The 72,089-nt window shown below is 38.5% G+C and overlaps 1 long non-coding RNA gene and 1 pseudogene across 1 annotated transcript; one reads left to right on the top strand and one right to left on the bottom strand.

The window, feature by feature from the left end:
* Nucleotides 1-12,693: 12,693 nt before the first annotated feature.
* LOC122241338 lies at nucleotides 12,694-65,518 on the bottom strand. The gene is made up of 6 exons (XR_006221418.1): nucleotides 64,960-65,518; nucleotides 63,177-63,308; nucleotides 54,761-54,882; nucleotides 53,505-53,548; nucleotides 33,290-33,423; nucleotides 12,694-13,137 (listed from the first exon to the last, which is right to left on the bottom strand). It is a non-coding gene; the product is annotated as an uncharacterized LOC122241338 (long non-coding RNA).
* A 616-nt stretch (nucleotides 65,519-66,134) lies between these two features.
* On the top strand, nucleotides 66,135-66,533 carry LOC102954515 (annotated as a pseudogene).
* Nucleotides 66,534-72,089: the final 5,556 nt, after the last annotated feature.

Below are 72,089 nucleotides of genomic sequence, written 5' to 3'. Positions count from 1 at the left end.
GATATACAAAAATCAATTATATTTCTATACACCAGTAATAACGTTCTGAAAACAAAATTAAGAAAATTCTCTCTTCAAGGCAAGGGCTACTAGTTGTCTCATTTTATAAAGGAGATAGTTGAGATTGTGGGAGCCATAATGGCTGCCACTTATGCTGCTGAGGGACTTGACTTGACTGTTTTGTTACTGTCTCTTCATGGCTCAACCCAACTTTGGTGGGAGCCATTCTTTGATTTGGTTTCCTTTTTTGCCCTGTGGCTTTGGCACATTCCCTCAACATGTCCTGTTTATTTCATCCATGTGGCAGTTTTCATTTGATGTCACACAGTTTGCCATGTTAGAGGTTGGTTCATGTTTGCTTTTTTGCTTCACTCGAATAGGTCAGCGTTCTGATATCCACCACTTAGTTCTCCCAGTGGGGGAATAATCAAGGGGCCGTGGGAGAAACAGGGATTCTTACCATTGGCCTCTGTGGTCTTGGCTGCTTCCTGTGTGATGAAGAGTGAAAGCTGGATTTGATAATAAAGAGTCTCCTTTGTGTTCTTTCATTATTTATGCCACATCTGCCTCTCAGCATTTGTGTCAATGAGTCAGTATAATTACAGCCATTGGATAATTTCCTTCGCTTTCCACACGTTCCCGACTGTGTGAGTGCCACATCAGAGAAAACCAACCTTCACACCCCAGCAAGGTCCACTCTTCCTGTGGGCATGGTGAATAGCCAAGTCAGAGGAGATGCATCTATGCCTCTCACCCTACTTGAAAGGGAGGGTCTGTGCAGCTTGCTGACTGTGAGATCACAAAGGACAGAAACTTCTTTTTCTATATAAAAGCCAAAATATTGACCCAGAATGTTGCTTTAAGATGATTTGCATAACAACCAACTGTCCCTGAAAGTAGGGCAGGAAGGAACCTGGAAAATCATATCACTCTCCCCTCTCTTGACCAAAGACGTAACTCCCCGATCATCTAGCAAAATGTTATGAGGCAAATATCTGGTTGGATTAAATATGAAAGGAATTTCTGAAACAAAAAAACAATTATGCAAAAAACTACACTAAAGGTGAAGAAAGTTCTATGTGTGTGTTCAGCTCATCCATAGCATTACTGCCTGGTCACAGAAAGGGCTGGGAAAGGTGGGCCTGGAGCAGAAGCTCCCCCTTGCCATAAGGCAGCATCCATCATGTGATTCTCCTACATTACAAGAAAATAAAAAGACCTCAAAGACCTCATACATTATGGTTTTCTTTTCTGATTAATGCTGTGGATGTTCAGGGACTGAAGCACCACATATAGTTTTGTTTTGTATTGTTTTGTTTTGTTTTGTTTGTGATTCACTAGATGAAGTGGGTGACATTGTAAATGAGCTCTTATTTAGTTGTGTTTTATTTTTTTTAAGGAAAACACAAATTTCCATTTGTATCGAGATCACTGTATTAAAGCAAAGACTGTGCAAAACAAACAGGGACACAAAGAAGTGGGAAGGGAGGAAAATGTTAGATATTTTCTATGATAACAGGGAGAATGCTTTCCTTGTTGCTACTGTCTCAGCAACGTTTGTCTTCCTACCTCTACGCTGGGCAGGCTGGCTGTCCATGTGATTTAAGTTCACATAAAAACTAACTGACCGTAAATGTCCATCCTTCACTTCCACTGTCTTAGATCCACAAGGTTAAGGCATTGCCTCTAGAATGTCATTGTGAAAATTCTACCTGGAAGGACTCGCAGACTAATGCCTACATTTCCATTAATATGGATAACTTTTGTGACTTTCCAGCTTTTCTTTTTTCTAAAGCAGAACATTTGCTCAAAAGAAAGCTTACAGTAGAACTCTAGTATTATAAAATACAGAAGTAGGGATGCTGTGTTTGAAAAGGAAAAATAAGATTGAAGTGTTCCTCGTTACACTGAAGAAATACTTCCCAGCAATGACCCTGAGACCTGTCCGTGAACTTTACAGCCCTATGGAATGAACATTCTTTAGAAAGCAATTAATGATTGATTTGAAAAGGACACCTGAGCCCTGTGGGAATGCAAACTGATTGGTTATCTTGTGGTAGGGTCAGAATCAGGTAGGGAAGAAAGAAGGATGAGGAGTGGAAGCTGATGGCAATGGGGCAGTTCTCAGTGGGAGCTACCATGGGGCAGCTGGAGCTGGCATTCAAGCATCAATGCAGATGTAAGCAGTGGAATTTCACTTAGTGTCCTAGCAGTCCTTCAGTGTTTCCAACTCTTAGTGTCATGTCCAAGTTTTGGATGTCAAAGATCTCCGGTGTACATGTGATCATCTTCTCAGGGTTCCGGGTGACCCTTTTTGATGACCCATGCTTGGGGAAATTGAGACAACAACACAAAAAGCCTACACACCAGGGAGTATATCATAGAGCAGTTTGAATGTGAGCTATGCCAGTGTCAGGATACACCTTGCTCACAGAGAGGCAGAAAAGCAAGAGAGGTATGAGACATTAGGCCATACATAGACGACTCTCTGTTGAGGTGGGAATAAAACCTCAGGAAGGGTTCTCAAAGCCCCGAGCAACTCACAGCATAGGCCTGAAGTCTACAGACCAAAATCTTTATTTGTTAAGTGAAAGGTATCAGTAAACACTTACAAATTACCAGTAAATGAAAACAGTGAACAAATCATTTTTTCTCTCTTTCAACATTGGTTTGGCTTTTCTTGTTGGAAGCTGATAAAAGCCTTCTTGTGATCATCCTGTTGTAGGCAAGAATTATTTTTCATGGTTAAAAAACAAAAAAAAAAAAACTGTTTTAACTGGAGCAGTGTTGACAAGCATTGCTCCAAGCAATTTTGTATAATAGAATTTCAGAGTAAAAAATTAACTACAAATCACTGACCTGGCCCATTGTCTTTCTCAATACTACAATTTTGCTGCTGAAAAAGAGGATTTGCTATTCAAGAATGCAAAAGTGTGATTCAAGAATCAAGCCTTTTCATCTCTCATGGGATATTGTCCTTTATCAGAGCATGCTTGGTGGATAAATATGTAAATTATTATGCAAAGCAGGATGGAGTAATTCAAATTGACAGTTGCCCTATTTTTAAAAAAAATTAAAATGTGAAAGCCTCGATAATTTGTCTGCTGACAACAAAGGAAGTTCTTGTTAAGATCAACATTATTTGGTATCATTTTCATATATTTTTCAAACAGATGAATTCTTCTTGCTTTACTTTCTGTTTTGAGTTTTTTCCCCACCAATGTATTTGATAAAGATGGTTTCAGTGGGAAAATTTACATTACATATAGATATAGATATAGGTTATAGATATAGATATCTATATAGAAAATAAGATAAAATATATAAAATAAAATATATCTATATAGATATCTGTATCTATAATCTATATCATCTACATCTGTATCTACAGAGAATAGATGATTTTCTTTACTATTTTCCTATTCTCTTGCTTTATTGGAACTTTATAAAGAACATCTACAGCCAGCCAGTATTTACAAAAGAATCAATCGTTGTCTTTGAGAGAGCACACCATTACAATTTGCTACTGAGCTGCCACTAAGTCGGTCCATTTTCATGCTAGTAGTTATCAACTCTGCCTTTCCTACTGTAACAACTGACGAGGTGACACTGTTCTTACCTACAACAAACCCTCCATTTAGGCCCTGGATTCTTTTGCCTCGTAACTTGGTCTTTGCTTTGCCAGGATTCCCTTTTTTCTTTAGTATCTTTCTTTTCTCCTTAATTTTTGGATCATTCCCACAACTATGAGTCTAATATCACCTAAACACACAATACACTAACTTCGCTCTGAACCATTATGTTTCTCTACCCTCTCTAGCAAGACTCCTAGAAAGATTCTCTATATACTTGCTGTTTCCACTTCTTTACCTCCTGTTCTCTTACTCCCATCCAAATCAAGCATCCAGCAATGTGGCTCAGTTTGTTGAGGTCTCCAATGATCCACATCCTGCCCAAACTATTGGTTTTTGTCTTCCTTTTACCTGGTCTCTTGGCAGCTCTTGGCACTGGTTTCTTGGCATTCTCTGCTTTGATGTGTTCTTCTTTGGGCTTAAAGAAAGCCACGTTTTCCTTCACCTTCAAGGTCTTTCCCAGCTGTCTAACCATGGATGTCCCCAGACATCTCCTCTTCTATTACTACACTCACCCTCTGAGCTATCTAGTCTCATGGCTTTGCAAATCATCAATTGAATATTTCCAATTCTGACTTCCTTGATGAATACCAGACTCACATTTAACTGCTGACTTGACATCATCAGTTGGAAGTCCAGTAGTCACCAAAAACTTAATGTAGCCAACAAAGAGCCATTGGTTCCCTATCCCCTCACCCCAACACAAACTCCAGAATCCTTAGCCTACCAAGTCTTCAACATTTAAGTAAATGGCAATACTATTCATCTAGCTCTAGGGTCAATATCTTATCTTTAATTTGTCACTTTTCCTTCCACATCTAATTCACTAGTATAACTTATTGCTCTACCCATAGTATCTATTTTTTTTATCTGAACACTACTGTTACAACCAGAGTCAAGAATATCATCCATAATCTGGCCTTGGATAACAGTTTTCCTGACCACAGTCTTTTCCACCTCATCATAATCAGAATAATTTAAAAAAAAAACTGTTTTAAACCATGATCTGCTAGATACATGATCTGGCACTTGTCGACCTCTCAAGCCCATCCCCCTGTACTATCTCCCATATGTGTCTGCTCAGCCACAGTAGCTTAGAGCATTTATTCCCCAGCACATGATGGCTGCTTCTCCAAATTCAAGTACCAATTTAAATGCCACCTCCTCAGAGAAACTTTCCCAGACCAACCTGTCTAAAAAAGAATCACTGAATACCCACCCCTGCTTAACCGTTTCTCTTTCTTACATTATTTTATTTTATTTGTAGCACTTAAACATTACCACGGAGTACATTTTTTAAATATTTCATTTAATTTTATTTTTCCCTTATCTACTTCCTCATATATGAATACAAACTTTTTGGGAGCAGAGATTTTGCTTTGTTTCCTGCAATCTGGGCGAGTACCTAGCATATGGCATGTGATCAATGAATATTTGGTAATGGATATTGACAGACTTAATCATTCACACTGGAATTTCACCTCTCTGGTTGTGTCTTTTGTACCTGAGTGAGGCTCACTAAACCAAAGATAGTAATTGGATTGTGTTAGATTCTTTCTCTCCCTCTCTTTGTGTGTGTGTGTGTGTGTGTGTGTGTGTGTGTGTGATTTCAGATAAAAATAAGTAGTTTTAACTTACAGCAATCTTTAGAAGCCAATATTAAAATGCCCTAACATATGTAAGTGAGATCTTTAGATGATGTTTATCTGCATAATAAATGAAGGTACACTAAGTAGATGAACAAATAAAGTAAAACAGCTGTTAGTAAATTTGAGAGATGTTGGATGCAGTAGATAACGCAATTCAGCAATGTGCAGTTTATATCATGACAACGCGAGTCATGTGGCAGATGTTGGATGGATACCTAAGTGACTGGTAGGTGACAACAATGCTGCTGTTGATACACTGCCTTTACTTCTTCCACTCCCACTCTTCTCAAAGTATATATGATACTTCTGCTTACATTCTGTCACCTACAATTAGAGAAGCCAATGGATAAAGATGGTGGCAGGCAACACTGTTATTGTTTAAAATATAGGGGAAAAATGCAGTATTCTGAGAGGATTCAGAGAAAAATAGCTACCACTGACTAAGAATGAGCATAGAAAAACGGTGGCAGCAAACACAATCATGAAATTAACTGTGTCCATATTATGGGGAAGATGGGATATTATATATATAAACATATATGTACATATATGTATATGTACATACACATATATGTATATATATACAAATATATGTATGTATATATACAAATATATATATGTGTGTGTGTATATACATATGTATATATATATATATAAACCAGGACAGTTTCTTCTAGGCAGTGGTGAATTGGGACAAATTTTACAAAATGTTTACTGTTTCCAGGAGGAGCAAATAATTTTAGAAGGTGAAATATGGATTTTCAATGTTTCTTGAACCAGTTTTCAGGAATAAAATTGGACCCATTTATCCACATTATGTTGAGACACCTCTTTCTTGTCTATTTCTCCTCCCTCCTCCTCCTCTTCCTCCTCCTTTCTCCTTCTTCTTCTGTCAATACTGCTGACTAATCCTGTAATTTTCTGAGAATTAGTTTTTAATTGTATCAAAAGGTAGAGAACAGAAATGTTCACAGGAAATGTGGGAGAGGGGAAATCTTAGAAGGATTCTGCAGAGTATTTAAATTCATATGATTTTCTTATGTGAGTGCAACAGCAAAGCTCACACACGGACTGCAGAGCCCAGCTAGGACCCATTATGCCTGATGATATAAGTAAATCCTAACAATCATGCCATGATACTTATTTTGTTGTTCTCTTCTCCCTTTGTATGGATAAACCAAGGCAGATCAGGCGTGAGAACAGGCTACTAAGTATGCCAGAATTAGTTCCTGGGTGAACCACCATTATCTACTTTTTAAATCACAATGCCAACCTGTTAATCACCTTCCTGTTAAGCCCTTTGCTGTAAGTGAAAAATACATCAAGTATGGTGTATATGCTAAATACCAAGCACATGCTGTATGGGCTAGATGTCTGCCGAATGCCGTGTGGGACCTTCAGGTGACAGAAGACAAAGTGGGCTCTCATTAGGACTTCAGTTTGGAGGGTGGAAGGAGGATGGAGAAGTACCTACTTAAACACTAAGAATAAATATTTATAGAGCATTTTAGAGATTTGAAAACATTTCTACATATGTTATTTCATAAAAACATTAACACAAGACATCATCCAATTAAAAACTAAACTCTGTAGTACATTTTTATTTCTCTTAAGTTTATTTATTTATTTTGAGAGACAGAGAAAGAAAGAACAGGGGAGGCGCAGACAGAGAGGAAAACAGAGAGAGAGAGAGAGAGAGAGAGAGAGAGAGAGAGAGAATCCCAAGCAGCACAAAGCTTGACATGAAGCTCAATCTCACAAACCACAAGATCACGACCTGAGCCAAAATCAAGAGTTGGATCATTAACCGACTGAGCCCCCCAGGTGCCCCTGTAGTACTTTTGTAAATGGTTAGAGAGAGAATGAACTGAGGTTGACAATAAGTGGGAAATGAAGTAGCTAGAATTTATGAGGCTTAAGTTGTAGGCAGGAAACTCTGCCTATGCATTTAGAGCTGAGAGAAGGGTATGGGTGGTCCAAGGTAGGTTCAGAGTACCTGAAGTCAGGCAGTTCATCTCTTCAGGTACAGAGATGTCACACGATACGAAGCAGGACTGCCACTGGTGGAAAGTGACTCAGAAGGATCTCTCGGCTCTGCAGCTGTAGAAAACTTGGGATCAAGGTTAACTGTGATAGGGAAGAGTAAAGTGGCATGTAATTGTATAGATGAATCTATGCTGGTTCTCTTACCGAAAATACTCTGTGCTTGTGTTCTTGTGTATGTGCGGGAAGGGATGGTTTTTGTTTGTTTCTCAGAAAGATTGCTATCAAATGTTTGTTATGTCTTGAAATGGAGGACATGTTAGAATTGAGGAAATATGGACTGTTTTTTTTAATTCATGATAACTAGTTTAATCTAACCCCCTTCTTTTTCAGTTCTGCACTCGGGAGTACCCACCAGACACTGAATGATATGTTTGGCCTTTCCGATGCACTGTTTAGTGTTCTTGAAAAGCAGTTCCCATATAATTTTTCTGGAGGTGAATTGGCAGCAGTATGACCCTTCTTGGTAGAGAAGCCACACGTACTCTGGTTACCTGAGGGGTATATCTGAACTTAAGGATGCCTCCAAAGTGGCCCAGAGAGTCAGGTTCAACTCAGCATCAGCTTTACTTCCCATTTCCTTCGCTTGTTTGTCAAAGGGAGCCATATTTTACTTGGGTGGCTGTGTTTTTCACATTATTTCCAACAACCAATTCGTTGCTTAAGCTATCATTTGAAAAGAGGTGACATTTTATTTGCCATATTCAAATCTTTGCTTCCAAAGCTGATGCAAGTATCTGAAAACAAACCACTGTACGTCTTTATCATAAATGTAGTAATAGAAAGATAGTCTCAATTGAATGGTTAATAAAAATACATATATAGTGAGCCTTCTGTTAAAAACAGGGTATTGGGTCATTCCTTAAAGTGTTTGGGAAATGATTTTGAGCTAGACTATGTTTTTAAGTTTAGAGCGGAATGTGTTTAATTTGGATTAGCCTGGGAGGAATTCCTAAATAAAAATTTGGCATTTTTTCCTAAGGCAGGCAAATTTCCTAAGGAAAGAGGAGAATAAATTAATGTTTGATGTATTCTTCCAGTGGTGCGCAGTAGCTAGCTCTCTACTTCCCCTCAGTCATAAATAAATCATCGTGTTTGCCCTTCTATACTGTGCTGTTTTGTGCTATAGTGAGTTGTGATTCTAATGATGTACAACTGAAATCGGGCACATACGACCCCTTGCACAATAGGACAGTAGTCATTTAATTGCACGTCTTTTTCTATTTAACTTCCACAACAAAATTGGCTGCTAACACCCCCATTTTACAGAGGGGACACTAAGGATCGGGAGCTAAAGCATCTTGCTTGTGGTCATATGACGAGGTGGAGGCAGAACTGAGATGCAAGTATTATGTGCTCTCTCCAACGCCGAGATTCCCAGACCTCAGAGAATAGGTCTGAAGGACTGTGGGACCCACTCTGAGAAATGCTGTGTTATTTTATACACACCTTGATTGTACCACAATTAAATATTTACTTTTCTACTTCTCCCTCTAAATTCCTAGGTCCCTGAGTGACAGGCATTCTGGTTTCTTTGCACCTAAGTTCAGAGCCCAGTTCAGCATTGTTGAATTAATAAAGTCATTTAGAGGCATCTGGGTGGCTCAGTCGGTTGAGCGTCTGACTTCGGCTCAGGTTACGCTCTCACAGTTCCTGAGTTCAAGCCCTGCACGGGGCTCACTGCTGTCAGTGCAGAGCTGGCCTCCTCGGATCCTCTGTCTGCCTCTCTCTCTGCCCCTTGCCTGCTTGCTCTCTCTCTCTCTCTCTCAAACATAAACAAACATTAAAATAAATGAATGAATGAATGAATGAATAAATAAATAAAGTTGTCTAGCAGGCCTGAGAGGGCTCCTCTAGATTTCCTTAGAAAATATTTATTACCTCCTTCCTAGCAGATCAAAAAGCAGTTAAGAGGTAAGAAGTAAACAGAACACAAACAATCAAGGGTCAGTGACCTGAAGTCCATGAAACAAGAAGGTTGTTCTAGGGCAGAGAGGTGTAGTCTTTTCAGAGACACTAACACCAAAGGCTTTTTGACTATTTGAGCCTTGAGTGGATCTTCTCCCCGGGAAGTAACAGGGTGAGAAATATGCCCCCAATCTCTCCTCAGCCTGTGTCCCACTTTCTTAAGAGCAGTTCCTGGGATGCCTGGGTGGCTTAGTCGGTTGAGCGTCTGGCTTCAGCTCAGGTCATGATCTCGTGGTTTGTGAGTTCGAGCCCCGCGTTGGGTTCTGTGTTGACAGCCCAAAGCCTGGAGCCTGCTTCAGATTCTGTGTCTCCCTCTCTCTCTGCTCTTCCCCCACTAGTGCTCTCTCTCTCTCTTTTTCTCTCTCTCTCAAAATACATAAACATTAAAAAAAAAAAAAAAGCACTTCCTAACACCTAAAGAAACTTGGTGATGTTTCTTGAATAAATAAGTAAATGTAAAATGAAGTAGGTGATAATCCAATCTGTAAGTTGTTAACCACATGGGATTGGCACCCAGCACCTGAGAGCAGAACCTATGGAGCACACACCCATGGACTGGGCTCTGGGTCATTTTGGAATCCTCCTGAGTGGACCACATGGGTCAATATGGCAGCCTTGAGCAGATGGGTCCTGGGCCGGACTGTGGGGTGAACACAAGTGTCCCAGTGTGTCCACATAAGAGACACAACACCAATGCCAAATCATTGGGTGTTATTTGGTGAGGAGAACTGGATGCCCAGGAATTTATCCTCTTCTCTGGTTTTAAGGGGTAGAGTCCTGAGAGGCATACTGTGCTCTAGGAGGCAGCTCACACCTTTTGTTTTACAGTTGCTTCCAGCATTCTAATTTCTAAAAGAGAATTTTACAATTACAAAAAGTAAATTCTACCATGTGAAAAACTCTATTGTTTGCCTCCAGTGACATTATAGAAATGAAATCCACTCCCCCTCCCCGCTTAGAGATCTGCATACATGGCTAGACGAAAGTGACAGATATTGTAATTTAAATACAGTTGTTCACTTAGCAACCCCTTTGGAAACCTGTCTCTTGCAACTTGCCTTTGGGTAGAGTTCTCAAGACAATTCTCTAAGAGAACAAAGCCCAACAAGATTTGAAAACAGAAAATTATAGTGGTCTTATCAAACCAGTCTTCTCCAAACTTCCCCTCCTGCCCTTCTCTGTTGTCCCAGGCTCAGAATCCTGTGTCAGCAAAGTCAGAATCCTGAGTTTATCCATACATAAGGAATAGTGATGTTCCAAATTTTTTACCTGTGGAACTAAAGAAAATATGCACACCTCATCCATTTTTCATTCTTAAATCTCTGTGTTGTCTTCAGGAGAACTGATATTTCTTCCTCTTAAATAAACTATCTTCTTCATTATACGTTTAGCAAAGCCCCTGAGTATATCCACTGTGAGCTTTCGTCACAGATCACTCTGGAGAACAATCTTTGTAAATATTATTCTTTTGTCTTCATGAGACACCTATTATCTGATTGGCATAATCCTTTGCCTAAATACAAAACAAGATCACTTCCCCAAAGCCCACCCATCTTTTCAGGTGGCCTGTGGATAACTGATGAAGGGATGGCTGAGGTGTGGAACAGTGAAACTCTAAAGCAGAGCTGGGAGAATTAGGAAAAACCCAGGGCTTTTGTGTTTGGGAGGCTGGGGGTGAAAATACTCTTCTGTAAACTTAGAGAAAAGTCCTCAAGTCATTCCTGAATATTTTCGCACCAAAAATGTTTGTAGCTTTCATGAAAGCGATTTATGTGCAGGTGTGCTGTGCTCGGATAGCTCCGTTGGTTTAGTGTCTGACTCTTATTTTGGCTCAGGTCATGATCTGACTCTTATTTTGGCTCAGGTCAACTCAGTTCATGAGTTGGAGTCCCGCATCAGGCTCTGTGCTGACAACTCAGAGCCTGCATGGGATTCTCTCTCCCTCTCTCTCTGCCCCTCCTCCTGCCTGTCAAAATGAATACACAAACTTTTGTTTTTTAAGCAATTTATGTGCATGCAATAACCTGTCTTTTCTTTACTGGAGAATCTCAGAAGCTTGATTCACTTTGGATAATCCAAACAAGGTTAAATACATTGGGCATCTTTTTTTCTTCAACTTGCCTTGATTTGTGTTTGAGGACTATTATGTGGGGCCAAATGACAGATAACATTCATTCTTGCTTCCCTTTAAGATAGGCTCAGTCTTTATACCAAGGGATCTTTCCTCAAGTAGTACACGCCCCTCCCCAGCCTGTGACCCATCTCTAGAGACTAGGAAGGAACAGCAGCTATTTCACACATTTTTATCTTTGAAAGCTTGAAATCAGAGCCTAGGGTGTAATGCAAATAAAGACCTAAGCACGTATTAGGGAAAGCAATTTGACACTTTAAGAATTTCATCTCCTTCAAGCCAGCTCACACACAGATTACATACAGAGAGGAACAGGTTAATACTTACATAACTGATTGAAAATTGGTGCTAATTGGCTTGAGGTTTAAATGAGCAAGCTCTGTCAGACAGCTGGGCTAGTGGAGGTTCTGTATATGAAAGAACTACACAGAAATATAATTGATCTCTATGTAATGATGTTTATTCTCTAAAAATTAGGTTAAAATTGAAGAAATCATTTCCCTCATCTTCAATTAAAACAAATAGCTAACATTTAGCTCAATTTTAGTCTCCCTGGCCTTCGAGATGAATCTCCTCCATTTTGCAAGTAAGTCACTGCCTACATTTTGCTGGGACGAATGGCCTGGAGGGTCAGAGTATTTTTTAAAAGGTTAAAAGAAATTGTACCACATCCAGGAAGGCTAATTTTCATGCATCAAGGTTCTTTGAGCTGAATTTGTGTAATGAGTGCACTGGAAATTGAAAGACGAGATTAAAGTGCTGTTTGTCGTGTACAGAGATTTCAGAAATGCTTATCAGCCCTTCGCAGCTGAACACAGCCCAGATTAAAAACCGATCTGACAGAAAGGGAAGCTGACTGCAAATGTGGGGCTTTACATCCACGCTAATTACAAAGTGCATATTAAACATGAGGCCTATGATGAGAGCAGCTGCAAAGGTCTTTATCTATATTAAGAGACTGTCCACCTACATAATAAGAATAATTACCAATGAGAGAATTCTTAAAAAGAAATTGCATTTAATGACACATCATACAATTTCTTGTAATTTCAGAGGTCTATTTTACCATCCCCCAATAAGGTATGACTTTGTCTTCTCTCTGGAACCAGGTGACAGATCAGATTTTGAAGACAAGATCCATTCACTTATATTTCTATTAATGCCAGCCCGATTTCTCTGAAAAGTGCAAGTGTGGAAACTCTTATAGAGTCCCCAGTCCCTGTCTCTAATGAACTGACAGGGAAGCAACTACAGTTTTTCCAATCCACTGGAATTTCTTGAGGCAAATGATACCTAAAGCCATTTTACTCGGAAAGTTGTCGATGTCACCAGAACTGGATGCCATTATTTTTTTTCTCGCTACTAATATATGGTAACATCAGAGCTGTAATCTGGGAGCAATCAAATTGAAGGGCTACAAGAAACTCTCCTGGAGTCTCTTTTCCCCTTGGTAAAAAAAGAGCTCCCATGGTTTGGGGAAATAAATCTAATACTTGAATGAAACCATCTAGCATGCATTGAGCACTCTGTACATAGTTTTATTCCCTTAAACTTTTCTCTACCTTCTCTTCCATCTCTTTCTTCCTTTTTTCTTTCTTCATCCTTTTGGGCTGATATAAATCCGAGTTATACAACTGCTGCTTTTCAATATCTCATTTTTAGAATAAAATAGTTACACATTTTCTCTTTGCTTCTTATAGTTGCTCCTGAAAACCTAGGCACATAATAAACAACTAAAATCTAATAAATGATTACTGCAAGATACCAAAAAAAGCACTCAAGAAATTCAGCCTGTTAGGAAAGGTGCAGTGAGACAGCAAAGGTCATAGAATTTACAGAAATATGCTAATAAAAGACATGTTATTTTTGTCTTTATTATTATTAAAAAAATTTTTTTAATGTTTTATTTTTGAGAGAGACAGAGCGTGAGTGGGGGAGGGGCAGAGAGAGAGGGAGACACAGAATCTGCAGCAGGCTCCAGGCTCTGAGCTGTCAGCACAGAGCCCAATGGAGAGCTCCATCCCGTGGACTGCAAGATCATGACTTGAGCCGAAGTTGGATGCTTAACTGACTGAGCCACCCAGGTGCCTCTGTCTTTATTATTATTCATATAATCCAGTCAAATTCTTTAAAATTTTATACAGAAATTCCAAATATTAAATAGCCATTTAATTTCTTACAAGGCTCTAAAAATATGAAATAAAACATAGTTGCAAAAATGTTTATAAAAACATATGTATCGTTCACCAGTAGTTGAAAGACAAATACTCATGCAACCCCATCCAGGATAAGATATGGAGGGTGATGGCACCTAAGAGGCCAGCATCTCTTGTATGTATCCCTTCCATGAGCCCCTTCTTCTTCTCAAGAGTCACCCTCTCATGAATTTTATGATAATAATTTCCTTGCTTCTATAAAGCTTTTCTGTATGGTGAACTGTACTTTCTCATCCTGTATTCTAAATCATTTCATGTCCTGAATTTCACCTGTCATTAATGGAAATAAAATGTTGATTCTTAGACTTGTTTTCTTGAAGTTTCTCAACTTCAATTCCTATCTCAGTCAGCTTGGGCTGCCATAATGATCACCACAGTCTGGATGGCTTAAACAACCAACATTTATCTCTTATGCTTCTGTAAGCTGAGAAATTCAAGATCCTGATGCCGGTAGATTAGGTGTCAGGTGGCCTTCTTCTTTGTTTGCCTAGGGCCTTCTAACTGTTGTATCCTTACATGGTAGAGAGAAGAGAGGGAGATCCCATGTCTCCTTTTTATAAGGGCATTACATCTGTCCCATCAAGAGGGCCTCAACCTCAGGACCCTATCTAACTAATTATCTCCCAAAGCCTTATCTCCAAAGACCATCCCATTGAGAGTTAGGATTTCAAAAAGTGAATTTTGGAGATACATAAATATTCAGTCCATAATAGTTCCTTTATCTTTTCCCTTGATGGCAGTAGGGGTTAACATTTCCAGATGGGACCTTGCTCTATTCTTGGATGGTTTTAGTAATAGTTTAAATAAGACCCCAGCAAAAGGGGAAAGTAGAAACTTTGGAGGATCTTTCTCATCTACCAATGTCTGGGATTCCTATCTCTCATTTCCTTTCTGTGCCATAACAACCATAATAGCCAGTGGTACAAGAAGAAAGACAAATAACTCCACCACAAAGAGAGTGTACTGTAAGAAAGGAAAATCTATAAAAAAGAAAAACAAAGGGGAAAAAAGGAAATCTGGCATAGGAAAGGAAGTCTGGCATAGGAGTATTACTGGGAATTCTTGAAAAACTCTAGCCCTTAGAGAAAACTTTATTTCAAAGACAGCTTCACACAGACGTGTTTGAAGAGAAATTCACAGTGTAGCTCAGCATTGCTCCTAGACACCCTACGCTTTCCTCCCAAGTAATAGATACAATTTTCCTAATGATGATAAATGAAACGATGGTAGAGTGTTATTCTTTTTGTAGTGGCTAAGAACAGGTTGTGGATTGGAGCCAGTTGAGATGACCCTGCTATCCTAACCCACTGACTCACTACTGGGGCCTGAGGATCACAGGCAGTAGTTACCAAAACTTTTTCCCACAGTCTGGAGGGGAGGCCAAATCATTGTTTGGCAATAAGAGGCCAAACGGGACCCTAGAGAAGGTTGGTGATGGTTGTAGTCCAAAGAAAGAGCCTTACCCTAAGGCTGACCCACCCTCCCTGCCCTAATGGGAGTGAATGCTGCTGCCCACCCAGGTCCTCAAATACTCTCTCAGGTTTGTCTTCCAGACCTACCACAGATGAGCCCCCTGCCCCCCACCTCCAATCCAACACCTCCAGTGATTAGAACCACGAACTTGTTCCTGCCATGCCTGCCCCATGAGAGGACCCTACGGAAGCCAAATACAGTCATTTTAGACTTTGGCACATTGAGGTCAGGCCGTCTCTCCCTCCTGCCAACTTATGATTTAATAAATATATTGTTAAATAATAATAAGTTTTAAACATATATGTGAAGTTGTTTTCTGGAGGTGGTGGCACAGCACTGGGCTGGCTTGATCTGAATGACTTGGGATTTAGTCACTAAATAATTTGTGACTTTGGAAAAGTTTCTCTGTCTTTACAATGAACAAGTTGACCGGATAGTCTCTAAGATACCATCAAGTCAAAAAATTCTATTCTATTTGTAAACAGTGTTTGTCTGGATCTTATATTAGAGATTTTTTTTACATGAGTTTTATATCATGTATTTTTATTTTTATGGTGAGGGATTAAAATAACATAATAAAGGGAATAATCAAAATTATTTTTTAGAAGCATGGAGACCTTGGGAATAATCAAAACACAATGATCAAACAAAATGCAAACAAACATAAAACCTTCATATTTATCCCCGCCTGCATTTTTGTCATATATGGAGTGTGGGTGGTTTTAAATATTTCAGGGTTGCAAATTTATACACTCTGTGCCAGGGATTGGGCTAAGTGTATCTGTCTTCACAGATAATGATATTCCCTTTCAGAGACAAGCAAATTGAAGATTAGCTACTTAAAACAAGTTACCTGGTGATCAGGGGCAGAACTTCCGAAAGTGCCCCCCACCCACACACACGTCAACATCCTTGGCAGAACCTAGAAATTTGGTACAACTGCAAATTCTGAGGCCCCACTCAGACCTACTAAATCCAACTCTGGAGGTGAAACCCAGAGATGAGTTTTAACCCGCTCTCTAGCTATCAAGTTTGAAAAACTCTGACCACATGAGTTAAGAAACAAGTGATCCATCCTAGATCTGATATCCAAACCTGAACTGTTTGCAACACCCACAGTTATTATGGAATTCTGATTTGCCTGAATTATCTCTGATAGCTTTTCTTCAGCTTCTTTTCAAATGTTTTCCAGGTAGGGAATATTACAGTCACCTCTTTACCAAGTCAACTAGAGGCAAATGGGAGTGAAAACAAACTCATTTCAAGTTTGGGAGACAAAAGGAAGGCAAGAATTTTTAAGAAGACTCATGACAGTAGCATATGTACTTGTAATTATGTCTAGAGGCAAGGGATGACTTGATGACCTATGAGGTCCCCCTCATTCTATACATTGTCTGATTTGCTTTTAGAGGTGACTAACCACTCTTTTGTATTTATAAGTTTATAATAGTATGTGTCATTCAAGAAATGGATTTGAGAATATGTTACAATTTTTAAATCTCATGTGAAAAATAAAGCAAGAGAAGATTTTACTTACTTCCCCAGCTCCAATTCCATGGCAATTCTTAGCTGTGGGATCTGCACAATATTTACTGAACACATAAAGTTAGACCCTGAAATTATTTGGTAGTTCCCCTTTCACTTTATTTATTTATTTTTTAAAATTTTTTAACGTTTATTTATTTTTGAGACAGAGAGAGACAGAGCATGAACGGGGGAGGGTCAGAGAGAGAGAGACACAGAATCCGAAACAGGCTCCAGGCTCTGAGCTGTCAGCACAGAGCCCGACGTGGGGAATCGAACCCGCGGACCGCGAGATCATGACCCAAGCCGAAGTCGGCCGCCCAACCAACTGAGCCACCCAGGTTCCCCTCCCTTTTCACTTTAAATTTTATATCTGCTGATATAAAATTAGTCTGTATGAGATTGAAAACCTAAGTCAGTTTGCAATGGCTTTGCCGTACAATTACATGTGTAAACAAGGAAACTTGTGACCTCAAACCTTCAGTTCTTGCCAGAGTCAAAATAAGAAATAAAATTTTACTTTTCCTTTCTATTCTGCTTTCAGGATAAAAGTCTACATGTTTCCTACATCCTTCTTTGTCTTTTTCCTATACAACAAATCGCTTGGAGAGTACAGCTAATACTCATCACATTCATCAGTCCCATAGATGACAGGTCTAGAATTTATAAGGAGAGAAGGGGTAGTGATGGGGTTGTAAGTCTTATACATTTAAATTAAAGTTGCATAGTCAGTGGCAGTGAAGATTTGCTCATCACCGTGAAATTTCCAGTGCCTTTGCAAGAACTAAAGTCCAGGTGGGCATATAGGCTACGAGGGTAGATCAAGTTCACATTTTCAGAAATCATGAAATTTGCTACTCTTCTTGCTGAAATTTCTTCATAAGGCAAATGACATTTATCCAGAATTCTGAGCTGCCTGAAACCATCTTTTATTTACTAAAATATGTTACTTGACTTGCAAATGTCTTTTAGACTAACACATACTCTAACTCAGTCTTGTTATTGTGTTCACCAACTGCTGTTTTCTTTTCCTTTCCCAGTTATCAAGACTATCAGGGAAATAGAGGCATTTGGGTTTCATGAAGAGGTCTCATTACATAAGAAGTAACTTTAAGATTTTTGTAAATGTTTATTTATTTGAGAGAGACAGAGAGAAAGAGAGAGAGAGAGAGAGAGTGCATCAGGGGAGGGGCAGAGAGAGAGGAGACACAGAACCCGAAGCAGGTGCCAGGCTCTGAGCTGTCAGCACAGAGTGAGACGTGGGGCTCAAACCCATGAACCGTGAGGTCATGCCCTGAGCTGAAGTCGGACCCTTAACTGACTGAGCCACCCAGGCTCCCCCTATAAGAAGTAGCTTCATACGGAATGCTTCAGAGAGAGTTTGCAAACTTACAATGCTGCAAAGTATTCATCCAATCATGTATTTCCTCTGTATAGCACAGCAAATAATATTTTCATTATTCAAGCTTTCTTGTTTTTTGTACTGAGTGTATGTGAAATTTGTTTTGGGGGTTTAACAAGATATTTGTTACACAAAATCACAAAATAACTATGATCTAATCAGTTGGTGCTTTTTTTAAAGACTATAATGAAAATCGCCTCAAAACATTTAGTATTGGCTGATTGACACACTGGGTGTCAGTCAGACAGTCATTGGTTCAAAGATTACTTCAACCACTTACTTGCCAGCTATTGAGATAAAGTTATGTAACTTCCATACCCCACTTTTCACTTCTATAAAATAGAGATATAAATAGGATATATGCATGCGTAGCATGTGTAAGAGAACTAAATTAGACAATCCATGCAATTTACTATCCCAGTGCTCACACCTGGTTAGACTTCATTATTACTAGTTTATATAGTGTTTTAAGGAAACGCTAGAACAATAAAATATTTCTAATCTAAATATATGACTAAAAATAGCCCAATAAATTCTGAGCACAAATTAAATATAATCTCAGAATGTTAATCAGAATGATGCTTGACCTGGGAAGGAAATACCTCCAGCTGGTTCTGGAGTTCTATGATTCCTCCCTACTAAGAGCTTGTCTTGGAATAAGAAAACCCTGGTGAAAGACTGTTGCTGTTTCTTTATACTTTAAGTAAAGTAACACTTTTAAAAAGAACATAGTAACTCCAGATTTGCAGCTGTGAGGAATTCCCTTTCTGGTTAAAAGGTCACTGAGTGTTTGCAAAAGGAGTTGTTAGATACTGTTTGCACAGTGCAAATCAAAAGGAGTTGGGAGAAAGTCCATAGGTTAATGAGAACATTAGACAGCCTCATGATAGGAGGTGGAAAATGTGCTTTCCTTCTCCGTCCTCAGTTTTCTATCAAGTTTTATGTAAAGAAGTTGCTTAGGTAGACAAGGAGTCTCAAAAGCAAGCAATTGGGCAGCAAGCAACATGGATTTTCCAAGGAGTTCCATTGCACTATTAAAATTAATACTAAATCTTGGTGAGGCCAATTTAATGCATCGTTGCTTCTAATTGTGTGCTTAACATACACTCCTTTGAACATTTAGCCTGGGATGTAAATAAATGTTAACATTCACACATTCACACATCTAATTAATTTCCACCGGAAAATTCATTATAATATTACACCATATGGACTTATCTTCATTAACTGTAATGGAACCCTTTAAAATGAAATGTTTCCTAGAATATCGTATGTTAGGCAGTGGTAATACAACAGGCTAAAAAAATAATAACAAAAAGCAAGGCTGTCTTAAAAAGAAAATTCTGGAAATTTCATATGGATTTGTAATTCAAGTCTCACTTGCTTTGATTATAGAAAAAAAATATGTAATTGCATAAGAGATGTATAATGTAATATACATCATAGTTCATAGGCAATCTTCCAGAAAATCATCAGTCTCTGATTCATCTGAATCTGTAAACACCTTTTAATTTCTAGCCTTGCTGAGTGTTTACTATGCCCCCAAAAATTTTAAAGAACTATGGTGCAATTTTATTTTAAGTTTTTTTTCTTTTTTCTTTTAGCTTTGTATGATGTTTCTTTAAACCATATCTTAGTGGTTATTCATTAGAAGATGAAGACCTTAGGGGCGCCTGGGTGGCTCAGTTGGTTGAGCATCCAACTTCAGCTCAGAACATGATCTCACAGTTCGCGAGGTCGCTGCTCTCAGCGCAGAGCCTGCTTTGGAACCTCTGTCCCCCTTTCTCTGCCCCTCCCCCGCTTGTGTGCTTTCTCTCTCTCAAAAGTAAATAAACAGTAACAAAAAATTAAAACAGAAGACAAAGATCAAGACCTACTTGCACAGGATTGCATTCTGCAAATAGAACTCAGGAATGACTTGGAATCCTGAGAATATCTATAATTCAGGATTTCTTTAAGTTTAAGCCACAATGTTTAGCTTCTATATCTCTTCTGGGTAGAAAATTCTATTTGACAAAGTACCACTGAATTGCAGCTGGGACATACTTACAACTCAATAAAAATAGTGTGACTGAATGCCATGCCTTCACTTGAAGGAAGGAACATGTCTTAAATGCAGGCTTCTCCTGAATGCTGTAGACGTTGTGTGTGGTTTTTTTAATTCTAAATTAAATTTGGAGGCATTTTCATGGAATGTAATTTAGATCATGAATTTAAAATTATTTTTTTCCCTTTAGAAAAAATGTTCATTTTTCTTAATAAGTCAAGGTCATTTTTTCTGTCAAAATTCACATTTTCTGCTATACACACAGCTTAGAAAAATTGCAAGATGGTCTTTGAGCATCATCTCTAAATCTTGCATCAAGCATTTATTCATAGCATGCCACATTTTTCTGTGCTTTTTACATTAACACATTTTCATATATATTATATTTTATTAAGTTCAGTTTAAAGCCAAGTGTTGAGAAAGAAAGAAGGACAAGAACTAATGTCTTTTCCTGTTAGCATTTATGTGTGGGGAAATAAAACATACCTTCATCTAGATAATTCTAAACCATATATAATCAAGGTAGACAGTGTGTGGTAATCCTGTTTGCTCTGCAGAAATATAAGGCATTCTTCTTTGTTTACTAGAAGTACACAAGTTCCCACAGTCAGCACTGTCTTAGTCTAATATTGGACAAATTGCAGTCCTCGTATGTGAAAGAGCAGCTACGCCTAACCGGCTGATCAGTTGACAGAAGGATTAAATATCATATTGCACATGCCTGTCCTATGATAGGCTCTTAAACATTCAATTCACAAATCTTAATGGCCCAGCAGGTCTTTCTTGAGAAAGTGAGATTTGAGCAGAGACGTGGAGGGTGAGGAGGATTATCAAGCAAGGGGAGTGTGAGGCAGTGTTTCCAACAGAGGGATGTGCAGGTGCAGAGAGCCTATGGTGGGAGGAGCATGGCTCTGCCCAGACTCAAAAGGAAGGTCAGTGTGGCCCATGCAGGTTGTTCTGGCCAGAGGGCCTCAGGTGAGGCTCTATCAAGAGGGCAAAGATGGGGCCATGGTGCCATTAAGGAATTCAGTCTTTATGCAGTGAGAAATCAGAAACTATAGAAGGGTTTTAAACTGAGGAAAGGCATTTTAAGACATCTTTGCTTAGAGTCATGACCTTTCCTAAGTCACTGAGAGAGAAACTCAAACTCATAAAAGCAAATGAGGAGAGCTCTTATTTGTTGTTGATTGGTCCTTTTTTTTTTTTTTAAAAAAATAACATTTATTCATTTTTGAGAGACAGACACTGAGTGTGAGTGGGGGAGGAGCAGAGAGAGAGGGAGACAGAATCTGAAGCAGGTTCCAGGCTCTGAGCTGTCAAAACAGAGCCTGACTCGGGGCTTGAACTCACAAACCTTGAGATCATGATCTGTGCTGAAGTTGGACATTTGACTGACTGAGCCAACCAGATGCCCCTAATTTGTTCTTTTTTAAGTTTTAAATTCATTAAATGTAATTTCATAAATATAGTCCTCAGCACAATATGTGGCCCATTGCAGGTATATTTTTTCTGAAAACTCATATTCATCTGAGCTCCTCAGAATTACCTTCTTTTTTTAAACGCTTATTTATTTTTGAGAGACAGAGAGAGGTAGCATGAGCAGGGGAGGGGCAGAGAAAGAGAGAGACACAGAACGTGAAGCAGGTTCCAGGCTCTGAGCGGTCAGCACAGAGCCCGACGCAGGGCTTGAACTCACAGACCGTGAGATCATGACCTCAGCTGAAGTCGGATGTTTAACCGACTGAGCCACCCAGGCACCCCAGAATTACCTCCTTAAGAGGTTCAAATACCAAGTCAAATTGTTTTGGAAAATGTAGTAACTTTTCAGTGACAACCATCACTGACGTTTCTACGTAAGTTCAGCAAAGGTCTATTATAAAAATTGGGCATTGAAGAAGTGGTTTTAAATTGCTCTATTCAATGTCAAAATACAGTCTGTGTACAATGTGTGGAGAGTCAATACATTACGATCTTTTTACTTCCTAAGCAATTTAGTTTTTCAGTATTCTCAGTAATATATTTCTTCTTGTCGGTATCAATATAGGAGAGCTCAATTTATCCAATACTAGATATCTTCTGAATTGCAGACATATGAATTGGAACTTTCTTATAGCTCAGTTTTAAAACAAGGTTACCTTTTGCATGTTCATAACTGGCTTTTAAAAATAATTTTGGAGACTATTTTATTAGGAACAGCAACAATAGCTTTCAAAAGATTCTTGAGGTTCTTTATGTAATGGGCAAATCCACGTCCAGTGGAGGAAAGGATACTTTCAAGGCTAACCAGGCAAATGAGCAATAGAGTCCATGAGAAACTGTCTGCCTCATGGACAGAAAATGTGTTCAAATCCTGAAGTAAGTTTTGTCCAACCCCGAGGTGAGCTTAGCACGTCAAAGGCTGCCGAATTGCTATTAGAAGTGTCACCTCCACAAAGTTGTCAGCGTATCAGCATCACCTGCATTGTTAGAAATGCAAATGCTCAGACCATACCTCGGGCTTTTTGAATCAGAAACTCTGGGGTGGGCCCTGTAAACTGTGCGTTAATAAGCCCTCTGGGTTCTCAAGTTTGAGAACCTCTGATCCAGGAGAAACAGTAAACTTCAAAAATCACATCATCAGCCAGTCAAGTCCTACATTATTACTAAAATAGCTTTTAGTGTTACGAAAGGTAATGTGGCAAAAGATAGAGCCCAGTACCTACTCCTTTCCTCCTGTCTAGTAGAACCCTTTCCCAGAGAGCTAATATGTCTTGGGAAATCTAACCGACGCCTGCTTCAGAGGTGGACCCCGATTAGGCTGAGCCAATGATGGCAATACCAAAACCCTTACCAGAGATATGTTTGGGGATATTGCAGGTCTGAACCAGTGTGAGCCAATGAGATACATAAAACATTGTTCAGGCTTTTGGGCAATGAATTTCATTATTCTTAAGAGGCAATTATTCTATTTCTTTCTTGCACTGCATGTGAATGTACATGCTACCAGCAGGCATCCATGAGCATTAGGGGAAGCAGCGAGAGGTGGAGTGAGTTTATCATGGGGTGTGCAAAACGGAGAGTCAGAACTTGAGTTCTGGGAGACATTGCTGGGCCACTGGATCAGCCCACCTCAACACCCTTCCTGACTCTTTAGTAAGTTAAAAATGGTACCTGTAATCAAAAGCACCCTAACTTATACAGGATGCCCAGTAAACCATGAGCTACCCTGAAGCAGAGGCCATGGCTTTAATCATCTTTAGATCTTGGGGGCCCAGTCCAATGCCTGGTAGATAGTGACTGCTTAACAGATTTTGTTGAATGAATGAAAATCTGAATGCATTTACATTTTACAAGTATATTCCACCCACTACAGCATCCAAAGAGATAGATATGCAATGTGAGTACCTCAAAAATAGTTTTATTCAGAAGGCAGTCATGTTGTACTATTTTTCAAACTGATTGATGTTGGAAAATGTAGTCAGGAATCCTTTTATCTGGATAGAAAGGAAGTATCTCTACCTATGCTTTATTTTTAGTATTTTAAAACTTTTCTTGAACATGAAAATAACTGCTACTTTTAATGATCAAGAACATGTCCTTAAATCTACAGCTTAAAATGCACAAATGAGTCCCTCTCTGTCATTGATTCCATTACTCACGTACATGTTTTTCTTTCTTGTGATGGCAGATGCTCTTAATTGCTCACAAGCATGAGTGGGAAGTGATTATAAACTTCAGATTTAATAAGAACATCAAAAAAGAGGAGAGACAGATCAAACTGCTCCATCAATTATAGGGGTGTTCTGGTTTCATTTTGCATTTCCTTTTCCCACGTTTGTAAAAGTGCCAAATAAAAGTGATCTCTACCTATGTGGTCTTGTGTGCCAGAGCCTTCTCCCAGGGGCAGAAGGAAAACAAGAGACTTGAGCCCTCCCTACAGAGACCAGTGAAAGCTCATGCATGGGTAGAACTAAGGTTGAGACCCACTGCCCCATCTCATGAGAACCAGCCCACACCTTTAGCACCCCGATGTGAAACTGATTACTCCAGAAAGTGTATACCCAGCACTTGACATATCCCAGTGGTGACTTCAGGCACAAAATTTTGCCCACCCACTAAATGTGCCCAAGGAGGCGAGTTTCCCTCACTTATTCAAAGATAATTCTGATTCTTTCTGAGTATTTCAATGTTATTTCTAGCTATAAATGGCAAATGTTATTATTCCAGTACTTTCACTCTTCCTGAATCACACACCATTTTAATGCTGTGATGTAGCAAGATTACTCCTTAAATGCATTAGGCATAATAATCAGTTGTTTTTTGTTTGTTTGTCTTTCATTAGACTAATCAGTTAAAGTGGCAAACCATCACCACTTGAGAACTATGGAGCATGATGTTTTGGGGAGACAATGACTCCTCCCCATCTTGGCCTTTCTTCCCTATTTAGGCCTCCCTAAATTTTCTTCATGTTCCATCTTACCATTTTAAACTGAAGAATATCAGAATGTAACTGTCTGGAAGCATACAGGGGCTCCGTGTGTGTGTGTGTGTGTGTGTGTGTGTGTGTGAGTGTGTGTGCATGTGCGCGTATGTAGGGGCTGGGCATTTGCATTTTAACAGAGGATGAAGCTTTTTCCTCTGGAACTTCTGGCATCTGCAAGGAGCTAATGGAGGAAGGCGGTGCCAGTGCCCTCTAGGCTCTGTTGAATGACCCAGCCACCAGGCTGTCCTTTGAAATGACACCCAAAATGAAAGATTCAGTGGCAATGAAGAAAGCCTCAAGATTTATGTGTTGGGGTCATGATAAAATAGGAAGGCAATTTAATTTTGCAAGTGTTATTAAATTTGTTATCAGCCACCAGAAAGCAAAGCTGGGTTCTGCCTATTGAAAACGCAGGTGTAACGTGGGGAAATGAGAACTGTTTGCTCATGGATTGCTCTGGGAGGCCATCATGACACATGGATATTCCTTCATGTGCCCTCTAAAGGGAATTATTTGCCTTTGCTGGTTGTGGGAAGAGTCACCACCCCAGGCTGATGAGAAGAGGCTTCTTACCCACCCCAGACCCCACAATTCCACGACACAACAAGAGGCAGTGCATGTTTTTCAACTGCCTTGCTCTGTGTGTTACACCTGGACCACTAAATCCATGAGAATCGAAGTTCCCCCAGTCATGCTCTGACTACACACCCACAGTACAGTGGGCTTGATAGCCATAAGCCAATTAAGGCAATTAGTTCTATTTAATGTGAAATGTTCTCCAATACACACACTGGCAGAAGTAGTGAAAAATACAAGCATCAAGAATTCTGATTTATTTTCCCACTTCCAGAGCCAGCTGCTGAGTGCCAACCAGTGCTGTATGTGCTTCTGGCATAACTTTATTAATAATCTTGGCAAACAAAGAATCCTTCAACAAATAGCAGTAGCCTTTTGATTATATTGTGCCACAGATAATAATTGCTTCAAATTGAGTGTAGTGAAGTCTATTTGCTCATGCATAATGAAAAAAAATCATATAACAGCTTGATTATGAAAACTAACGGCATGTTGGAAAGCTACCAAGAATTCCCCCAAATTGGACATTTTAATTGTTTTACCTCAGTTGCTGATCCAGGCCAAATTCATTTAAAACAAATTTAACCTACCAAAATCTCTATAAAACAAGTTGGTTTCCAAGCCTCCTGGCAATAATTTATTTAGAGTTAATGAATGTGAAAAATGTTTTTTAAAGCTACATAAAAATATAATAATAATATTATTATTGGAACAATATTTAAATCAGCAAAATTCCAGGGCACAGGAAAATTTAAATTGACTCTTGCAGGTCTCTGAAAGAGGATTTGACTTGTACTTTACTTTTAGAGATTGGAATTGTGCGGGTTTGTCTCTGCATACAGGCATTCTGCAATTATTCCCATTTAAAACTGGATTGTGCTTTTTAACAAAGATGTGGAAATGTACCCTTGATTATTTCTGTTACCATAACAGCTACCATTTACTGAACAATTGCTATGCTTCAGACACTAAGCAGTTTACAAATATTATGCAGTTTAGTCTTCACCAGCAGCCCTAGCAGATAGAGCTGTTTCCATGCCTTGCGCGGAGTAGGTACAGGATCAAGATTTGTTGCATGAAGAGAGAAGTAACCTGCTTCATGTCATTAAAGCCCAGCATTTAAACCCCAATGGTGGCGTTCGGTAGCTGTTCTCTTAGATCCCTTATTTATGTTTTTTTTTTCTTTTTCCTTTCAGCGATGTTTAAAGTTTCCAAATTCTAATAGTCCCCAGACAAGGCTAAACACAATAACATCAGGAATTCCTCTAGGTACAAATTCTTCAGGAGTTCAGGCAACATGATGCCTGTAGATAAGGATACTGGTTAATCGTCGTCAGGCTCTGCTGAGGGACCGGCTCTGGTGATGTTTCAAACACGGCTCAGCGTGACGCTGCCCACACTGCAAAAACCCAACGGCCAAGCAAGTCGAGTTGGCTGGACACAGTTTGCATTTGACCAGGGCTGCTAAACTCCTGCCCAAACAATTTTCTTACTGAATGAACATTCCACTTAGAATAGCCTGTGATTTTGACTTTTCGGCGTCTGGCAGATTGTGGTCCACACTATGAATGCTGATCGTGGCCAGTGCTAGGCAACATTTTGAAGAGAACACACTTCCTGTGGCACCATCTCTACACCCTTCCAGCACCCTGTTCCCTCTCCACCTGCTCCAAACGACACCTCCACCCCAGCCCATTATCTTACCTGCTCACCTTTGTTAGAAATAAACATTTTTACCTTCATTATTTTAGCCATGGAATCCTTGTCCAAATGCAATCTTAGTTGGAAGCACAAATGTAAGAAACAAGCCTAATCTTCTCCCTAGGGTATGGGACTAAAGGTCTAGAATCAAATTAACTCAATGTAAAGTCACGGACACTTAAACCTGAGTGAGGCATCTTTCTGGGTCTTATCCCAAGGCCCATGTCATTTCAAAGATCTCTCAGATAACTGCAGTGACCCTGTTGATCTCTCTAATGTCCTCTGTACTAACAGCCACTAACACAGTCTAAGCCAACTACGTCTTTGTTTTTTACATGGAGGTTAGTTTTTCTGCTCAGTTAAGCTGTAAACTGCCTATGGCAGAAACCTATCTTTTGTGTTTCTCATTTAAGTAGAAGATCCCATCTACAGTAAATAATTCACCAAAAGTGCACCCTAGAAACAATTCTCATCAAGTCAAAGCAAAACAGAAGGAGAAAGATGAAGCAGGAGGTACTCAGTTTTATGCGACCCGTTGCTTGCTTTCTTTTATACCTCCCGCTCTGAGCACTGGTTAGTAATCAGAGAATCAGATTTGGAATCTGGCAGTTTTAGCTTACTGTGTAACTAGGCTATTTTATTTACCTCTCCGTGCCTCAACTTCCTAACCTGTCAAATGGGGATAAAAACCTTGTCAACTAATTGTGAGAACTTTGCAACCCATAATAGTAACTTTCAGTGCCCCTTCACTTTGTCATTTTGTATCCTTTGGGACATTTGGCCTAGTTAATTAGCCCACAGGAGTTAAGGAAAACTTCCTTTTACCAATACTGCCGGCCGGGTAGGCCCCAATTCTGAGATTTAATTTCCCTTATCGTGTTATCCTGGATACAAATATTATGGACTTCATTGTTCTCTGTAGCTGTGTATTCATACTGTGAGCTGAACTTGTGCGTGAGTGGTGATTGGGGGTTGAGATAAAGGTGGTGGAAGAATAGAGAAACAGAGAAAGAAACAAGAAACAGAGCATTGTTTGTATCTCCTTACCTAGGCATCCTTCCTACTCCTGCCCTCCCCCTTCCCCTACAGAGAGATGACTGGCTTTGACCTTTCCTCCTTTTGATTATTTCTAAAAATGTAAAAAGGACTATTTGTGATCAGTGAAGGAGTTCATCATGATTTTGTAGCCCATCGCTTCTAAAACTTTAATATGCATGAGAATCATGAGGGGTCTTGTAAGTGCAGATTCCAAATCAGTAGGAGTGGGTGGGGCCAGAGAGCCTGCATTTCTCCCAAAGCCTAAGAGATGCTGCTGATCCAGAAACCAAAATTTGAGAAGCCAACATCTACATGACTGCATCAAGGCAGTGGAAGTTAGTCGTATCAAACACAAGGAGGAAAACAACTAAAAACTCAGTCTCAAAACTCAGTTGCCACTGCCACAGGTGCATTATGGGAATAGAGAGAATGCATGTGCTTATTTACACATTCGAGTTTTTTGTTGTGGTTGCTGCTGCTGTTGCTTTATTTTCACCTTCTTTTTGCTTAAGTACTAGTTCATATTCTCATTCTTCATCTCATCCTGTTTATCATTGGTAAAAGCTCTACTCTCCTTTATACCCCTCATAAACACATACACCTACTCTAACTTGCTACAAACTTTGAGAAATATTTATACATATCCTAGAAAACTAACAAAATGGAGCAAGAATGTGTTTTAGAAGATTTTTTAAAAATTTTTTTTTAATGTTTATTTTTATTTTTGAGATAGAGAAAGACAGAGTGCAAGTGGGGGAGGGGCAGAGAGAGAGGGAGACACAGAATCTGAAACAGGCTCCAGGCTCTGAGCTGTCAGCACAGACCCTGATGCGGGTCTCAAACCCATGGACCGCGAGATCATGACCTGAGCCGAAGTCGGACGCTCAACTGACTGAGCCACCCAGGCGCCCCGTAGAAGATTTTTAACACTGGAGCACCTAGGTGGCTCAGTCGGTTAAGCATCTGACTGCGGCTCAGGCCATGATCTCACGGCTCTTGAGTTAGAGCCCTGCATCAGGCTCTGTGCTGCCAGCTTCTTCAGATTCTATGTCTCCCTCTCTATCTTCCCCTCCCCTGCTTGTGCGCGCTCTCTCTCTCTTAAACATGAATAAACATTAAAAAATTAAAAAAAGAAGATTTTTAACATTGATCTCCTATCTCTGCACACTTCAGTAACAAGCATGTGAAAAGTGCTGTGAAGGTAAGTGTGGCCCTATAATTTCCAGCACTGACCTGGAGCCAGATGGATATATCTGAATCCTGGTTCCAGCACACGTTAGCCTGGGGCCAGCCGTCTAACATTTCTGCACATCAGTTTCCTCATCTGCAAATTGAGGCTTATGATAGTTTTTGTCAAGGGATTCAAATAGCTCTTCATATGCAGGAAACACCATATGAGCAGAAGGTATTATATAACACACTTATATAATTCTTTATGTTATGGAATTGGTTGACTGTAAGAAGTGAGTATATACTTTGTGAGCTGTGTTTATGAAAATCAGCATTTTGGAGGGCACTCAACTACTCCAGTATATATTATCTTTGAATAATTACATGCCATGGATCCTGTTGTTTTTTGTTTGTTTGTTTGAATGTGAGTTTATAGGGGCACCTGGGTGGCTTGGTCGGTTAAGCGTCCGACTTCAGCTCAGGTCACCATCTCACGGTCCGTGAGTTCGAGCTCCGCGTCGGGCTCTGTGCTGACAGCTCAGAGCCTGGAGCTTGTTTCGGATTCTGTGTCTCCCTCTCTCTCTGCCCCTTCCCTGCTCATACTCTGTCTCTCTCTGTCTCAAAAATAAGTAAACGTTAAAAAGAAAAAAAATTTGAATGTGAGTTTATAATTGTACTCAATATTTTAGTATTATAAGCCAAATTTTTATTTTTCTTATAATAATAAGTATATCTATGAGCCAGTAGTTTAAGCGTACTCTAATCTCAGCAAATTGTATCTCACAAGCTCGTGGTGGAGAAAATCAATATATGTTTAAAGTTTCTTAACACCAAATAACTTGAGAGGCACATAATATAGTGGTAAAGAGTATGGGCTTTGCACTTGCACTATATACAAGTCTCAGTTCTGCCATTTACAAGCTGGGTGACCTTGGCAGAGTCACTTCATTTTAATTTCCAAAACAACTACAACCATAAACCCACCTTATAGGACTATTGTGAGGTGTAAGGCACACAATATAAATTAAGTCTTCAGGACAATGACAGTCTTTTAATAATTTTCTAATCAATGAAATAATAGCAACAATAATAAATACATTGGGGATCATGAGCCTAGGGAATAAACAAATCTGAAAGGCAGTGCAAGCACATTTAATATCAGTGGAAAAATCCATAGCATCATAAGAAAAAGTCATATATTTTCCCCTCCTTCAACGTACTTCAATCATCTTTCTGCCTCTTTTCAATCTCTAAAAGTAGGGTGATGGGATGTACCAGCTTGCCCAACATTGTCCCATTTTTACCCTAGCACAGTTGCTAATAACACAGTCTTTTTCTTCCAAAAGCATACCAGTTAGGAAAATAAATGTCACTGTCACTCACCTGAAGGTACTGTCTAAGTTGGCCTTGGGCCTTATTAAGACACGCTTTCAGATGATAAAAAATATGACCATTTTTTTCAAGTATTACAAGTCCCAAATTTCCCAGAAAATAGAATTGAAATTCCAAAAATATATTTTTCTTGTAACAAGTCTCAGTGTATCTTTTCTACCACTATCCCTAAGACATTTATGTGACATCATTTGATTTCCCAAAGGTGAAGATCATTGAGCTATGAAGAATTAAACATGAGAAGAATTGAGATCTGACGGAGAGAACCCAAGGTAGACAACATGGAAGGGACCAGAATCAGTGCTACAGGGGAGAGGTGGGGCTAAAAATATGGGAAGAGAAATATACTGCTGGTGATCCATGTTCCAGCATTGCCTTTAATTTTTACCTTCTATTTCCCCTTCTCTCAGTTAATGGTATTATGATTATTATACATTGAACAGGCATGGTGGTAAAAAACATAGAATCCGAATTTAATAGCCTCCATTCACCTTCAGACAGCAACGCATACAAGCTGTATAACTTTGGGCAAGTTACTTGACTTCTCTGGGCCTCATTTCTTCCTGTGGTAAAGTGGGACGACTAGCCTACCTCATGGGACTGATATCAAGATTAGATGAGGTAATATGTGTAAAACTCCTAGAACAGTACCTGGTGCTCAGTAAGTGCTTTTGTGCTAATTTTTGTCTTCCTTCAGGTCTGTTATAATGAGAAGGTCTAGGATTCATCCTGATACTCGAGTTTTAAGTCAAATAACAGATCCACCTCACAGTATTGTTATTACTCTCCTTTTCTTTTGTTTCATCCTACCGAATTTTTTTTATGTTGATGTGTTGTCTCATTGAATTTCATCTTTCAGTGTTTACTTTCACACTAACAATAGCTCAAAAAGCATGAGCACCATAAAAGCGAAAGATGAGCTTTGAGTTGAGTCGTAAGAGAAATGAAAGTAACCAGTGATAAAGTGAAAAGACTTTAATGGGTTCTACTGTTTAAAGGGAGTGGTATTTCTATCACTATTGCATGCTATCTTCAATCACTACTCTGGACTGATGTTATATATACATATTTTGGTGACAGAAGAAGAAATGAGATGGGCCATTCAAAATTGGTGGTTTGGAAATAATCACATGTCATGGATAAAATAATGTCCCGTTTCCCAAGGAGAACAGGATGAGGAAATAATTGTTTTGAAATGTAAGATTCAAGTAAGGTGGCTGATTTAAATTATATAAAGCATAATTAGCACCACTGACATAAATTACAGGTATAAGACCTGCTGGGTCATGCACGTGTCCTTTTAACCAGGTGCCATGGAGACAGGTACCATAGAAACAGGTAAATCTTATATTTTACTTTTTGAAGACATTAAACTTATTATGCAATTGCTTTAGCTTTCTTTTTACGTATAGATCTGTAGGAAAATTATAAACTATCTAGATAATTCAAAAATTTAAAGTCACACTTCATTTTCTATTTAGAAAGAGTATGAGTTTTATTCAACTTAAGGGTAATTGTCTCAGTTCCTCAAAAAAAAAAAAAAAGACTATAAAAGTGTGTTGGCAGATGTTAAAATCAGGTACTTTCTGTTGATTATTAGTCTTTAGGGAGTAGAATGATAAAAGAGGCTCAAAATAAGTAAATCACAAGTTATGTCCTGTTCCCTGTTTCAAGCCTTATCTAATTGTAGAAAGTACCCTTAAAACATTCAAAAAGCCATACTTCTCTCCTATGGACATTTAAGATGGTGAGTACTGAACACAGAAAAAAACAAAACAAAACAAACCCAAGATCAAAAGTGCCTCCTGAATAATCAGAAAGAGATAAAAGAAAATTTAATATCTTTCCATAATGTGAAGTGCTAAATTTAGTTCCTTGAAAAGTGATAATCCACAGCCCACGGCCAGATTTGTGGTGGAACTCAAGGCACTTTGTGGAACCAAATCAGCTAATCTAGCTGATTCTGTAAGCATTTGCCACAAAGAGAAGTTGTTTTGTATTTTCTCAGAGTCCCATTTGACCAGTTTTTATATTTTACTCCTAGAACCACAACCATAATTTCAGAATAGTTCTGAGTTTCCTTCTGATTCTACTTTTTGATCAGATTAATCAATGGGTTCATCTATACCATAGTAGTCAGGTGCCTGGTGTTTCTGGGCCTCTGCTGACTGTGCCATCACGGAGGGGTTTAGCCTGAGGGGTCAGAAGGTTACCACCCAAAGAGCTCTTGGACTCATTCTCCTCCACCACAGCTGCCGCTTCAACTTCAGGAATAGGTTCTATATGCCATAGGTTTACATTTGTCCTGGCAGAAGTCAGTTGAGAAGTAATAGAGATCAATCTATTTTGAGGGCACTGGCCTTGTTTTGACATATACTTGTACATATATATAGAAAGTCAGAGGGAGAGAGAGAGAGAGGTTGTAGCAACAGTGTCCAAATCATGATGGATTCTATGTCTCATTCCCAGCCCTTCTGTATACATGGCTTTAGTCCTGTAATGATTTATTCTTATTAAAGAAAAGCAGTGCACTGAAACTGTAGCCATTGCTGTGAAGCAAGTTGGCCAAGGGTCACTGCATCCTTTCCTTTAAAATACCTGCTTTGTTTGCATTGAAAAACAAACAAATAATAACCCTGCTTGAAGCTCTTTTGTTTGGAAAGCCTGCTTGCTTGATATATGCTCTCTAATCTATTTAGGGAGGGACTTGTTCCTTTGTTTCATGTCCAATGGGATTTCCCCTGTGTGAAGTTTAATGGGATTAAGCCTTGGAAAGATTGTGAGATTTCATCATCAGCCTTCAATCTCTGCCCCAGAAAAGGTTATACAAAGAATAAAGGTATGTCGTTTTGTTAAAACACTCACCTGCATGTCCCTACAGAAGACCAGCTATGGGTTGTGAACCCAATCTGATTTTGTCTCCTCCCATCACCGAAGAAGTTATTTGAGGTCTGAGTCCCAGGATTGCTTGAACTAGGATTTCTACTTTCTGAAAAAGACTGAAAGAAAGCACTGCAGTAAATTAAAACAAACAAACAAACAAAACCAACCAACCAACCAACCAACCAAACAAACAAACAAAAAACTTATGTTTTCTGAGTGTTGCATTTGAAAGGAAAGAAAAGGTGTATGAAATCACTTGACCCAGTTCTATATCTTCTTAGTGTAGTGAAATGTTTGTCCCTAGTAGATGTAAAGAAGAGAAATAGTCAATCATCCATGTTTTGGGTGGGGGGATGGGATAAATGGGCTTTTTTTCTGGATGGGGGGATGGGATAAATGGGTGATGGGCATATAGGAGGACATTAATGAGCACTGAGTCTTATACATAAGTGATGAATCACTAAATTTTACTCCTGAAATCATTATTACACTATATGTTAACTAACTTGGATTTAAATAAAATTAGAAAAATTTTTTAAAAACTGAAAAAAAAAAGAAATAAAAGTTGTAGAATTCACCTATGGGGGTGGGGCAGGGGAAAGAAAGCTTTCCTAATTGTCCAAGAAAAAGTCGTTATATTTTTGCCTCTAGTGCATTGCTAGCCTTACTCTCTACTGCTTTATCAAATACTTATTGCTACAACAACATCCATTCCATTGATCTCTGGCTTGACAGACCACAGAATAAAGTTGTTTCTTTTACTATTGTCTCAAAACCCACCAAAATGAAGAAGGGACAAAAATAAAGGAATGAAGCTAGGAAATGGGTATAACCATTTATCAGAGAATTATAAGAATAGCTACCAAATCCTACAGGACAAAACCGAGGGCAGACACATGCTCTGCAGAGTTCTGGCAATGTCTAGACTATGGCAGACATAGCCATTCCTACTGAATAGCCATTCCTTCAACCTGCTTCCTCCCTACACATACCCCTACCCCTGACTTTATTCATTGCCAAAAGACCTTGAGTTTTGTGTAACTATGGGGTGGCCATGAAGTTCAGAGATTGATTATGATTAGTCTTAGCCCATCATCATAATTTGTCAGTGTCTGGTTTGAGATAGAGAAGTGGCACAATTCTAGAAAATGGACATAAGAATGGGCTTCTGGGAAATTTTTGTTCACTTTAAAAAGGAACACAGATAAGTAGATAGGTGAACCCTTTTACTGACTCTGAATATTAGTATCTTGGAAATATAGTCCCAACCACCATGGGACTATGAAGGCAGCCAGCCTGAGGGGAAAGTGAGCACACAGAATTTGGCAGTCAGAAAAGATGCAAAAGATCTGAACCTTTAGAAATGTCTCTGTTCCACTGAATAAACCACCCTGCCAGTGCCTACCTGCTGATTCCTCTTATGTAAGATAATATATGTCCTTGGGGGGTTTAAATCCTCTTACTTGCAGCTAACATAATCCTAACTGATATAGCTTGGTCCTTAAAAGTAGGGTATAATGGACCCACTACTCCTGTATTATAATGACAAACTCTGGGGTTCAAGACGTTATGGGGAAGCATCCCTCAACTCTGCTGCATCATAGGAAGACATTGTGGGAAAATGCTGAATATAAATGGTCCATCTATTCAGAGCTAGCATTAACCATAAGCAAATGTATGGATTATGGCTTGAGAGCAGAATATAAATGTTTAAAATTTTGAAAATTTAGAAATAGCAATATAGTTAATAAACTCTTGAAAGTGGAGAATGGTGGAAACTAATATAATTAGGCTTAATTTTTAATCTTTCATATTAAAGCAGACAAATCAAGCAATAGAGGTGTAAATGCATTAGTTCATGATATAAAGCTATTCATAAGAAAAATTTTAATTAATAACACAACAACTAAAAGCAGGAGATAGAGTGAGAAAGAAAAGTGGGAGAAAATATGAATGTTCCAGTTTATTCACTGTTTAAAAAGAATAGTCAATATGCACTCTGTATAACTGAAAAAAAAATTAGAAGATTTTTGTTTTTAAGATTATTGTTAAAATTTATAAACACCAGGTTTACAAGACCTAAAAATAATGTGTGTGCCTTCCAAGCCATCGGTTGGAAAACATACCCAAAATAAAACACAGGCATCGTATATAAAAAATAATCATTTAGAAAGCGGTAACAAGAAATCAAAACAACAACTAAGAACAAATGTACCTGTTATGTCAATAAATATAAATAAGATGAACTCAATAATTTAAAAACAGAGACTCTCTGAATGGAGGAAAGCCTCTTGTACTCAGGGTGCTAATGAGGTGCTGTCCAGGGGTAAGTGGGGGGAGGGGGAATACCCCTTCCATTGTGTTTTCAACTGTACCTTTTCATTTATTCTCCAAAGCAGCATTTCTTGAACTTAAAATCTCACAAAATCTTTCATATAATCATTTTCTTCAGCTTAAGGCTCTAACCCTTTCTGTTGATAATCAAGGCTCCATTTCAAGCTGGTTTAGAGATGTTATGCCATCCTTCTCCATTGCTTTGACTTTCCCTATCTTCTTCTGGTGCCATACAAAAATGTCTACCCCTTTCTTCACACCTTCAAAGGAAAATCTCCAGGCACATCAAGCCATAGCTATCAGCTGACCCTCTTATTCAAAAACATAAAGACTTTGTTTTTAAAATTGGGCAGTTGGGATACCCTGTCACATCAGTATCAGAAGAATTCTTACGAATTAATTCAACGGCAATGTGCTACGTAATGAACCAATTGCTGGCACTACAAAGCTTCATAAGTCACGATGAGGCTACAGGCTGCATGTTATAAGCTATGAGATTTGCAGTTAGGTTCAAAGAGTAACAAACATGTACCATGAGTATAAAAATGAATGTCACTGAGTTCAAATGGATACATCAGCTCTAATGTCTCAACAGACTAGAGTGGGTAAATTCATTAAAATAAAACACACTTCTAAAGAATGAAGCAGGTTGACTGATTATGAGAAATATTTAAAAGCTCAGTGTGTCTATTTTCAAGCTGGTAAATCATGATGGGCAGGTCAAACTCCATGTCAGTTTAAGAGCAGTTCTCTACCTCGGTGAAGGCATCTGGATGATGCAATCAGATGTTGAGTGTGTTGCAATTTGTTAGCAATAATAGTTAAAGTGTAGATGTTTGAGAATGATTTACTGAATAAAAACCAGAATGGGTTCAAGGCTACCTATATAACATTCTTCTAACTTGTATTTTGATATGCCTTATTGAGCTTCAATGAAAGATATTTAAATATCATTTCTCTTCAGAGAATCACAAATAAATCTGTATGCACCCATGGGAATATGTGTAAACCATTAGTTTAAATACTGATGGTTGGAAAACAACCTAAAAGAAGGATTTGCAAAGGCACTGAAACTAAATAATATAAGGATATTAGAGGATAAACCAAAACACCACCATGAGAATACTTGGATTTTCCTGTAATCTAAAGTAACTATGAATTTTCTTTTAAAGAAAATAAACACCTGGGAAAACTACCAAGAACAATGTGCAAACCCTCTTCCTTCATTTGTCCAAGTAACTGAGCTGGCCCACCCCAAGAGGCATAAAATCTGTGGAATTCTCGTTCCCCAGGAGGTGGAGTACAAAACGCTAAATGACCTAGGACTGCCGTCTTTCATAACCAACTATAATTTTATTGATTTTCATCTGTTACCCAAGTCTTGTTAGGAGACATGAGAGGTCTGCCAAAGCAAACAGAAAGACGCCTAGACTGCCATCTGAGCTTTATGTTACATAGGCTACGCCTATTGATGGAATTTAAAATTGGAGGTTGCCAGGAAACCAGAAGGAAAGTTCAGAATGATGTATGTTCTCAGAGAACAAATAATAGTTCTTTCTCTAATTTCTACCTTTTTTTTCCCCCATGGAACTTTACCCACCTTTTGGTAATAAAATACAATGCATGATATATTTATCAATGCAACTAGTGATTTTGGTATTATGGGATATCACTAAATATGATCAGTCCTTGACCTATGCCTTTTCCCCCCTATAAATTCCAGTGAAATAGTTTAGGTTTTATTACACTAAAGTTTTCCTTTTACGATTTATGTAGAAAATAGTGAAGACTTTTTTAAGTTAAAATCATTTAACATTTCATTACAAAAACTATTTTTACAGATAAAGCTGAATCTCTTTAAAATTATTCTTTAGTATTTCATAGATTAAAGGTCCATATTTAGAGGAATTCTCTACAAACCAATCTTAACTGGTGATCATCCAGCTTTGCTTCTGTTATTTCCATAACATCTACTCATGTATTTACTCTACAGTATGAGCCGTATTTTCACATTAAAGATCTCAGATATTTTAAAACATTGATCATGATATCCCCCCTTGACATTTTCTTTCCTAGTCTAAATATCTACAGCACCTAAACATTCCTCTATTTTTAAAAATCTTGACACGGTTCTACTTCTCATTTTTAGGCATATCTTATCCCTGGATCCTGAGAACATTTTTTTTTTTTTTCTAGAAGAAATGAGAAACAATGTTAAGATTGAAACTTTAAATCAGGTTCAAATATTATGGCAGAAATATATGGGAGAAATATATTATGAATCTGTAAAAATACTTGTAATAACAATAATTTAACACTGTGATTTGTCAGAGACTTTGCAAATGTTAAACAAGGATTATTTTGTATATTTATCTCACTACACCATGGATAGGGGATAGTGGTGGCTTTGCTGTGTGGGGGAGGAATGTCTGCTTCAAAGAATATCTGACTGAGGGGCGCCTGGGTGGCTTGGTCGGTTGAGCGTCCGACTTCAGCTCAGGTCATGATCTCACGGTCCTTGGTTTCAAGCCCCGCGTCGGGCTCTGTGCTGACAGCTCAGAGCCTGGAGCCTGTTTCAGATTCTGTGTCTCCCTCTCTCTCTGCCCCTCCCCTGTTCATGCTCTGTTTCTCTCTGTCTCAAAAATAAATAAAGGTTAAAAAAAAAAAAATTAAAAAAAAAAAAAAGAATATCTGACTGAAAGGACATATGTGAAAATGCTCTCAACTTCAGTCTCTACATAAGTGATATATATTTTTTATTAAATTTCAATCACTTAATAAGTATAATATGCCCATGCTTACCATATAGGTAGAAATAGAGAAAACAAGGTTATTTTAGTGATAAAAATGCATAATCCATAAATTTGTTGAGAAAATACTTTGCTGCAGAGACTCGTTGGAAATGGACAGATGGAAAGACACCATCTCTGTCTTCAAAGTGCTTAGAAAGGATCAACAGATAATTGCAATGGCTTAGGAACGGTGATCAAGGTATTCACGGTTTAGTGAGGTAACAGAGAGACCCCTAAACCAAACAAGGAATCTTGGAGATTTCTATAAAAGCATGATGCCTCATCCTGAATTTTGAACACTTCTTTTTTTATTTTTCTTTATTTTTTATTTTAGAGAGAGAGAGAGAGTGAGCAGGGGAGAAGGGTATAGGAAGACAGCTAGAGAATCGTAAGAAGGCTGCACACTCAGTGTAGAGCCTGACACAGGGCTCGATCCCACAACCCTGGTATCATGACCTGAGCCAAAATCAAGACTCAGACACTCAATTGACTGAGCTCACCAGATGCCCCTGAACACTGTCTAAACAGGGAGACAAAGATTTGGAGGTGGACAGGGTGCTCTAGGGAAAAAGGGCACCGTGAATAAGTCCCTGAGGCCAGATTCAGTGGGTCCTGTGGGGAACTCTGAACAGTTCTGAGCTGCTTAACAAAACCATGGAGGGGAAGTGGGGGGCAGGGGGAGGTGAGGAGAGTGAAAATAAAGGGAGAGCTTGTGCTTTATTCTGTACAGAGTAAGGAACTATAAAAATGTTTTCATCCAGAAAGGGTCATTGGTGGATTTGCATTTTCAGGTTTTATTAGGCAAGTCATTAACTATTTGAAGCCTCAGTTTTCTTATTTGTAAATTTGACTGGAGAAGGGTAGAGTAGATCATTTGTGGGATTCTTTCTGGTTCAAAGATTTAGAAAATCAATGAAAGCATTTTTCCCCCTTATGTAGTTGACCATGAAGTTTAAAACCAGACAGAGCTTGTTATTAGGCCTTCCTATGAGACTGTAATTCCATTGTTTTGATGTTCCTTAACTGGAAATCCTGTGTAAACCAAGGGTGACTTCCAGCATGCCCTGTGAATGTGGGTGGGTATGTTGGGGAGGAAAAATGGGGGAAGGGTAGGGGAGCTGGAGTTTACTGTGGAAAGAGAAGCCATATATATATATATATATATATATATATATATATATATATATATCAGTAATGCTAATGGACTTTCAGAGAAAATTACTCCTAGTGATTAAAGATTTAATAATCCATGAGTATATCTATCAATACTGGCTTAGGAAAATTGGCTACATGTTCTTGGAATATATTTTTATGCAGTCCCTTTGAGTTCAGAAATTTTTTTCCTGTTCAAACAACATCAGAAAATAATCGATCATCTGCCTCCCTCTGTAGAATTTATATGCAGGTCAACATTCTTGGATTGTTTCTCTTTTCTTCTGCCACTGCTTGACAAGTATTCATCTTCAAATACACCTTTGTCCTTCAGGGCAAGTTTTCAACAAAGTCCTGAAAGTTATTAATGCTTCAACCAAGCCTCCTTTGCCTTAACAAATGTATGTTCAAAAACACCAAAGAATGTGTTTTTCCTTTTCTCTCTTCCTTCCTGTTGTTACACACACACACACATACACACACACACCCCTCCGCAAGTACACTCTGGACCTCCCTTCCCATCCCTACTACCTAACCTTCTTTTGAGGTATAATGTAGTGGTTTATAATATTGATAAGAAATGTCTTGCGGCATGAATTGATGTTCTTTATAAACCGATCAAAATCACTTTAAATCAAGTGTGAATTGTCTGGACCACTGCCCTATACCTGCTCATTTTGTCCCTTTTGTTTAGTATCCATTATCGTGAGATTTTCCAGCGAGTTTATTGGGTCTTAATAGCAGCTGCCTATCTTTATCATATGTTGGCTTATGTAATGTTAGAGAAATGACTTGTGTACTTTGAAGGAAAATGCCATTTTTTTTTGCTGAAATCGGCAATGAAAACACTTATTTTCTATTCTGTCCCTCTCTATTTGAATGTATTCCAGCTGATAAGTGTATGCGATGGATTTAATAGAGATACAAGCTACATATGCACCATATCACTGCAACAGTATGCATCTGCCTATTAACTATAGCTCCTAATTTTATCTGCAGAACCAAATGTGAAATCCCGAGCGCTCATGATTGAAGTACATGCTTACATGTACCTTTGTTAGGAAGGCACTGTGATGTTCAGAAATCACAAAAGAAGAAAGAATAAAATGGGGTTTAGTCCTTGCGCAGATTGTGTTCTGTAGTTCGATTTCAGTACGCACACAGCCTATCTGTTTGCATCAGAACAATGGCTGTCCGGTTATGAATTATCATATATCCGGTATACAAATTATCAGCCATCCCGGGTCTGCGTTTGATCCACAGCCTTCCACTTCAGGCACTGAGCACAGTTGGTGCCAAGTAATATCAATCATTCTATTTTTGCTGTGTCCCTGGTAAGAGATGGCATTTGTTTTCCTGATTCAGAAGATAAGCCAGACATACTGGGAAAAAATGCGAATGTGGAAAAAACAAAACAACAACAAAAAACCCAAGCCTTGTTGAAAAATTTCTGAACTAAAAATGCATCGCGTTAAATATCTTTTATAAAGCAGAATTCTAATGAAGCTTTAATTATCTGAAATAAATGGGAAAAGGATGACCAAAAATAATACAGAATCAAAAAGAAATTTAGATTTTACCCTAAAGCCAAGCGTGTTGTTTTTATAGGTAGCTGATTTAATTGCCAGATTGTTTTCTCGGGCAGAGCGCTCCTTTGCCCTTGCTCGCACGAAGACCTTCTTTGTTCCAGTGCAATCAGGTCTATTCCACAGATCTCTTCAGGCTGGAAACAGGTTTCCATTAAGAAATTAAATACTGCGTTTTCCATTTTCATACACAAATTGAAATCTGCAAATAGCTTCAGTGGTTTATTTTTTTCTTTTAAAGAAACCAATTTTTTCAACAGATATTGAGCTCAACAACTTCTTCTACAGCCTTTTCTAAGCTGGAAATTATTCGTAAGCAATCCGGGTTAGACCACATCAATTTCCCAAACAAAAAGCCCACGTGGTATGCGTGTGATGAGGGCCTTTGAACGTGTGACACCAGAATTCAACCCCTGACATTCAGAAGCAGCATCTGAAAACATCATTTATAGAAAAGTCTCTCTAAGTCTTTTGTGGCCACTGAATGGCCCCGGAACACAAACCATCTGCACTTTCCAACCAGAGTGCACCAGAAACAACCTACCTACAGAGAATGATGCTAAAGGAGCTCCAGAAGAGAGTTGTAATATACATTTCCCCAACCCGAACAAAAGCCGCACATTTCAAGGGGCTAAAAATTCCAACTAAATGAAATGTGAGTAAGAAGCTGCTTTTTCAAAATTGGACCAGAATGGGACATGACTGGAGACAGAATTCCTGGCCAAGCCAGTCACAAGACCAGCCCGGCTGCAAAGTGATCGGAAATAGACTCTCTCCCTCTCTCTTAATGGGTGGTATGGCATGTTGCTATGGAAAAAAAGAACTGATAGACGCCATCTTTGGAGACTGTTTACCACCAGGGGTAAACAGGGCAATCTCACCAGAGACCTACTTTGCTTTTGCTTTTTAAAGGAGACATAAGCAAGGGCTGGAACCACATGGGTGGTCAAAAAGTATCACCAGATTTTCTTAAAAAGACTTTAACTGTGACCCTTGCCTCAGACTAGTTTGAGGAGGTAAGTTGTAGGTAGTTTTTCTAGCTCTAGAACGTTGTTTCTAGAAGACAAACCAGTCTGCCATACAAGGTTTTGAACCTGATGTGTGCCAAGAAAAATTCACTCATTTGCTATTTATCCAGTGTTAACAGGGGGTTCTTCTAAGCTGCATGCCCATCTAGCTACAGTCAAGCTTCCCACTGCCTTCTCTTCCTCTCCATCATTTACTTTTCAGTGTATGATACATAGTTTCATCCCTACTACTCAACTTTCTATAGAAAACTTTCCTGTAATTTATTAGTCTGACTGTCTCACGACAGAAAATTGAGACAATGAAGTATGCCAATAAATAAAGAAAAAAAAGGGGAAAAAATTTCTCACAGTTGTATTCCCTGCCAGATATAGTCTCAGTTTCTGTTAACCACCAACCTCTCAAAAGAGAACAAAAACAAAAAAACAAAGAAACGCCCCAAAAACAAAACAAACAAAACCCCCAGTAATCTTTAGTTGATATGTCCACTTCATTTCCTATTTACTCTTCAGTTAACTGTGACCAAAAGTCCACCCTTAATCCTTGACCAAATTTGTCATCTCTGAGATCATCAATGATCTTGCTGCAAAATCCTGTTCCTACTTTTCAATGCTTAATCTTACATGATCTTTCTCTTTCCTTAGATGTTGTTGGGATTCTCTTTCTTCCAACTCTGCAATCCTTGGCTTTTAACATAGCATTCTCTTTGGCTTTCTTTCTCTTTGCTCACCCTTTCTCTGTTTCATTCACTGATGCTTTATATTCTAATCACTCCTACACAGGTGGTCCCTCATTGTTGTGTCTTTCTCTTCTCACTTTCTCCAGGGAACTAAACTATTATTAAATATTATTAAATGTCTAGTGGATGTGTCCACCAGGATATAACCACGGCATGGGCTCTCAGTATATGCAGTCGTTTCCTCCTCTGTTAATTCTTTATCGCATTGAATAGCCCTGCTTTCTAGCTGGCCCCCTAAAGCCATTATCTTGAATTTATCCCTCTCTCCATCAAATTCCATTTCAAGTATAAGCACTACCAATTATAGCTTTTCTCTTCATCTTCACTAACACAGCAGAGCTTAGGCACCTGTAATCCCTCATCTGAATCATAGAAGAAGTACTAATTGTTTTTAAATTTTGATTGCATCACTAAGCACATCCTATCCCTCCTTAAACATTTTTTAAGCAGCTTGTCATTGCCAAAGTCTCAAAAACCCTATGACTTTGTGTGGTCAACAATCTAATTCATTACTTGGCCCTTGACAGTCTATCTCTCCCAAGGTCTTCCTCGTCTCACTCATGCTCTAATTTGCAGTCATACAAAAGTACTTGACTAAACATACTGTGTGGTCTCGCACCACTCGCCTTTGGGTTCCAGATCTCAGTTCAGATGTCATGTGGGCACCTAGATTTTAGTCCGAGCTTACCACATACCAGCTGGGTGCTCTTGGGAGAGATATTTAACTTTTCCAATTCTTCCTATCCTCATCTATAAGACAGTCATAATATAAAACCTACTTCAGATCATTGTTGTAATTATTAAAGGAGGTAATATCTCTAAAATAGTTTTAATAGTGCCTGACAGATAATAAGCACTAATAAATATATTTTTATAATATTCCGTGCAGACCTATGCAAAGGGATTTTATTCAACTATCAGCAGAAGAAAATATTGTTGGTAGGAATCACATACCCTAGGTTGTAAGCAAAGACCTGTAGACATGTGGCATTTGTTTATGTCATGGGACAACAAGAGGAAACAGCTCATTGGTCATCCTTCTGAGCTGTAGAGAAATTAGGTTGATGTCTATTGCTCTTTTGCTCCGATTTGTTATTCTCTCTAATAGATGAAATGGAGCATGATGGTAGCTTTAGGGGCTAAAGAGCACAGTCAAGTATACCTTTTACCACTTGGACACTGAGATCGATCAGAAAATCTGGAAGATTGACTTTAGGCATTAGAGGAATTCTGGAGTGGAGTAGTATCCAGTCTGCTGTGCAAGATAGGCCTCACTGTCAGTTGAATGATACATTTTCTCCAACTTTTCTTCTCTCACTCCCAGTTAATGTCAAGTATTTATGATTAAACTTTAACAACTGCCATAGTTCATGCCCATTTATTTACTGCTGAAACTGATATTGCCGCTTACAATGGGTGTTACGTACTATTTTAACCCAGTTTGTTCCAGATACACTTTATTGTTTTAAGTGTGTTTATTGGCCGATTGCTTTATGACCATTTTTAGTATTCTTTACAATAACCATCTGTAGCTAAAATGAATTTGAAGTTTTCCATTTCAAATACACCCTAGTGACTATCAAGTAAGGAATACAGGATTTTGTGCTAAGCTGACTAGTTAGGCAATTAAACCAAAAGTAAAACTTTAAAATATAAAGTTTATAACTTTAACATTTAAACAAAAACATCCTATTAATCTATTGGCTTTTTTTTTCTTATATAAACATTTGTTGGCAGTATTCAAAGCTTTTCAGAAAATTACTTCCAGTTCCCAGCTTTATCTTTACATGAATTTTTATATAGCTTAATGGATTCTAAATGTATACAAGTAATAGATAAGGTGTTATAAAATTGATACTTATGCTAAGTTTATAGAAACTTGGATATTGCCAAAGTATGTGGTGTCTAGCCAATATTTATGTTCAAAACAGACGAGTATTAAGAAAAGAGTAAGATAAATATAATAATGTGAATTAGTGTTTAGAAAATTTGAGAGTATGAAAAGTTAAGATCACAGGGGCAAAGTAAAATTGGAGAGTTAAAAAGTTATATCTATGCTATTATAGACCTATAAAATAGTGGCATGTGAAATTGTAACTATTTCAAATCGTGGTCATGTTATTTTCCCCTCTTTTCCATAGTAAAATGGACCTGTTTTTATAATTACTCAAGGCATGCACTCAGAACAATCAGAAATATTGTGAAATCATTCCTAATGAATAGATTAATAGGCATTATTAAACTCATAACCAAAAACTATCTGTAGTAGCAGTTCCAAATAGTGAATCTTTATGTAAGTTTTGTAATCAAACAAACTGGGTTGTGATCCCCCCTCTGTCATTTATTAGGTAAGAAACACTGAACACATTATTTAACTTTTAAGCTATTGTTTTATCATTTCTAAAGTTAGGGATAGTAATCGCTGCCTCATAGTATACTGTAATGATGTAAAATCCACATGTATATGTAAAGCATATCCATATGGTACATAGTATCTTCTATAGAAGTTAATGATTCACTCTATTATAATTTAAGCTTTTATATTGTTAATATATAAAACATATTTTACATATTTTATATGATTAAGCTTTAAACACTTAAAGACATAATTTGTCTTTATATTTAACATGGGTTTATTGTAGGCAGCACATATTTGAGTCTTGGTTTTTGTTCGATCTGACAATCTTTGACTTTTAACTGATGTATTTAGACCATTTACAGTTAAAGTGATTATTTATATGATTGGATTAATATCTAACTTCTTGTTAGCTATGTCTCTTTGTTCCATTTGTACTGTATTTCTTTCTTCTCTTTGTCTTTTCTTGGGCTAAGCATTTTTTATTACATTTGATCTTTAGTGACTCATTAATTATACCTCTCTAAAAAATGTTTTTAGTGATTACTCTGGGATTTACAATATGTGTTTCAAATTAATCTGAGTTTACCTTCAAATAATGGTACACTACTTTACATGTAGCGCAAGATCATTACAACAGTATATTTCTAATTCTTCCCACTCATCCTTTGTTCTATTATGCTCATAAGTTTTACCTTTACATATACTATAGGTATTAGTCAGTTATCTCTTATCACATTTACAACTAGAAAATAAATTTTATCTATTTTCATTCATTTCGGTTCCTATTCACTTCATTTTTTTATGTGTAGGTCCAAGTTTCTATCTCATACGTCTATCTGAAGAATTTCCTTTAGCATTTCCTTTAGAAATGAATTCTCTTAGTTTTTGTTTGAAAATTAAAAAACAAATTCTATTTCACTCCTTTTTACTACATCCTGCTTAGTGTTCTGTGAACTTCTTGGATCCACGGATTCATGTTGTCACTAATTTTGTAAAATTCTCTGACATTATTTCTTCAACTATTTATTTGGTTCCATTTTTTCCCTCTTGTGTATATGCTACTCTGTTTGAAATTGTCCCACACTGTTGGGCGCTCTGTTTGTTGTTGTTTGTTCTTTTTTCTTTGTGTTTCATTTGGGGTAGTTTCCACTCACCTATCATCAATTTCACAGAATCTTTCCTTGGCTCGGTTGAATCTACTGAGGAGCCTGTTGGAGGCCTTCATATCTGCTACTGATTTTTTTTTTTCCCTTCTAGTATTTGCATTTGATTCTTTTTTATAGTTTCATCTCTCTGTTGAATTACTTATCTGATCTTGCATGCAGTCTACTTTGTTCTATTAGAGCCAGTAACATATTAATCATAATTACTGAAAACTTTCTGTCTGATAGGTCCAACATCTGTGTCATACACAGCCAGTCTGATCCTGATAATTGCTTTGCCTTTTTTGTGAGGGTGTGTGTGTGTGTGTGTGTGTATGTATTTTACTTTTCATATGCCTTAGAATTTTTTTTTTGTTGAAAGCTAGATATCTTGTGTAGGGGTATAGAGACTGGGGTAAATGTTATTTAAAGTTGGAGATGAGCATCCCTTTTCTTCAGCCTGATCTTAAGCGAAGGATTTGTGCTAATCTTTTGAAGAGTTAGGCCAAACTTGGGGTTTATTGTTCTGATGGTTACCCTGAGTATACCTCAATCTTCAAATCCTCCTAGTGATGCCCTGTGTTTACAGCGTGGGCTGGTTTGTTGGAGTTTCTATCATTACCTGTTCTTTCTTTGCTCAGAACTCCATTTGCACTGTTGCCCAACAGACATTGGTGTCTTGCAGCTCTCCCAGCTATATTCCACTGCTATTTTTCTCTAAGCACGTAAGGCTGGTTGGGGATGCCAGAGAAAGAGAGCATTCCCTCATGTTTGATTATGTCTCAGTCTCAAGGCTCTTTTCTTGGATCTGGCCAATGGCCTTCGCAAGTGCTCTGCCCCTCCAGCTATAAAACTGGACCTTCTGGGTGTTTCTCCCATAGCAGATATATGGGTATCAGGTGGTATCCCTCCCATGGGAGGGATGCAACTTCTTTTTTTTTTTTCCTTCCCTGCTCCCTTCCCCCAGATGCAGTGGATTTCTACCTTACCCTAAGGTGATGGGTTTTGTTACTCTTCCCCCTGGAGATTAAGCCTTTCATCCCGTAGTGGAGATAGAGGAGATGGGTTTGGGAAGTTTGGGCAGTGACTGCTATTCCCTTTCTCAAGTCAGTACCATGAAAACAAGCTTTCTCAAGAATTCTTCTAAATCTTTTCTATGAGTGCTGCCAGCAAGAATGTGCAAACACCTCTGTATCTTCAGCATCTGGGGGCTTTACACTCTCACACTAAGCTCACTCTCAGTCTCTAGCAATTTCTGAAAACATTTTAGCTATATCTTCTATTCATTTTATGTAGAGTCTAGCAAAGTGCTATTTATCTTTGTAGGCATCTGTCTCTCCATATTTGAAGTTTCTTGTTTGCCTTGAGACCTCAATTCTTTGATGGGTCCGAGTTTTTCCAGTTGCAAAGGCGAGAATGATATCCTTTTTTAAAAACTATGATTTATTGTCAAATTGGCATCCATACAACACCCAGTGCTCATCCCAATAGCTGCCTTCCTCAATGCCCATCACCCACTTTCCCCTCTCCCCCACCCACCATCAACCCTCAGTTTGTTCTCTGTATTTAAGAGTCTTTTATGGTTTGCCTCCCTCCCTCTCTGTCTGTAACTTTTTCCCCCCTTCCTTTCCCCCATGGTCTTCTTTTAAGTTTCTCAAGATCCACATATGAGTGAAAACATATGGTATTTGTTTTTCTCTGACTGACTCATTTCATTTAACATAATACCCTCCAGTTCATCCATGTTGATGCAAATGGCAGGATTTCATTCTTTCTTGTTGCCAAGTAGTATTGCATTGTATATATAATTTTTTTTAGTGTTTATTTATTTTTGAAACAGAGAGAGACAGAGCACAAACGGGAGAGGGGCAGAGAGAGGGAGACAGAATCTGAAGCAGACTCCAGGCTCCGAGCTGTCAACACAGAGCCCAACGTGGGGCCTGAACTCATGAACCACCAAGATCAAGACCTGAGCTTAACCGACTGAGCCACCCAGGTGCCCCCATTGTATATATAAACCACATCTTCTTTATCCATTCATCTGTTGGCGGACATTTAGGCTCTTTCCATAATTTGGCTATTGTTGAAAGCACTGCTTTATACATTGGGGTACATGTGCCCTTATCAATCACCACTCCAGTATCCCTTGGGTAAATTCCTAGCAGTGCTATTGCTGGGTCATAGGGTAGGTCTATTTTTAATTTTCTGAGGAAACTCCACACTGTTTTCCAGAGTGGCTGCACCAGTTTGCATTCCCACCAACAGTGCAAGAGGGTTCCCGTTTCTCCACATCCTCTCCAGCATCTATAGTCTCCTGATTTGTTCATTTTGGCCAGTCTGACTGGCGTGAGGTGATATCTGAGTGTGGTTTTGATTTGTATTTCCCTGATAAGGAGCGACGTTGAGCATCTTTTCATGTGCCTGTTGGCCATCCGGATGTCTTCTTTAGAGAAGTGTCTATTCATGTTTTCTGCCCATTTTTTCACTGGGTTATTTGTTTTTCAGGTAAGGAGTTTGGTGAGCTCTTTATAGATTTTGGATACTAGCCCTTTACCCGATATGTCATTTGCAAATATCTTCTCCTATTCATCAGTTGCCTTTTACTTTTGTTGATTGTTTCCTTTGCAGTGCAGAAGCTTTTTATTTTGATGAGGTCCCAATAGTTCATTTTTGCTTTTAATTCCCTTGCCTTTGGAGATGTGTTGAGCAAGAAATTGCTGCAGCTGTGGTCAAAGAGGTTGTTGCCGGCTTTCTCTTCTAGAGTTTTGATGACTTCCTGTCTCACATTCAGGTCTTCCATCCATTTTGAGTTTATTTTTGTGTATGTGTAAGAAAGCGGTCTAGTTTCATTCTTCTGCATGTTGCTGTCCAGTTATCCCAGCACCAATTGTTAAACAGACTGCCTTTTTTCCATTGGATACAAGAATGATATTTTTTATAAGTCTCTACATCTCCAACCTGACACCAGAAGTATTTTAATCTTCAATTCAATAACAATGGAGAATTAAATTAATGAAAGTTTATTCTATGCAACAGGTATTATTATTATTGTTGCTACTATTATACTTATATTAAAATGGAATTCATTTGAATATGTTAAATAAGTAAGTAATTATAGGAACAATGAAGAAATATCAAGACATATTTTGGGAATTTTTTTCAGTTGCATCAGAAAGTATAATTGGAATTTATTGCCTTTGAGAATTTTGTATAGAATTGTGAAAAAGTAAAATTAAAGTGATACACAAATCAATTAAAGTCAATCAATTACCACATTAATAGAATGAAAGAAAAGAATCATATAGTCATCTTAATAGATGCAGAAAAGGCATTTGACAACACTGAATATCAATTCACATTAAAAATGCTTCATAAATTAAGCATAGAAGGAAAATTCTTCAAAAAGTTAAAAATGGAACTACCATATGCTATAGCTGTTTCACTTCTAGGAATATACCCAAAGGAAATGAAAACACTTAACTCAAAAGATATCTACCCACCTGTGTTTACAGCAGCATTATTTATCATAGCCAAGACATGGAAACAATCTAAGTGTCCACTGATGGTTGAATGGATAAGGAAATTGTGATATACACACATATATATAATAAATTAGTTATATAATTATAAATAAATTATATTTTATACCATATAGATTATAGTAATATTACATACAACACTAATATTAATATATTCTATTAAGTTATGTATACCATAGCTGAAGAAATTATGAAATCCTTTTGTGACAACATAGATGAACCATGAGGACATTATGCTAAGTGAAATAAACTGGAGAAAAAAAGATAAATCTCATTTAAATGTAGAATCTAATAATAATGATAAAAAAGACCAGTCAAACTTATACAAAAAAAAGGTCAGATTTGTGGTTACCAGAAGTAGGAGAGGGAAGGGAAATTGCAGGAAGGGGGTCAAAAAGTACAAAATTCCAGTTATAAGATAAATAAGTATCATGGATATAATGTACAACATGGTGACTATAGCTAACAGTGCTGTATGATATATAGGGAAGTTGTTAAGATAGAAGACCTTAAGAGTTCTCATCACAAGAATTTTTTTCCCCTTTTTATTGTATCTATATGAGACGGTGGATGCTACCTAAATCTATTGTGGTAATCATTTTTTAATGTATATAAATCAAAACATCATGCTATATACCTTAAACTTATACAGTGATGTATGTAAGTTATTTCTCAATAAGACTAGAATAAATAAGGAGCCGTCTATTGTTATATTACACCTATCAAAAAAAGTGTGATTTAATGAATTCTTACTCTGATCGAGGAGACCCTTATTTCCTTAGCATATCAGATTGGATAATTTTGGCTGCATGTAGCAGAAAATTATGACTTAAATCATTTAAACAATGGAAAACTTGATATCTTGAAAGATGTCTGGAGATGGTGGTTCTAAGTTTGGTGAATTCAGAGCCTCAACCAAGACTCATCTCTAGACTGAAATAACGTAAAGAGAATCATTTCCAGTGAGTCATGGAAGCCAAGCCAGAGCAGACATGGAGCCCAGGCACTGGCACGTGTGAATGTGTCCCTCAGAAATATCAGCCCAGGCCCTGCACGCATCCCAGAACCGACAAAGTGGAGATAGTACTTTCCAGGTTCCACATACATCATTCAGATGGTCTGTGGCCATTTGTCAACTTCCTTTCTGCAATTCTGACTTTGATAACAGTGGCATGTGATGAGCCAGGATTATTCTAAGTACTTTACAAGCGATAGCTCATGTAATGCTCACAAATGATGCTCTGAGGCAGTTCCTGTTATTATTCCCATTTTACAAACGGTGGAAGGTAAAGTCCAGTGGAGCCTAGTTGCTTGCTTAAGGTCACAAAACTAAGAAGAAATGCACATGGGATCTGAATATGACTTCTTAATTCAAACTCTCATGTAATATGTTGTCCTGCCTTGAATATTTTCTATCCTTGATATTTCTTTTTTTGGGCTAATCTTTCTCTGTTCCACTCATCAGTTCTTCTCCTTGCTCCAAAGATAAGAGCTCTCCCCAAAGTGCTATTTTCCTCTTCCTCTCTGAGCTCTCTTGATCCCAAGGCTAAACTACCATACTACCATACCATTTAACACTTTCTTCTCTATCTTCAAACCACCAACACATCTTCTCTCAACGCCATTTTAGCTGATGCATTGCTTCTTTTTTTTTTTTTTAATTTTTTAAAAATTTTTTTAAATTTTTTTTTTTTTTTTTTTTTTTTTGAGACAAAGAGAGACAGAGCATGAGCAGGGGAGGGGCAGAGAGAGAGGGAGACACGGAATCCCAAGCAGGCTCCCGGCTCTGAGTTGTCAGCACAGAGCCCGACGCGGGCTCAAACTCACGAACCGTGAGATTATGACCTAAGCTGAAGTCAGACGCTCAACCGACTGAGCCACCTAGGTGCCCCTGATGCATTGCTTCTTAGCCCATCAGAAAGAGGAAAGTACTCACAAGAGAACCTCCACATGCTTGCCACCAATCCTCCATACTTTTTTTTTTTTAATTTCACTGGTTGCTTCTTCTTAGTGTCTTTTATTGTTTCCTGCACTCTTCAGATCTCCAAACATGAGGTCCTCATGCTCACATCTTCAAACTTGATGATTCCCACATCCATTTCTAGTCCAGACCTTCCCTCAGAACTTCTGTATATGGCCTCTTTGGTGTCTTTCCTTGTATGTAGGCATTTCAAACAACAAGCCCCACACTGAAACCCAATTGCACTCACCACCAAAACCTACTTCCCTGCTTCTTCTCCAACTCTTTAAAAGACAAGTGCTCAGTGCTCAGACCCCAAAACCACGTAGTCATCCCTGATTCTTCCCTGACTCTCCATTTAATTAGTCAACAAATTCATCTGGGTTTAACTTCAAAATATATCCAGAATATATCAGAGCTACAACGCCTTCCTACCTTGAATTTTATAATCACTTCTTGTGGCAAAGAGTGTCATCTGACACACAATGTATCTGACACACAATGTATCCTTTATCGTTAAGAGAGCCTGCCTTTTAGCTGGCACGTGACTTCTCTGAATAAAAACTATACTAGTCAGGCTTCCTTGCATCTCAGCAAGGCACATGTCTAAGTTCTGGCCAATGGGTTGTTAGCACATGTGTTATGTGAGCTTTGAAGAAACACACCTAAAGTGAGGAAGCATGCCTCTGTTCTGCTCTTTCCTCCAGCTCGAATGCCCCAAGTTCTGCTTCTTGCCATCTGGAATGTGGACAGAATGGCTGAAATAAAACAATCCCCAGAACCAACCGGGGAGGATTGGAATTTTATAAGGGGAGCTTATAGGTGTCCTTACTGAATGACGTTCTTTCATTCTATCCACTTATTAGGGAGGTGTATAAGAAGACCCCCAGAACCTTTCTCTGTGATTTGTATCTTTAGGACTCATTTTATTCATTCCTTTTATCTGTATTAGATAGCATAATTAAAACTGATTTAAGGCCAAATTGGAGTATGTTAAAAAGGTGACTATCCCCTATTCTGTCAAGAAGGGAGAAAAGAAAGGGAGAAAGTGGCATTTAAAATACTAGGAACTGTACTCTGGTCTTTTATCATGTTATCAAGCTGAGCCCTCACAACAACCCTGCTTGGCAGGGTTATTACCCCTTTAATGGGTGAGATATTCAAGCCCCAGAGAGGCTCCCTCAACATGGTGCTGAAGTGGTAGGGCTAGGTTTGACCTCAGTGACTGAGTATGAATTTGCTGATTTAAATGGTATAGTATAGTGTAGAATATGTTGGGCTAGTGCTAAAGTTTTATATTGTCTTGTCCCATAGAAATAAGGAAACCATCAATATGCCATCACTTTTTAGTGACGGCATCACGATATGTGGAGAGCTAGGACATGGCCTGGAGCATAAAGGATGCATAAGAAACACTAATTCCCTGGCTCATCCCTTCCTTCTCCCTCTCAGTGAGATGATAGAAAGGCTTTGTGATCTATTTGAAATAAATATTTGAATACTTAAAATATGTGAAATAAATAATTATATGTAAGGCATGGCCTAGAAATGGTTCCTAGAGTACTTACTGCTTAATGTTTGATCCAAGTATCTGCTGGTTTGCACGGTAGGCCTGAGGAACAAGTTATCAAGGGTTATAAAACAACCTCAAGAATCATTGTAACCACAGTGTTCAGATCAGAATGCTCAATATGGTTCATCTGCTGATGGAAAACCCGGAGCAGTACCATTGTATATTTCTTGGAGCACACCTCCAAGATGCTCACACCTTTTGTCTGCTTTAGCCTCAAATTATTAGCGAAGAGAGTTGGCATTTATGGGTTGTCTATTTGTAGGCAACTGCAGTGAGGCAGCAATTTTCTCCTGTCTGTGGCTTTCATTTGCGCACTATTATGTGTGGCCTTCCAAGTTCCGAGGAATTAGTTCAACTATGTCTCGTTTATAACAAAATTTGTTTTCGATTCAAATCTCATCAACCTGCCCAGACTCGTAAAGAAAGGCAACAAAATAAAATCCTCTATTTCTAGCTTCAATTTTTATATGTGGAATTTTTTTTAAAGAACTCTATAATAATAAACAGTAAAATTCCATTTGGCAGCACTTAGGATCGTACTTGGGAAATATTCATTAACATTCAGTAATTTAAGAATCCTCAGTGTCTAATTATCAAAGTGAGTTTAATTACCACAGGCACCCATTCATTTAATTGGCTGGAAACACAGAAGAAATTAAATGATACCAATGCCAATTTGGCCCCAAAGTCTTCATTCCACATTTATTTATCGTATTTATAAGAAAGGTGTTCATGGTGATTGTTGCTAGTTCTGTGTGCTGAAAACAAGCCCACAAAACTACAATAGCAGCTCAACATTCTCTGTCCTAATCAGGAACCCAATTAAAATTAAAAGGGCCTTGCATCTTCATATTTCACATATTATGAGGTGTAAATACTCTCTTGCCATTTGAGGACAACAGGATAACTGGTTTTATAACAAATCACCATAAATCTACAGGATATTTACCACAGGGCAATGTGACAGGTAGTGGATACCAGACTGAGTATAAATGAGCATATACAGTATTGTTATCATTTAACTCTGCCTAGAAATACTGCTGTGTCATTGCTTTGTTCCTTCTCAAAGCTTCAGGGAGTTCTCTGAATGTCAGTTGTCACTGATACTGATTTCACTGGCCAGAGACGCTGACTACTTTGGCTCTTTCCCTCAGGAGGTCAGCCAGAGGTCAAAAGGGGAAGCATGTCCTGTTTACCCAAAGAGGACCTCCTGTTCTGTCCCTTGGCATGGTCACTTTCATGGTTACCTACTTGGAAAGCCCTGTGCCCCACTGGTAAGGAGTACGCCGGTCAGTTTCACTTCCTTCTCATATGTTCAGCTCTAGGAACATCAGTTAAGACTTGAGTTTCAGCAACTTTTGGAGGGATAAAGTCTGGAAAAGGGGAGAGGAGAGCCTTTTAGAAAGTATGATGAAAATAATCACAGGATCTGAAAAGAATATAGACCACGCTGGCAACAAAGCTTGGCAATGTGATGCCCTCACAATGGATTCTGGGGTGGAAATGACTGCTTTCTTCCTACTGCTGCACATTTTGCTTTCCAAATCCAGTTTTTTTCCTTTTGTTTTTCATGTAAGTTGGTCTCATTTTCATATTTCCGATTTGGATAAATCTGTTACCCAATTTTGTTAATGTATATCACAACTCCTAGGAGGTGTTCAAAAACTTCCAATTGACTATAATTTACTACCTAGAGATCTGATGAATGAAACATTATTATTTTTAACAAAGTGCTTTTCTAAGCTTTAACAAAAAGCCACAAATTGTTGAAAAAGTACCAGCTACTTAATCAATAGAAAAAGCTGAGGATGATCTCCTTCCTCCTGCTCAATATGAAAACAGAGTCACAATTTCAGTTTCCAAGGCTCAACATTTACCAGAGTAATTGCCTGCATCATTGTGGAATCCTGTTCATTCTGTCTCCTTGCTGGCAACCTTTTTGATTTATATAGCATTGAAAAGTCAATGGTGAGACTTACATTCTTTCTAGCCCACTTTCAAAATCTTGGCAGATCTTATTTTCAAAGTGGTCTGATGGAATGAAAATAAGGCTGTGGAAACCACCTGACTTTCCAGCAGGGATCCTGTTTAAATCTTAACCACAAATTAGATAACATGTATGTCACTGAAGGATGCAGCCAAGCCTTTCCCACTATTGTTTGGGAAAGTAAGACTCTCAACATAATGTCATCCCCAGTCCACCTCTAGTCTTATGTAGTGGCCCACTAAAGTAATTTATTTTGGGTTACAGTTTCTGTGAGTTCACACATATGTCTCATTTTGATGTAAGAACAAAATTTAGGGCAGGGCTCCTGGGTGGCTCAGTCAGTTGGGCGCCAGACTTTGCTCACGTCATGATCTCACAGTTCGTGAGTTTGAGCCCCACATCAGGTTCTGTACTGACTGCTCAGACCCTGGAGCCTGCTTCAGATTCTGTGTTTCCCTCTCTCTCTGCTTCTCCCCTGCTCACACTCTGTCTCTCTCTCTCTCTCAAAATAAATAAACATTTAAAAAAAAAAAGAACAAAATTTAGGGCTTTGGCAAGAATTTTAAAAAGGTGAAACCATCTTGGATAAAGTATTGCATTATCTAGTGCTAAATTGCTTGATAATACACAATTTAAAAAAAAAAACAGAAAAGAAAGGATGATCAAGAAGGCCATGGCCATATTAGACCCACTAAGACTATCACTGAAAAAATTTATTTGTGGAATAGAGTCAATTTCTGCCCTAATGCAAGCTTGCTGCATCTGGATATCAGATTTATTCTTATTGCTCTTCATCTTCAATCTGAAAAGCATCTCTTAATAGGCTGCTTCTACAGCCAAGAAAATAACATCTCAAAAAGTACCCTTGAACATCAGTATTGCATTGGGTTGATTGATGCCCCAGACTCGTCACCTTTGAGTATAATATGCAACTGTATTTTCTGGAATCCAGAGTAGTAGAGTAGAAAGGTATTTGTGAATAGAAATGGAGGTAGAGGTAGAGGAAGACTGAGAAAGGGAGGAAGAGTAAGGGTGAAGGCAAAAGACCCAAAGTGCTGGCTGTTGGTAGTGGGGTAGATGGGTAAGCAAATTTGTTAATTACACCTTCCTACTTCAAATAGCAAGCTAATTGTTTGTTTGTTTACCTGAGAGTCAATAGTGCCTTCAGGCTATAGACAATAATAAACACCAACAAAGGCAAATATGTTTGCCATAGTGTGAGCGTATTTAAATTTCAAAGTTTATATCTATCCTCCCGCAGAGGAAAGTTCAGACAATATGTTTATGTGAAACACCAAAACATAAGGCACAGTCTTTGCAATATAACCTTATAAAAGAAGCAAACACATACCAAAAAATTTTGTTCTTTCCCACCTATCAAGCAATTTAGTGAAAAGTATTCATCTGTTTTAGGTTGTCAGACTACATGTATATGTCATTATCAAGAAACTAGATATGGGGCATCTGGGTGGCTCAGCTGGTTGAGCGTCTGACTTCAGTTCAGGTCCTGACCTGGTGGTATGCGAATTTGAGCCCCATCGGGCTCGGGCTCGCTGCTGTCAGTGCAGAGCCTGCTGCATTTCTTCTGTTCTCCTCTCTGCCCCTCCCCCACTCTGTCTCTTTCTCTCTCTCTCTCTCTCTCAAAAATACTCTCTCTAAAAAATAAAATAAAAAACCTTTAAGAAAGAAAGTAGATGTATAAAAAAAGGACATCGATTTTCTGTGTTGTTTATAGTAAATTATCTTATATGTATGTATTATAATGATAAGTGAATATTTATTGAATATATACTATGTACCTGGTACTTGTAACTGGTTTATTATACATGAATAATCATGGAGCAATCAAAAGACTTGTTTTGTTTTTTTGTTTTTGGTATTCCATTTTTTAAAATGTTTAGTATCTTCCCCTGCTCCTAAATGAGTACTCAGGTAGGACCATGAATTTCTCTCCTGGTGTCCTAAGACTACTTTAGGTAATACAGAGATTTGCATGTCAAAAATTAGAATAGCCAGTGCCTAATGATAATCAAATTCACTGGGTGATTTAACATGAAATATTCCCCATATGCCTGCCAACTCAAAGTGGGGAAGTGCTGTGGCCAGCTTCTGACTCATATCCTTGCTCCTGTCCTCTCCCCTGCACCCCACCTATGATGGTTCATTTTATATGTCCACTTGGCTAGGCCAGGGAACTGAGATATTTGCTCAAACCTTATTCTAGATGTTTCTGTGAAATTATTTTTTGGATGAGATTAACACTTAAATTGGCACATTTTAAGTAGATTGCCCCTTATAGTATGAGTGGGCCTCTTCCAATCAGTTGAAGGCCATAATAGAACAGACTGACCACCCCCCACCCCCCACCAGCAAGAAGGACTTCTATCAGCCGACTGCCTTCCTACTCCTTGAACTACAACTCTGCTCTGGGTCTGCAGTCTGCCACCAACCCTGCAGATTGTGGACTTGCCAAGCCCCACAACTGTGTAAGAGAATTTCTTAAAATATATAAATAGATGATTAGATAGATAGATAGATAGATGGATATCCCTATCTATGGCCATATCCTTATGACCCTGGGCTGCAAAATATGGAGACACATTCAGACATCCCTATCTATCTCTATCTCTATCTCTTTCCACACACACACATCCTATTGGTTCTGTTTCTCTGAAGATCCCTGACTAATGCCACCCACCACTTGCTAGCCAATTTCTGATCCTTTGAGGTCAGAATTGTGGTGAGGAGAGGGGAAAGAGACGACCAGGAAATATCTTCCTTGAACAGCCCTCTATGCCTAGCAAATGGTGGAAAAGCTGGCATTTCTCTTGGGAACACTTTTTTGATTCTGTGTAGAACTCAGTGTGGAGGCTGGATGGGCCTGCCATCTTGCAGTAACCTTGAACCAACACATGCATTTCTGTATGGAGTGGCCACATGTGAGTCCTTAAACAACCTCTGACCCTTTGACATTCCTTTCCAGCTTTAGCTGCTGGGGCCCTCCGCCCCTCCCAGGCAACTCTGTCAGTACTGGTAACCAGGTGATCTTCTCTTTGGTAGTCACCATCTGATCCATGGGGAATGCTGCTACATCCTTTGCCTTCACGAATGCTGTCTCTGCAGCTGCCCCTAACCAGGAAGCAGGAGGTCCTTCCTCTGCTACCCAAGCACTGAGCGCTTCTCTGACTAGTCAGCTCTCATGAGCATTGGAGCGGGAGTCAGGTCCTGTTACACAATGCTCTCCAGGCCAGGGCAAGCAACATCAAGGTCTCAAAGCAGTCCCATTGAAGACGTTTCTCACTTCGAAGTTAAAAAACAGTAGATTAAATCATAATGAGACCATACCATCAATCATTCGAAAGGAGTTGTGAGAACTCAAAACAGCCATGGTTATCTCCAAAGAAACCTCTTAATAAATGGTTACCCTTTTTCTCCTCTCCTTACATTTGATAGTTTCAAAGAGGCTGGGAGTTCTACAGCTGTGTAGCCAATTCATTGCACTTTTATTTGCAATTTCTAAACATCAGTTTCATAATCATTTTGATATCTGTATCTATTGCTCAGATACCTCAGTGAAAACAGCCATGAGGAGTCACATTTGGATTTTTTTCTAAACACTGTTTTAAGCACTAAAGAGTAATTGTCCCATTTCATTCCTGCAACAAACCCACAGGGAAGGTACTTTATTAGTCCCACTTCACATATGATGAAACTAAGCCAGACATATTAAATAACCTGCCTTGGGTCACCTGGTTCATATCAGAGTTGAGTTGCAGACCCAGAGAATCTGATTCTGATTCAAAATCCTAACAACTTGCAACATAATGCTGGTCACTGAATATTTACTTGGCATTGATCCAAAATGCAAGTGTACATCCTGACTGGTGAGTTTATAATTTAACAGATTTATTTTTTTTTTTCCAGGAGGAGACAGATGTACAACTCTGAGTTTCAGATATCAACCAATGCTCTATAGGACCTGGGCACTGGGGCTTCTTATAAGAACCTATTTAGCACCTATTAGGGAGTCAGGGCTGTGCTGTGATCCATTTGGAGGACAATTAAAGAAGCATAAAGCAGTATTAAACCAGTACTCTGGATTGGAAGAGGAAGAAATGATTTTACTTGGATCTCATCCATTTTAATTCTTCTATTCAGGTAAGCTAGTCTAGGAAAGGGGGGAATGAATAGGAAGACAGCATAGGGAGGCATGTTATATTGCATGATTCCAAAGGTTGGGGAAGCGTCCTGTCCTCCAAAGATAGATTCTTTACTGACTTGTGGATGATTAATAGCCCACAGTCAGAGACACTCTTGCTTTAAGCTCTCTCGGCTGAAGATTGTGCTGCACATTAAAATGTCATGCCTCTGGGAGCATTAACACTTTACTGCTAGCTTTCTTTTACTCTTTTCTCTGTAGGTTTTCGTTAGCTTCACTACAGAAAGCAAGTGAGGTAAAGGAAAAGAAGGAAAATCCATGATAGAGAGGAAGGAATGCTTTCACCAAAACTGAGCTGTGTCAAAGGCCAGTTGTACTCACTGGATAGTTTTATGAAAGTACAGATCAGCTATTTCCAAGCTGGTGTAGCTGTGGCCCACTGCCTGGGGCATGCCCTGGGGGATGTCAAGGGGTGCATCAAGCATTTCTGTAGGCCTGATAAATAATTTTCAGCCCTATGTGTGGCAGGGAGGGGAAAAAATGGGATGTTACAAGTAGACTAAAGTTTGGGCAGATTACTCTGGGAGAGCAGGAAGAAAGAGACTTAATGGGACTTTTTAGATTAACCGTAACACCCCGACTAGTAAAAAGAAGGGATTAAAGCTTCTATGTCTTGGAATAGAGATTTTCATTTTACCCTGATGCCAAAAACAGGTAGAGGGAAATCCTGCTCGCTATGGTGGAGGACCTTCCCGAGGAGGGAGGAAGGTTGTTGAAGGAGAGGTAGTGGAAAGGGGAGAAATTCTTGGTTAAAAGAGAACAGATTCAAGCAAAATAGATTCAGGCTGGTTCTTGAGAGAGAGAGAGAGAGAAGAAATAATACCTGCTAAGGAGTGCTGGACAAAGGACAGAACAGAGATGTTTGCTATTCAGTTTTAAACTGCTTCCTTTGCTGTGGTGTGATTGCACCCTTCTATACCCCGCAGATCTTGAATGAAAGCCGTATGTAGTGTACTGGTGATATTTTAGCAAGTGAAGAGGAGGGCGCGTCCGTGCATGTGGTGATGGACTTAGATGGATGGACAGTGGCCGTGAAGGCAAAGTGAGAAGTGGAAAAAGGAGAATAGAGTCGGAAGGGAAAGCATCCTTCTCAGGAAACTTCAGAAACGTGGTGGGAGGGGCTGGACATTCTGCAGACACCTAAGATGAGGACCTGGGGAATTTTCTGGCCAACAAAGGAAAGGATGACCAGGGACTACAAAATATGGAGACACATTCAGGTGACCTGTGTGTATCCTATTTTTCAAAGGTATGCAAATACAATTGTGCTTAATTACATATATACACACATATGAAAACATACATGTAAAATGTTATGTATATATAAAAACGTGATAAATATATAACATTACTGAATGCATAGGAGTTTGATCATTAAGTACTTTTTCTGAATCATGGACACCACAATTATGTAGGAGATGGCAACAGTTATTAATATTAAAAAGGAAAACACTTGAAAGGGACGAAAGGGAAGGCCTGCAAAATCTCCTTCAGAGTTTCTAATACACCTACAAAAAATCGATCCAGAAGAACTTGATTTAAAATCCATAGGAAGGTATGGTTTTCCCATGCAGAGGGTGGATTCTCCCACACTAACTTGCTATAATCATGTTTTTTCTCTGTACATGTGTTTTGAGAAACATTTCATTTCACTTCCCCACCCCTATGGTGCTCTGGGCCTTGATGTTAACAAAAAATTGTCAGAGACAAGAAAAATGTATTAATCCGCTCCTCTTGCTTTTGATTATTCCCCTTTTAATTTTAATACATGCATTTTCTTTCATAAATCGGGTATTTAACTGTGATTGTCATTTATTAACTTTTTGCCCCAATTACAACTATCCCATCAAGCGCAGGGTCTCTAAGGAAACAGTTGAGGGAGCGCATATATATATATATATATATATACTGCACACATGTGACGAATTATTCTGCAGGCTGAGAAATTAACTAAAAATGCATAATATGCTCTCAATTTAAACCTGGCAGGGGGTATTGTACTTTCATCCTCAAATTGGAATCATACTTCCTCCAGTGGGGCTTCTCCAGCTTTTAGTGTAGCCTATTAACAAGGAGAACTTGGTTCTTGGTGGTGCAATGACAACACTAGACTGGAGACAGAGCTCCAAGTATTTGAGCCAGGAAGCAGAGGTGATGATCTAGCTAATGGGAAAACCTTGGATTTTGCTTTTATCACCAAACAGGCATTCACAGGGCCTTAACAAAACCCACGATCAGTTCTGAATGTCGTTTGCACGATTAACACACTCCCTAAGATCTATAATTATTATTAGACACTTGGAGGGCACATTTCATTTCTCAAGAAGAAATTCCCTTTCTGTATGACTAAAGATACCTGGGACGCATATTATTAAGATATGTATTAAGATGTGTAAGCATATTACTAAGTGCTCTTGATTTTTATACTTTTTATTTCAAGGTGTGATTTTTCTATTTCTGCGAACTGTAACCATTTTATTACTAGAGGGAAAGAGAGAGAGAGAGATACAAGAGAATAGGAAGATAAAGGAATGTGTAATTTATCAGTGGTGGGTCATTTAAGACCTTTTTAAAGTATGTCAATGAACTTTAAAAGTATATTTTTCTTAAGTAGAATCTAAAGCTCCTTGAGGGGGGTTAAACGTTGTTTGTTTCATATTCCTCTATCACAGTAATATCGCAGTAATGCTCCATCTTGGCTGCAGACTAGAAATATATTGAGAACCTTTGATCATCAGTGTTCAGGCCCCACCACAGACCCATTAAGTCAGCATCTCTGGGGTGAGGTGTGGATAGGAGTCAGTTCTGAAAGCTCAGGTGATTCTAACATGCAGGCAGGATGGAGAGATAGCAAATACTAGCTTATTGTCTTACGTAGGACAGGTGTCATTTGCTATTTAATAAGCTACTAAATCATTTTAATCACTACACAGTTCCCATGAAAACAGGGAACAATTCATACATACAGTGCAGCTTTTCGGTAATAAATTATCATTAACCTATTTATTCCATGGTTAATTGGATAAATCTTGTGTTGAAAACAAGCAAACCAAAAAAGAAGAAAAAGCCACTAAATTCTTTGGGTCTCTATTTCATCCTACTTGGGAAAAGCCCTTGAGATAATACAGATTGGAATCATGAGATGCCTATAGCTATATGACATGTTCCTGCACTTTTACTTTAATACATATTTTTTAATGAAAGGGGTACAAAAGGAATAGGGTGTTTCTTTGAATAGGGCATTTCTCAGAGTGGTCAGAATATGATCAAAGAACATTTTGTCATGATCAAAATTATAAAAATATAGTTCAAAGAGATATTAGTTTAAAAACAGTTGAAACCAATTTTTATATATGTCTAAAACTACCTTTGGCACAATAGATGTATTAAAAAAGTGCAAAGCAGCATTCCTACTTTTTGTTTGCTTATGGACTCCTAAAGATTGGCCTTAGTTTCCTCACCTGACACATGAAAATATAGAACCACAAGCTTGATTATGAGCAGTAAATAGCATGATGGAAGAAAAACTGATTTGTAGATTGCAGCACAATATTCCAGTCTGTTGTAGTTTTCTTATTATTCGCTCTATTAACCTGAAATTGCATATGCAAATAAATATTATAAGACATGATATAAACATGATCATGAGTTATAGCTTTTATTAAGCAATTACTAAGTACTCAACTTCTTATTTAGTGCTTTATATGATCTCATTAAACCAACACTGCAACCCGGTGAGGAGAGTACCGTTATTGTCTCCAGTTTTCAGGTTTGGAAACTGAGGTTTATCAGTTCCAAGCCTCCCAGCAATTTCAAGTGAAGGTTTCCTTCAAATCTGCAAATACTTAAATTCTTTCTGCAGAGACTGGTCTAAGAATCCATGTTGATTTGCTTCTCTTTATTTTCTCGGATAGTTTGATATCAGATGCCAATTCCATTTACATGTAGATGTGCAGTCAAAACACTGAGAGAAGGAATATGAAACTTCCTTTATCTACAAGAGTGATACGCATCAGGCATGCTGGCTTCTAGCTCAAGGTGAAAATCATTCTGTCCACGGCCTTTCCTTAAACTCCACCAGACTCTTAAAGATGAATTAAATGCCTTCTTTTTATATGCCAATTATGTGATACACGTGTCATTTCAATTTAAAAGATAAACTCTAGATGTAAAGCTTCCTAATTCTCCAAAGGGTTTCAACTCATTTTCTTCTTGTATTTCATTTTTGGTGGAAGTATGATGATGTGGAAAAGGTTTACGTTAGATGTTAGAGTTGTGTGCATTTGTACTATGGAGGAAACTCTCAGGGGAAGGGCAGAGGGGGAAGGAGGAGGTGATCTGAATTGCTGTTCTGACGTATCCACCAGGCGCCCAGACCCATGTTAGAGTAGAGAGTGCATTTTGTCCAGACCCTGCATCGTACCCAGCTCAATAGATAAGCAAACACCTTTGCCACCATGTGCTCTTCCCTTTACAAGGCCATCTTTGCCTTGTCTCTGTCCCCCAGATTCTAATGATCTTAGTGATGCTTTACCATTCTACAAAATTAGCAACCCACTGGCCTGCTTCTCAGGTGCAATGTATGAGAGAATCAACTGTGAAAAGCAAGAGAAATATATTCATTTTGATGCTGACCAGGCCCTTAGTTTTGGTTTCATTTTGGCTTATGTTTTATTTTAGTTACATTACCAAAACTTTTAAGGAATGCAGACTTTTACCTTTTACCTTCCAAACTCAAAGTATCAGTACCAGGAACGGTTTCAGTAGACTTCCACAGTTTGTGGAGGGTATCATGAAAAATAGTTTGCTTAAGTTTGCAAAAGCTTTGAGGACAGGACTGAGATAGAACGATGATATTTGTTCAATCTTTTCCTATATCCTCTGTTGCAACCACACGAGGGCCCAGAAGCAGTATTGCGAACGGTCGACTTATTGGCATCGAGGGCAGCGATATGAAACAGTCAAGGTCTGCTCACTTTCTCCGGCATGAAGTCCAAACAGAGATCTGACTATGTCTGTTTATCCGAAATGTTTTCCTAAGTGATTCATTGCTTTGAGTTTGTAAAGAACTGGGGTTTGGCGTGGAGGGTGTAAGTATTTAGGGGGGATGGAATACCAACCACATGGAAGAAAAGCAGAGATTTTTGCTAAGCACTACAAACCATCACAAGCAATATGAATTTTGTTTCGATTGCACCGTGGGTTCAAGCCTTACAAAATACAAACGTCCTCGGATTAGCTTACCATGTCTGTCTTCTGCACAGCCCCTTGGAGTCTGCTGGCTCTCAGCCCACGGCTTGACATCCCGAGTCTGAGACTTTTCCATCACACCAACTTAGTGCTACTGAGTCTTCTGCTACTGTGTGTTGGTGTCACCACATTTACCACTGAACTCCATTAAAAGTCACTGCATTCGGGTGGAGAAAACGTAGTTTCCAGTTCTGGCCCTGTCTTTTCCTTAACTTGACACTTTGGACAAGTACCTTAACTTCTCTGTAGTTTAACAGTCTCACCAGGAACATATAAGGAATAGAGTCTTCTCGCAAGGTGAGGTTCCAAGGAGACCATGTGAAAAGCCCTTTGGAAATGCAAAGTGCTGTCTGTTTGCTCACCACGCTCTTATACCTCCACCGGTCTCCAGCCACTCAGCAGCCTTGGGGGAGCTTGTCTGTGGCAAAGCTAAATACCACATTCTCCACGTGGCCTGACCTCCAGGCAACAATTAAGATTTGTTGAGCTTTTTCATCATATTCTTCTTCTTTTCCAGAATCTTGGATTTCAGCAGAAAATGCCTTGACTAAGACTTTAGCTGACAGGCTGGAAATCCGAGCAGGAAAGATTATGTGAAAAAACCTAATGAAAACATACACATTTCTTCAAGGTGAATTAGAACAATTTATGCTTCCAAAGCTTCTATGGGTTCTTTTCTTTCCTTTATTATCCTTTATCTTTTTTCAAAAAAAAAATTCTTTAAAATATTTAAAATATTCTCTATATAAGAAATTATAATGAATAAACATATAGAAAATAAAAATATAAACATCCATGAAACCACCATCCAGCTTAATAAAAAGAATGTCACCAGTGTACTGTCACTGGTGTATTAGAAGAGCCACAACACCCCCCCCCCCCCCCATCCTTCCCAGAATGCTTCTTCCTAATCATAACTACTTGCTTTCCCTCTTAGGGTTAACCACTATCCTAAATGTTCTGGTACTTGCTATCTTGGTCTGCTTTATAGTTTTACTACCCAACTATGCATCTCTAAATTAAATAATTTAGTGCTGACAATTCTTTTCAGGATTTTCTATAAAGGGAATCATAGCATGTATACATTCCTCTTGTCTTTTTTTTTTTTTTTGATTCAACATTATGTTTTAAAAAGTCATTCAGATTTATTCCTCCCTTTCCTGTTAGGTATGAGCAAGGGGAGGCAAGGCGAGGAGTGTGGATGCCAAATTTCCCGTTTTCTTTGTGCTGACAGTGCTACTGCAAAGATCATCAATGTTCCTAAAACCCAAAGGACTTTCTGTAAGAAGTGAGGAAAACATCAGCCTCACAAAGTGACCTAGTATGGGAAGGGCAAGGATTCACTGTGTGCCCAGGGAAGGAGGCGCTGTGATCAGAAGCAGTGTGGCCAGGAGGAGCCAATTTTCCTGAAGAAGGCTGAAACCACAAAGAAGATCGTGCTGAGGCTTGAGTGTGTTGAACCTACCTTCGGGCCCAAGAGGATGCCGGCCGTTAAGAGATGTAAGCATTTTGAACTGGGAGGTTATAAGAAGAAAAAGGGTCAAGTGATCCAGTTCTAAGCTTTGGGATTCTTCTGTTCTGCTTTTGAGAGGAAGATGTTGACACTGTAGAAACATTATGTGTATGAAAATAAATACAATGATATTTTTACTCAAAAAAAAAAAGTCATTCAGTTAGTTGCAGGTAGCTGTGGTTTATCAATGAACATCCGCTGTTGAATAACATTCCACTTCTAAGTATACTGTACATTTCACGTATCGATATGCTGTTGATGGACATTTGGATTCTTTCCAGTTTGTGCCTACTAGGAACAATGATGTTTCTAGAAGTTCCTGCACTTGTCTTCATGTGCAACAGTCTGTCTCCTTTGCAGTGGCCATGCTCAGTGAAAGGTTGTGCACATCTTCAGCTTTACAAGATAAAGTCATACTATCTTCCAAAATAATAGTACTAATTGGCAATCTTACCAACTTTTGTCTTTTCTCTACATACGATTATTTGGACTTTTGCTTTTTTTTTTTTTTTAATGCTTATTTAATTATTTTGAGAGAGAGAGAGGAAGAGGGAGAAAGAGTCCCAAGCAGGCCCGCACTGCCAGCACAGAGCGTGATGTGGGTCTTGAACTCACAAACCCTGAAATCGTGACCTGAGCTGAAATCAAGAATTAGATGCTTAACTGACTGAACCACCAGGCACCCCTGGACTTTTGCTTTTACCTTAGTCTAGACTTAGAAACCATTCCTGACTATGATATCAGTGCCTTGTTTCTCTGACCTGGCTTTGGGGTATGGTCTAAATTAAATATTGTTGGTGATCTGGATGGGTTTATGGGATTGGTCAATGCCTTACTTTCCTAGGGCCACCATAACACATTACTACAGACTGGGTGGCTGAGAACATCAGTAATTTATTCTCTCACGGTCCTGGAGGTTATAAGTCCCAAACCAATGTGTCAGCAGGGCCATGCTCTGAAGACTCTAGGGGCTGATTTTTTCCTTGCTTCCTCCTAGTCTGCTGCTGTCTCCTGGCAGTCCTCAGGTGGCCATGGCTTGTAGTGCCACCATTCCAGTCTCTGCCCTTCTCTTCACATGGCTCCTTTTCTGTTTCCTCTCCTCTTATAAAGGTACCAGTCATTGGGGCACCTGGGTGGCTCAGTCAGTTAAACATCCGACTCTTGATTTCGGCTCAGATGACAATCTCACTGTTCATGAGTTTGAGCCCTGCATCAGACTCTGCACTGTAAGTTTCAGACCCTGCTCAGGATTCTCTCTCTCTCTGCTCCTCCTTGCTCACACACCAGGTCTCTCTTTCTCTTTCTTTCTCTCTCAAAATAAGTAAATAGATAAAAAAAGCTTTAAAAAATTCTATCTTATAAAAAATAAATAAAGATACCAGTCATTGTATACAAGTCTCACTCTAAATCTAGGATGATTTTGTCTCAAGATCCTTAACTAATTACATCTGCAAAAACCCAATTTTCACATAAAGTCACATTCCCAGATACCGGGGATAAGGACTTCAACATATCTTTTTGGAGGACACAGTTCAAACCACTATGGCCCGTACTGAGGGAGGGGAAGAAGAGGAGGGAGAAATTATCAGTTTATGAAACAATTACCATACATACTATATAATTTTTGATGGCTTAAGATGTTAACATTTCCCACAGGAGAATGGTTAAAGGTTGCCCACTCAAAACAACATACCTGCTTTAAAACAAATCATCCTTTGATCCTATTAGGTTTCTTAACAGACAAGCAAATAGTTGAGAGAAACAGGTCTGGGTCTTGCGGAGCCCTACCTATGACACGTGAGCCCCATCTTTGCACCTGAGTCTTTATTGAACCTCATGATCCAGACAACAGAGGGAGAATTCAGAAGTGGTCGAGAAAGGAGCCATTTTCCCAAAAGACACTGATTTTGTATGAGTTGAATTCCTAGTTTTTAGGAATTCAAAACTCATCTTGTCTACATAAGATTTTCCTTTCACTAAAAATCTTGGTCTGCAATCATTTATGATTTGGCAGGGCTAATCTTACTGTCAGAGAAAAGGGCATCTCATGGTTTTAAGAGCTGAGCCAAAACCTCCACTCACCAAAGCCAACCGAGGCCTTGAACCCAACTGTGCCCTTCTGCAGTCACAATGCAATATTATTACATCACAGTAAAGAGTTCTCAACTGTGGGTTCCACTAATGAGCATGAGAGCACCCTGTTGAAATTCAAAGGTGTAGGGAAGCCTGGGTGGCTCAGTTGGTTAAGCATCCAACTTCAGCTCAGGTCATGATCTCATGGTTTGTGGGTTCGAGCCCCGTGTCGGGCTCTGCACTGACAGCTCAGAGCCTGGAGCCTGCTTCGGATTCTGTGTCTCCCTATCTCTGCTCCTCCCCTGCCTCAAAATTAAATTAACATTAAAAAATTAGAAAAAAAAAAGAAATTCAAAAGTCTCAAATGCAGGGAGTGAAGAAGGCATTAAACAATTTTCAGACATCACTCTTTGAAACATTAGGTTAGCAGATAATATCTAAAATTTACTTGGCAGTGTTCTAAGGTATTAACCTCAGACCCCATCACTTTATTGGGGATAGGGAGCATAGGGAGGAGTTAAGAAAGAATTGGATCAAAGGATACAACTTGATCAGATAACATTTTTCATTAGGGACACCAGAACCTTTGAAGACATCAGAGTCAGAGCTGGTAAGTTGCCATCTCTTACAATTAGATCCTAGGGTATCATTCTTTCCTGTGCCTTTCTTCCTGATATTCACTAGCTAGCTCTAAATCTTGGCTCCCATCCCTTATTCCATCTCTAGTGTCTTTTTCTCTAAATCCTCGGTGACTCTCTCCCGAACAACAGGTAAATGACTGAAAAACAACAAAATTGTGTTGCAGTATAATCTGTGGACAATAAACTACATACATTTAATAATTACAATTACTTGTGTTTGGGTATCCATAGACATCCAAGAAGTATCACTACTGTTGAGACATGGAACATTTCTGTCACCCCTCTGCCCCTAAATTTCATTTCAACCCTTTAAAAATCCATTCTACCCCCTACTTTGTCACCAGGCAACCACTGGTCCAATTTCTATCATTATAAATTAGTTTGCGTTTTCTCAATTTTATACAAATAAAAAATGAGGTACTCTTTTGTTTCTTTCAATCGACATAATAATTCTGGGATTCATCTATTTTGTTGCATAAATCAGTAGTTCAATCTTTTCTATTGCTGAGCCATATTTCTCTGTATGGGCATATCACTGTATCTATTTGATGGACATTTTGGACCCCCACCCCATCCCCCCTCCCACGCAGTGTTTTGCTATCATGTAAAATGCTGCTATGAACATTTGTGTACAAGTTTTGGGTGAATATATGTTTTTCTTGGAGTAGAATGGCTGGATTTTAGAGTAGGTATATATTTAATTTTATAAGAAGTTGCTAAACATCTTTCCAAGTTGATTTTATCATTTTATATTCCCAATAAAACAGCATGAAAATTCCAGTTGCTTCATATTATACATGCTACATTTGATTTTTCTAGTCCTTTTAATTTTGGCTATTTCAGTGGATATGTAATGTGTATCTCATTATGATTTTAATTTTTGTTTCCCTAATGACTTAAGATGTTGAACGCTTTTCATATACTTTACCGGCTGTCATATGTTCTTTTCTGAAGTTTTTCTTCAAATCTTTTGGTCAATTATTAAGCAGGTTGCTTGTCTTGTTATTGACTTGTTACGTCTTTATGTGTTTTAAATCTACATATTAGAAATATGTTCTTCCATTTTGTGGCTTGCTTTTTGTTTTCATAGTGATGTCTTTCAAAGAGCAAACTTTTTGTTTTTAATTTTGTTTTAATGTTTATTTACTTTTTAAAGAAAGAGAGAGACAGAGGTGTGAGCGGGGGAGGGGCAGAAAGAGGGAGACACAGAATCTGAAGCAGGCTCCAGGCTCTGAGCTGTCAGCACAGAGCCTGACACGGGGCTCGAAGTCACAGACCGTGAGATCATGACCTGAGTCGAAGTTGGACGTTTAACAGACTGAGCCACCCAGGCGCCCCAAAGAGTGAACGTTTTTAATTTGATAAAATAAAATTTATGAATTTTTAAAATTTATGGTTTGTGCTTTCTGTGTTCTGTCTAAAAACATTTGCCTATCTCAGGGTACAAAGACTTCAAAGATTTTTATTCTGATGTGGTTTTTTTTAAGTTTTATAGTTAAGTTTTACCTTTAAGCCTGCTATCTATTTCAAATTAACTCTTTTATATAAACTGTGATATAAGAGATGATGATCTTTTTTTTCATACAGGTATCTGTATCTCTTCACTGTCACGGTGTATCATCTATAAATATTTCTATATGTAACTATCTGCATCTGTAGTAAGCTAACCAGGAGTTCATATTTTAATGTACAGCTAATAGTATGTTTTTTCCTTTTTTATGCAGAGAAGTACAAAAAAGAAAATAAGAGCTGGAGTACAATTTTCCTACTTAGATAACCCTGTTGGTATTTTTATAAAATAAAATTAATAGGGCACTTGGGTGACTCAGTCGGTTAAGTGTCTGACTCTTGATCTTGGCTTAGGTCATGATCTCAGCATCCTGAGATCGAGCCCTAATTCAGGCTCTGCATTGACAGCGGGGAGCCTGGCTTGGGATTCTCTTTCTCCCTCTCTCTCTCTGCCTCTTCTCTGCTCTCTCTTTCTCTCTTTCTCAAAATAAATAAATACGTAAGCATTTAAGAACTAAATACAAGTAAAATAAAATTAATATAGTGTCAGGCTAGAAAATGTAAAAAGGGACAAAAAAGGACAAAATGAAAAATAAAATTCTTTTTTTTGCCCTCACCCCAACTCCCAGGTTTTCTCCAAAATGCAACTGATCGATGGTTTGTGATGTATCTACAGTCAGGAGGGCATGGCATATACTTGCATCTCTCTCCCCTGTACATTTTCATCTTTACTTTACAGTAAAACAATCATATTACACATACTATGCCACACTTTGCTTTCTTTACCTACATTATCAAATATTTCCATATCATTCCATGACAATTAAACTCATTTTCAATGACTTTACAAGGATTAATGGTATCACATCCTATAATTTGTTTAACCCTGTTGATGGATGCTGGTTGTATCCAGTTTTAGTCTTTTACAAACATTGCTACAGTAAACGCCCATTTGTATAAAGGTACAATCACACCACACATATCCCTACACAAAATTACACGTTTATTTATTTATTTATTTATTTATTTATTATTTTGTAAGTGATCTCTACACCCAACATGGGGCTTGAATTCATAGCCCCTAATATTAAGAGTCGCATGCTTTTCTGACTGAGCCACCCAGGCATCCCAAATACACACATTTATATAAATTTTTTTCATGGATATCCAGGGAATTTCTTAGTGGCAAATTTTTTATTTGCGTGTGTGTGTATGTAGTAAAATTACTAGTTTAAAAAAGCATGTGTGTCTTAGATTTTGATAGATACTAGCAAATTCTCTTATCATAAAGTTGTAGCAAGTTGTTGTCTCACCTACAATATGCGGGAGCCCATATTTCCCAGATCTTTGACAGTACGAGATAACCTCAAACTTCATTTTCCATATTT

This window comes from Panthera tigris, chromosome C1, assembly GCF_018350195.1.
Source record: "Panthera tigris isolate Pti1 chromosome C1, P.tigris_Pti1_mat1.1, whole genome shotgun sequence".
In the NCBI taxonomy this organism is placed as follows: Eukaryota; Metazoa; Chordata; class Mammalia; order Carnivora; family Felidae; genus Panthera; species Panthera tigris.
The sequence above is the reverse complement of the archived record's forward strand: the minus strand, read 5'-3'. Positions and strand labels throughout refer to the sequence as shown.